The 68299-nt window shown below is 39.2% G+C and overlaps 1 protein-coding gene across 1 annotated transcript; it reads right to left on the bottom strand.

Moving 5' to 3' along the window:
• Window positions 1–8516: 8516 nt before the first annotated feature.
• Window positions 8517–20597, bottom strand: LOC308635057 (ribosome quality control complex subunit TCF25-like; the record flags this gene model as incomplete). Its single annotated transcript, XM_081269321.1, has 2 exons — window positions 8517–10434; window positions 20514–20597. 2 exons carry the CDS (start codon window positions 20595–20597, stop codon window positions 8614–8616), a joined length of 1905 nt encoding a protein of 634 aa, XP_081125447.1. The 3' UTR covers window positions 8517–8613.
• Between the last annotated feature and the right edge of the window lie 47702 nt (window positions 20598–68299).

The raw sequence follows: 68299 nt of genomic DNA, 5'->3' as shown, positions 1-68299 counted from the left end.
TCCATTTTCTTCTCTCTAAAATAGGACTGGTATAACCTTTGAGTGCATGTGAATTGAAGTGTCACGTCTGAACTGGAGGAATCACTATCTGAATTGGGAGAACGTTTTTCATTCTCCATCCCTTCAGTATGGGAAGGAACTCTAGGGCAGAGATTTCCTTAATATTCCTTCCTATTGCTGTCCTGATATTTGCCTTTTCTTATCTTTAAAACAGATGCCCCTCATATAATCTATATAATACAGTCTATCTGAATATTTTGCCTTCATATCCCCGCTAAGTGACATAAAGAATCTCCATGGTTTTAGTATCTTCAGATGACTTTGGATGTAAAGGAGAATCCCAAGAACCAAGTGTCTATTGGACTGTGACAAGATGACAGGATCTCTCAAGAGGAAATTGAAAGTATCCCCCAGGACCAATATTTCTGAATAGAGTGCAGGTTCTGGAGGAAAACTAATGTACCCTGAATCTTCCCTGATCATTTTCTCAAAGTCCTGCTATACCCAGGATAGGGGCTGCAGTGGTGGACTGGAGATGAATGCACGAGGAGAAATGCATGTTCTTGGGGACGTCTTGATCAGAAGTCCATAAGGATGTGGACATCCATGGCACAGTTTTCACCATGTCCAGCTGACACCCATCCACAAAGTCTCCTTGGAAGACTGGAACCAGATCAGTTTCAATCTATAAATCACCTCAGGACTCCAGAGGTCTCCAGATCTGGGGGCATCCTGGCATGGAAACCCCACTTGGCAGGGTTTTCAGGAGGTTTTAAATGAGCCTTGCTGCTGAGGGCCATTACCAAGTAGGAAATTTCCTTGCCAGCGTACCCCATGTTAATGATTTCGCTGTTGACATTGCATGTTAGGTGACCCTGCCCAAGGACGAGGGTGGATCCAGGATTAGGGTGTATCCTGCAGTTTGAGGAAGTATCCCAGTCCTTGGGTTTAAGGCGTTCCCGGTTTAAGACCTTGGATTTTAGGGAAGTTCGATGTTGAGGATTATTGCTGCTGGAATTAGGGCGTTCCTGCTGCCTGAGCTCTCATTGAGTTCTCGTGAGATTCAGAGAGGATTTTGGGAAAGAGAGCCTCGTGGAGTAGGTGAATTGGGCGGCAGGAGAACTGGGATTGCCCGAGAACGTGTGTGGAGGCCGGTGTGAGTTCGGGAATAAAGATTTGCTGTTTGAATCTATAAAGCTGTGTGGTGGCTCGTGATTCTGTGCCCAGCCAAGACTGCGGCATTTGGTGGTCCGTACGCGGGATGTCTGAAGCTTGGGGGTAAGTGAATTTGCTCGCTCCTGAAGGAGAGCAAAAAAAATGGGTGGCCATTTCAAAAAACAATGTGTTCTTGTTTTGATTTATTTTGTTTTTATTTCAAGTTGCCTGTTCATAGAACTTTCTCAGGCAAACTGGGGAAAATGGTTGACTCGAGGTTTGAAGTTGTTCGCCTCTGAGGAAGAGAAATTGTTAGAGGACGGAGGCACCCCAGTAAGATCAAGAACAGCTAGGGCATATGTTGATACAATACAAAAATGTAGCCCATGGCTTTTTAGAGACGAGTTATTAAGTTATCAATGGGACCATCATGGTATCCTGTAGAAGGATTTTTCTTCAACAAGAAAGAGATGGCTAGTTCTGTTTACTACATTTGTCTAAGGTCTTGGGTTTTACAGACATCTGATTAATTTCCAAAGCTAAAGTGTCAAAATATCAACCACAAATATGAAATCAAGTACTCTTTACTTATTAAGTTCCATAAGGTAATATATTTAAACATTATGTGTGTTTTCATAAATTGGTAAATAGAAAAAGTTTAATATTGCTTTGGTCTGTGTCTTTGCTGAAACAAGGTTACTAAGTCTTAAGATTCTATCATGTGTAATTTATATACAAAGAGTATAAGAAGTTTCAGTTGGGTTTCAATTACAATAGTATAGTACCTTAAAAAACATGAAAGTATTTCATCTATTTAAAGTGGAGTAATTTGTCTAAATTCAAAAATTTTATAAGAGTTATTTCAGAATGTGAATTTATAAAAAGGGTTAATGGCAAGAAAAGAGATAAAGATATTCAAGATGTGGAAATATATTTTAATATAAAAGGTTAAAGGAAAAAGAAATGTTTCTAGATGAGATAATCTCTGTGTGGTAAAGTAAAAAGTTGTAAAATGCCATTTAAAAAGATTTTGAGGAAACTAGACTTAATTTAAAAGCTTGAAAAAGGAAGAAAGAAGAGAAAGATATTTGTACATGGCAGATTGAGACAAAGCTTCTTAATGGAAAAAAAAAAGCCTTTGGTTGAAGGGCAGCCATGTAAACTAACATTAAAGTGATTTAAACAGAATTGAAGCCTCGTTTAAAAGAGTAAAGCTGTAGATGGTGAAAAAGTACATTTAAAAGTACAGTATAGATGATAATTGGGAGGCTTTAAAAGGTTAAATTGAAGGTGGTCGAGATACCTTCATGGCGGGAAAAAGATTGCTTTACTCATCAAACTATTTAAATATACTTATTAAACTATAAAGAGGGAGATGGGATAATCTTTGTGTGGTAAAGTACAAAGTTGTAAAATGTCTAAATAAGTTGCAAAAGGCTTTAAAAGGTTAAATTGAAGGTGGTTAAGATGCCTTCATGATGGAGGAAAAAAAACCCCATGAAAATGGGAAGATAATAAGATAAAAGATATTTAGATAAAGAAGATTAAAAATTTGAAGTGAAAAACTTTAAAAACAGAAGTACAGAAAGGTAAAAAAAGAGAGAAGATGTAGAAAGATAAAAAAGATATAGGAAGATAAAAAAGATGTTGAAAGACAAGAATTTTAAACCCACAAAATAGGAAACAAAAGAAAACTAGGAGAGAAAAAAGCAACTAAGGTTAAATATAAAAACCTTAGAAGAAAACTAGAAGATAGAAATAAGATAGAAAATGGTTGAAAATGTCAAGTAAAGGTATTTCAGATAGAAAATGCAAGAGGCTAAGACAACTATGGTTTAAAACCACATCAAAAAATTTAAGGACTAAAGTAATTCTAAAAAACTAAGGCAGAATGCTTTTGAAAGACTTAAATTTAAAAGGATCTTTAAGGGGTATATATCCCCAAAGATAAACTTAAAATAACCCTTTTTACTCTAAACTTTCTAAATTTGGATTCATCAGGACTTAGTGCTGCGGAAAGACATATGTATCCGAAAAATGTACATAAGCCTAAGGTACTTTGGAAAGATGTTCTAACAGGACAATGGAAAGGTCCTGATCCAGTTATTGTCTGGAATCGGGGTTCCGTCTGTGTTTTTTCGCAGGGAGAACAGCAGCCGATTTGGATTCCAGAGAGATTAACTAAAGCAATTTCTACAGAAAAAGAAGATGATTTGACTCAAATCCATAACAGCTGATATCCAGAGTTCCAGCTTGGCTATTCTTACATCTGCGACAGTGATTAACCAAGGTGTTTTTTTCAATATCTATTTTATTATTGCATTTTTCCCACATCGTAAAGTTCTATTTTATTTTTTGAGCTCATACAAACCTAGGTTAATGTTTTTCTGATCGGTTTTATTTTTTGACTGTGTTTTATTTTTTGACTGTGGAGTTTTTAAACATTGCAATGGAGATTTCACCTAGGTAAAACTACAAGGCCTTTATTGTCTTATGTGTTGTGTTATGTGTGCACATTTCTGTTTTGTGTTGTATGTCTGTATGTGTGTATGTCCATATTTCATATATGAGGAGCGCTCATAAAAAAATGGATCCGAATTTTTTTTTATTCACGTGATTTAAATGGTTTAATTTAATTTAGGTAAACAGCTGTTAATGATTGTTTTTAAAGGTGGTTAACAGATCTGTTTGCTTACTAATTTAAATTAGGTAAACAGCTGTTAAGGATTGTTTTTTAAGGAGGTTAACAGATCTGTTTGTTTACTTTCACCTTTCCTTTTCATTATATTTAATAATTCTGTCCAGGATAATGTCTCTTTAGCATCATTGCCAGAATTCCCATCTCCATCCCAGTGCCGGTGAAGACTAAGATAAAACCAAACTACAGCTTCTATGACAGCCATCACAGTAAACTGTATAAACTGATGCATCAATGAATATAACTCAACAAGTAATACTCAATCAAGGACTCGATTTACTTTGGGAGGAAATGGACATATTGATAGACTCCTCCGATTTGAACTGCCTGCAGAACTTGCCTGGACTATATATCAGTTGCATGCATTGTGAAATATCGTCTGGTGCAGCGAATTATGGTACTGCTGGCATATCTTTGCTGATGGTGTCACCAGTGATGCAATTTCCTTGCCAGCGCACCCCATGTTAATTGTGGTAATGCTGGCATATCTTTGCTGATGGTGTCACCAGTGACGCAATTTTTCCAAAAGAGCCATCAATTGGCTTGGTGTCGTGGCATTTCTGTATCCTCCTCCCTTCTAGTGATGGTCTAAAATTTGGGGGCCAACAGAGGTGAGGCAAGAACCTCACCCCCCCCACTGGCACCAAGGATATTTGGGGGCCAACAGAGGTGAGGCAAGAACCTCACCCCCCCACTGGTGCATAGGCCTTTCCACAAGCTTGGCTGAATGCTGGACCGGTAGTCAGTGATGGGTTGATCTGATTGCAGTGGATTCAACCTAAGACAGGAGGCTGACGCCTAAAGGTCAGTTTTCCCATGACGGGTAAGAACCATTTGTTGAATTGGACAACCTACCAGGCACGGTCCTTAAGCCACATTGCTTGTTGTTTAATTAATCAGAAGGGGGGAGATGCTGAGGGCCATTACCAAGTAGGAAATTTCCTTGCCAGCGTACCCCATGTTAATGATTTCGCTGTTGACATTGCATGTTAGGTGACCCTGCCCAAGGACGAGGGTGGATCCAGGATTAGGGTGTATCCTGCAGTTTGAGGAAGTATCCCAGTCCTTGGGTTTAAGGCGTTCCCGGTTTACGACCTTGGATTTTAGGGAAGTTCGATGTTGAGGATTATTGCTGCTGGAATTAGGGCGTTCCTGCTGCCTGAGCTCTCATTGAGTTCTCGTGAGATTCAGAGAGGATTTTGGGAAAGAGAGCCTCGTGGAGTAGGTGAATTGGGTGGCAGGAGAACTGGGATTGCCCGAGAACGTGTGTGGAGGCCGGTGTGAGTTCGGGAATAAAGATTTGCTGTTTGAATCTATAAAGCTGTGTGGTGGCTCGTGATTCTGTGCCCAGCCAAGACTGCGGCACTTGCTATGTTTATAAAAAGACCTGGTACCTCATAAGTAATAAACCAAAGTTCTTTCCTCTCCCTTTATGCTTTTTGTTTGTGGTTTTTAAATCATTCCTTTAAAAAGTAGGAGATTTTTCAAAATTGTCTTTTCACTGCCCTAGCTATTTCAGAGAGTTTATTTTAGGTTTAGGCACAGTTTACAGCTCTATATAATAGAAGAACCAATGAACTACAGTTTAAAGGACGTTAAAGCAACAATGTTCACCCCAGAGGTACCTGAAAATCCACTTGTGAAAGTCCTTTCCCTGGTTACAGCAGCTGCTTTATTTTAGTTGCATGAAAACAAGTCACAAGCAGGTGAGTGAAACGGTTCCTGGAGAAAAAATAAATTCCACAAGGAAAGATGTCGCAGGGTCATTCTTCTGACTGCCAACCCAAAAGAATAAACCCAGCAGTGGGCCCTGAATCCAAAGTCTGGCTTTGGGGAAATAAAGATTTACGATCTGGGTATAAATGGTGATGAATCACTTGGCAGTACACATTTTCTGGCACAACCTGTCGAAAGTAATGAGCCATCATCCGTTCCAGAGTTCATCTGATGGTAAGCGTTCTCTATGAAATATGAAATAGAGTGGAACACAATTTGTCTGAGTCTTTGTACAACTCTCCGCCAATTACTGTGCTTCTGTCCCTGTCACCATTGGAAAATAAATGGGAAGATAATTACAGCCTCAGATACATTCTTGTGGCCTGCATTTTCCTGAGCTTCACCAGCTTGTGTGTCTAATGGGGTCACATTATGAGTCATGACTCAATTTTGTTGTCTCTTTCCAATGCTCCCTGGCCCCTCTGCTCCCCTCGGTTGCTGAGGGCCATTACCAAGTAGGAATGACGAATCAAAATTTCCTTGCTAGCGTACCCCATGTTAATGATTTCGCTGTTGACATTGCATGTAAGGTGACCTTGCTCAAAGACCAAGGCGGATCCGGGTTTAGAGCTGATCAGGTTTGAGGAAGTATCCCGGTCCTTGGGTTTAGGGTGTTCCCAGTTTAAGACTATATGGGTTTTAGGGAAGTTGGATGTTGAGGATTATTGCTGCTGGAAATAGGGCGTTCCTGCTGCCTGAGCTCCCGTTGAGCTCTCGTGAGATTCTAAAAGTATATGGGAAAAAAAGCCTCGTGGAGGAGGTGATTTGGGTGGCAGCAGAACTGGGATTGCCCCAGACCGTGTGTGGAGGCCGGTGTGAGTTCGGGAATAAAGAATTGCTGTTTGAATCTACAAAGCTGTGTGGTGGCTCGTGATTCTGTGCCCAGCCAAGACTGTGGCACTCGGTGACCTCCATTTCAGTGCAGAGTTCTCCCTATGAATCTAAGGGTCTCCCTGGGGGAGGCTTTACGTGCCCTTGTGCCCTTGAGTATGTCAGCTCCTTGGATTACTGTCCCTGCTGTGGGTATGCAGGGGCTCCCTGGCCATATTGGATGTCCTACCATTTTTGCTGGGCCTTATTGTCTTCTATTGATATCACTTCTTTCTCTGGGCATGGAGCCTAATTCACTGAGGTCCTCCTGGTGACTAAGTCACATGGTAGTATGTGGCAAGTTGAGGGAAAACCAGCCCCTCTCACTGTCTCCCTCTGTGTTGAGTGTGCATGCACAGTGGGCACGTGCTTGTCTGCTGCGGCGCTCTTGGTGGGCCAGGGGTCCGCTCGCCGCCTGCTACTGGCTTCTTGGGTTTGTGCACCACAGGCGCGGAAAAGGGGCTCACCACTAGCTGGCCGCCTGCTTTTGGCGATGAAGCTTGAAGGAGCCAGTGGCGCCTGTGCCCTTGACTTGCATTAGCAAGTCATTCTGCACCAGCATGCACCAAGTACTTGAGGTAGGTGCGGCTGTTCTGCTTGTCCAACCCCCGCCACCTTCTTGGCCTCTGCATAGATGCACGCCAGCGACAAGCCACTGCTCGCCCAGCCTGCAGTCTCCACCACCAGCTGGCTGTACTTGCTCAGCTGGTTCTTCTTGCAGCTGCTCTTACACTTGAGGACACCACGGTTCTTGTCGCTGTCCCCCATGCGTTGCCGCCCCCCCATGGCACCCTCGGTGCCCAGGAGCTGCAGGGCCTCCTCCAGCTCCATCGACTTGGTGGCCAGCGGGTTGGTGGCAGGCGGCGCCGGGAAGAGGAAGGTGAGGGGGGTGGGGTGGGGCTCGGGCTGCGGGTCCTGGGGCTGGGCGGCAGGCCTGAGGACAGGTGGGCGAGCGCCATCGGGGAGCCGGGGTGGGAGTTCTGGGCAGCTCTGGGGCTCAGGGAGGGCTCCAGCTCCGTCGGAATCCTGCCGCTGCTGCCTGTGCCACTGCTCCAAAGCTGCCTGCCTTCTGGGCGTGTGCGCTGCGCTCTGCTAAACTAGAATTTTTTATTCAGAAGATTCCTATACAGATCTTTCTCCTTGTGTGATACAACCGGAAGACCAGTGTTCATCAACATGAGGACAATTTTTTTTTTTGAAAAGGGTTTGAGGAAAACAAATATCTTGGTGCTTTTCCGTGAAAGCACATTTGAGATTAAGTTGTTGAGATAACACAGGCAGAATTTATGGAATATGGATTATTTTTGTTTCTTTGCCCTATTTCTAAAAGTTTGTAGGTCCACTTATAATTTTTTTCAAGTGAGACATCCTTAAGTTGAATTTCAATGATTCATAGTTGTTATTGTTTTTATAAGAATGTATTTGAAAACATTTATTCTCTGTGGACACAGTTTATGTAGGAAACTAGTTTTTTTTAGAGAGAGAGAGAGAGAGAATGAGAGAGAGAATTTTAATATTTTTATTTTTCAGTTATCGGCAGACACAACATCTTTGTTGATATGTGGTGCTGAGGATCGAACCCCGGCCGCACACATGCCAGGCGAGTGCGCTACCACTTGAGCCACATCCCCAGCCCCTGCATGACAATTTTTTAAAAAAATATTTTCACCTATGATTGGTAAATCCAGTCTGAATACCACAGATACAAGAGGGCAGATCGCAGTGCATGAGAGAGTTCCTATTTTTCTGGGGCCTTTCCAATGTGCTGTGTACAACCCTTGAATTTGTTAACAGTTTGATAGATGAGAATTATCAATATAGAGTAGTTTAATGTGGATTGCTATCATTATTAATAAGGCTGAGCATATTATGCATAAAAACTAATTGTATTTTTTTCTTGTGAACGCTCTGTTAATGGGTTTTTTCATATTTTTGTTTTGGGTTGCTTTTTTCCCATTATCAATTTCTAGAAATTTGTAAATTGGAGACATTAGCCCTTTTTTTTTTTTTTTTTTTGTACATTCAGCACTTCTACTTCAGGGGACTGGTCAATCCAGACCAGAACAGAATCAGGAACATAATTGCACAGCGCTGGGCGCAGCAGCCTAAGTGGCTCAGTCCCAGTCCCCCTCCCCCTCGGGGTTGTCCTCCCGCGGCGCCTCCAGGTCGTTGAAGTGGAAGTTGGCCATCATGTCTCGCACGGCCAGCATCAACCGGTTCAAGCCTTGGTTGTGGTTCAGACCCCCAGGCACTCCTTCCTCTGGCCTCTCCCCCTCCACAGTGTAATTTGGCAACAGTGACCGGAAGAAGAGGGCAACCGTGTTTCCATGGCTGACAGGACTTAACCTCTCTGGTCTGACGTAGGAGTAGATGGTGTCCAGGGGAGGCAGAGGGTCAAACCCCATCACAGACTGTGTGGTCACATCCGGGGGAAGCGCAGCAACAGCCTCCCTGATCTCCGAGAGGATCACATGGCGATGGATGTTTCTGGGTGCACGCTGGTAGAGCATCTTCCGCCTGTTCTCACAAGCCTCCACAGCGGGGTCCCCAGCGTCCACTGCCTGAAGAACCTCACGGACATTTTCCTCCAGCCAGCTCATGGTGGCAGGCTCTTTCCAGAGGAAGTGCGACCTCCCGAGGTACAGACTCACCAGCTGGGTCAGGGCAGGGGGCTGGCTTATCTCAGCATCTGGTCCAAAGAAGCGATGATTGGAGACGGTGGCATCGGGCCGCACACTGCAGTACTCGAGCAAGGGCATGAGGACTCCAGGGAACATGGTGAGTGCCTGCTGGATCAAGAGGGAGGCCTTCTCTCTGGCAGAGCTGAGCTCATGCTGGGGGAGGTCTGTCTGCTGACTCAACAGGAAGTATGCCAATGGAACCGAGAAGGCAAAATTTGGGAGCTGCGACAGGTTCCGATGAGCCTCCCACTCCTGGAAGAGGCGGATCAAGTACTCATAGTTGCGGGCCCGCAAGGCCAGGTGGTCGACAAGCAGCAGCATGCAGAGCGGGTCCTCGTCTGGCTCAAGGCTCAGGATGAGCTTGCAGAACTCCAGTGCGGTGCGTGGGCAGCCACGCTTCTCCAGGAAGCTCATCTGCTTGTAGAGGGCCAGGTAGAAGCTCCTGTTCTTGGGTCTACGGTAGTCCAGCCGGCACGTCCCACTGGTGAGACTGAACAGGGGGTGGAAGGCACACTCCATGCTGTACAGCGCTCGCTCTATGAGGTCTCGTGCCATCTCCTGATCCTCTTGAAAGCGGCAGGCATCACTGAGCTGCAGGAGTGAGTCCACATGGTAGGGGCTTGTCTGGAGCAGAACCACAATGTTGTTTGGCTCCATGGACTCCACGGCCACCAGGAACTTGTGCTGTGCCTGCTGGTACTCCTCACTGTGTTCAAACACAAAGAAGGAAAGGCCTTTTTTCGATTCCAACAGCCGCATAGACAGACCTGGCTTGCTGTACCGCGGCCAGGTGCTCTTGGGGGTCGTCAGCCACGTGCACTTGGGGTATACACGCTGCCTCTGTCGTGGCCTTTGCTCCCCCAGGACCGCTCGAGCACCAAAATACCTTTTCAGTTCTGTGTCTGGATTCAAGTGTCTGTGCTCCACATACAGGACATGCTTCCTGGAGCTCAGTGGTGGGGGACCCGGGCGGCTGAGCCCACTGCCATCCTCAGTCCTCTCCAAGATGCGGTCGATATCCTCCATCCCACTTTCCGAGGCTTCTCCTGTACTGTTTTTCTTATTTTTCTGCTTCTTTTTCTTCTTCCGGAGTTTTCCACTTGCATTAGACTGCTCCGGAGGTGCAGCCTTGGCCACATTTCCTTCCCGCTTAGTCTCTGGGTTTCCACGCTGAATCCTTCCTTTGTTCCCTGACACTGCAGCATCTGTTAACACACAATCAATTATAGTTTTCCTCTGATTTTCACTTATTTTCTTTAAAGAGAGAGTGAGAGAGGAGAGAGAGAGAGAGAGAGAGAGAGAGAGAGAGAGAGAGAGAGAGAGAATTTTTAATATTTATTTTTTAGTTCTCGGCGGACACAACATCTTCATTGGTATGTGGTGCTGAGGATCGAACCCGGGCCACTCGCCTGGCATGCTAGCGTGCTACCGCTTGAGCCACATCCCCAGCCCCTTCACTTATTTTTATTTACCTTCACATATTTTGATATACAAAAGTCTTATACTTTTTCCTTTAAACATTACAGTGTATATTAATCAATATGGTATCTTGATTTTTTTTTAAATCTTCAAACCCAATGTCTCACAAGTGCTAGGCAAGCACTCTATCACTGAGCTACAGCCCCAGCCCAGGTATCTGGAGTTTAAGGCACTGAAAGCCCTCCAAGAGTTTTAGAATTTGTCCATGGTTTCTTTTTGTACTTTTATGGTATCACTTTTAAATTTAAATGTTCAAATTAGGATTTATTCTGGTGTTCAGAATGATGCATAGGTTCAACTTTATCTTTTTCTGTGTGTCTGTTATTTTCACCTGTTGATTTTAGAGCCCTCTTTGAATCTGTTATGGTATTGTTAACTTTTGGAGGTATTGGGGTGTCTCTGGGGTGTGTATTCTATTAGTCTTTTTCTTCATATACCAGTATCACATTATTGGGTTTATAAAAGTGTTAATATCTTTTAAAACTAGTTTCCCCTTGTTGCTTTTCATATTCCTGGGAATTCTTGCTTGCTTATTTTCCCATGAGTACTTTTGAACTATTTTGTCTAGTTCCAGAAAAACAGAAATCTAAAGGAAATAAACATCAGATTAAATGTATACATTTAAAATCTATTTAACTTCTCCAAACTTTTTTTTCAGGATCTTAATAAAGATGCTATGAAAGAATGTAAGACAGAAAAATAATTAAATATTTTTACTGTGGTGTTTTATGATTTACATTTTTAAAAATTTATTATTATTATTATTATTATTATTATTTTAGTCTGCTTCCTTAATGTGTAAAAGGGATATTATTTTAGGAGTGTTTGAGTTCATATAACCTCTGGGTGGTAAGTTGGATGCCAATAATTTTTGCCCCTTGGATTTAACTTGAAGATACTTATCTGTAAAAGGATATTATTACATTATCCCTCTTGACAATTTTGTTTATAATAGTAACTTTGTGAGCAGCATATGTTTTTCATTTAGGATTGCTTTATAAACAGAAACAAATTGAGTATGAAAAAGCCTTTTTCAAAATCCCATATCCATACACGATTTAAAAAAAAATTTCTGCTGTGTGTGGTAGTGGATGTTTGTAGTCCATGCTGCTGGGGAAGCTGAAACGGGAGGAAGCTTAAGCTTCCTTCAAGACCAGCCTGAACAACATGCCAAGATCCTCTTCATCCCCCTCAAAAAACTGAAAACAACAACAACAATAAAAAACTTTCAGAAAAATAGGAATAGAAGGATGTATCTTCAACCTCATAAGAGGCACCTCTGCAAACTCCACAGCTAAAATGATGCTTAATTGTGAAAGACTGGGTGCTTTCCCCTTAAAATTGGGATTATGATAAGTGGATGCTAATCCATAGTGGGGCAGGAGTGGGGTAGGGAAGAATGAAGGAACTTCGGTTTGTGTAGAAGCAAGTGAGGGGAGGGGGGAGGGAGTGGGGATGGGAAGGAGGGTAGGATGAGACAGACATTATTACCCTATATACACGTATGATTACACTACTGGAGTGACTCTGCACCTTGTACAGCCAGTGGAGTGAGAAGTTGAGTAGAATATGTCAAAATGCATTCTACTATAAAATAAATTAATAATTAAAAAAAGTTGGGGTCACACTATATTAGAGGTTCTATCCAAGGCAACTGAACTGGAAGAAGATGTAAAAGTCACCCAGAATGGAGAAAGAAGCCAATATATCTCTATTCTTAAATGACATATATAGGAAATGTTAAGGGATCCATTAAAAAGCTACTATCTAAAATAATTGTCCTTTCAACTCACGAAGCTGGAACAATTGGAGGACTACATGCCAAAGAATTAATTTGGACCCTTACCTTGCATCTTATACAAAAATTAACTTGAAATACTGAAACTATAAAACAACTAGTACACATCTACATGACTTCGGATTTGGTAAAGAATTCTTCTAATGTTCACAGCAAGGTTACAAGATACAAAATCAGATCTCTATATACTTGTCATAAGCAATATGAATATGAAATGGCAGACATACCATTTATGATCATAAATAAAACAAAACAATTTAGGAATAAATTTGGAAAAAAATGCAAAGCTAGTTGGATATGATGGTGCATGCCTATAATCCCCGCTATTCAAAAGTCTGAGACATTCCTGGAAACTTAGTGAGACCCTGTCACAAAATAAAATAAAAAGGACTGGGAATATAGATCTGCAGTAGAATGCCCCATGGTCCAATCCCCACTACAAACAACACCCTCCCCCCCCACACATACAAACTTATACACTGAAAACTAAAGAACATTTGTTGAAATAAATTAAATGGTATCTAATTATTAGATAAATGAAAAAATAATGTTTATAAGTTGGAAAATTAAACAGTATTAAAATGGCAAAATTCCTCAAATTGATATATAGATTTAATAAAATTCCCATCAGAATCCCAAATGTCTTCTCTGTAGAAGTTGACAACCTGGTTCTAAAATTCATATAGAATCATAAGGGTCCCAGAATAGCCTAAACTATCTTGAAAAAAATAACAAAATAGAAGGACTCAAATTCCCTGACTTTGAAACTCATTACAAGGCAATGATAATTCAGATAGTGTGGTGTTGACACCATGGATAGAAATATAGATCAATGCAAGAATTTAGAATCCACAAATAAACCCATGTGTTATGATCAATTAATTTTAGCAAAGTTTCCAATCATTCAATGGAGAAAACAATAATATTTTCATAACTAAATGCAATGGGTTCAGTCCTTGGTGAGTGCAAAGCTAATAAAACACAATCAGGAGATAAAAGAATTTTTAAAAAGGTAAATTACTTAAAGCAACTAAGGAGAACACGGGGCATTACTCCCAAAGCAGTATCTCCCTGAACAGGAAAAGCAAGAGGCTTTTCTCAATGGTTGGTGTAACTAATTCCATAAAACATACACTACTCAACTTAAAGATTCAGATAGAACCCAGTACACATAACATTCAAAAACAAGTGAAGTTCTGACCTACATCTAGGTGATTTCAACACAGGTTTCTCACCAATAGATAGGTCATCCAGACATAACCTCAGTGAAGACTTTTCAAACTTAAAAATTATAAATCAAATGGACTTAATAAGTATCTGTAGAATATTTCATCCAATATCAGCAAAAATTCACTTTATTTTCAAGTGCTTGTGGTACCCTCTCCACAATAGGCCATAGTCTAGGCCACAAAGCCACCCTACGCAAATACAAAAATATCTATATAATTCCTTACATCTTATCTGATCATTGTGGAATTAAATTAGAAATCAACGTTTAAAAAACTACAGAAACTATATAAACATGTGGAGATCAAAGAATGCAATTCGGATGATAGAAGAAATCAGGGGAGAAATTTAAAAATTCTTAGATCCAAACAAGAACAGTGATACAACATACCAGAATCTCTGGGACACTATAAAAATGGTTTTAAGAGGAAAATTCATAGCTATGAGTGCCTACATAACAAAATCAGTAAGGTCCTAAATAACAACCTAATGATGCCTCTCAAGGCCCTTGAAAAACAAGAATAAATCACTTCAAAAACCAATAGAAGGAAGGAAATAATTAAGATCAGAACCAAGATCAATGAAATAGAGAATAATAGCAAAAAAAAGGAACAATGAAATAAAAAGTTGGTTTTTTTTAAAGATAAGCAAAATTGAAAATCCTTTAGCTAAATTAACCAAAATAAGGCTGGGGATGTGGCTAAAGCGGTAGCGCGTTTGCCTGGCATGTGTGTGGCCCGGGTTCGATCCTCAGCACCACATTAAAAAAAAAAAAAAAGATGTTGTGTCCACCAAAAACTAAAAAATAAATATTAAAAAAATTCTCTCTCTCTTTAAAAAAAAAATTGAATAAATAAATAAACCAAAATACAAAGAGAGAAGGCCCAAATTAATAAAAATAGAGTTGAAAAAGAAGAAATCACCACAGTCATTCAGAAATCCAGAGACTCATTAGGACAATTTTGAAAGCTTATACTCCAATAAATTGAAATATCTACAAGCAATAGACACATTTCCAGACATATGGCTTGCCAAAATTGAATCAAGAGGACTTGGAAAACCTAAACAGACCAAAAACTTGCAATGAGCTAGAAACAGTAATAAAAAGCCTTCCAACAAAGAAAAGCCTAGGAATAGATGAATTCTTAGCTGAATTTTAGCAGACATTTAAAGAAGAACTAATGCCAATGCTCCTCAAATTATTTCATGAAATAAAAAGAGATAGAAGCCTTCTAAATTCATTCTATGAAGTCAGTATCACCCTGATAACAAAATCTGGTAACACATAAAAGAAACAAAACTGCAGAAGAGTATCCTGATGAATTTAGATGCAAAAAATCCTTAATGGATATTAGCAAACTGTATTCAACAACATCATGACCAAGTTGTTTTTATTATGGTTGCAAGGATAGTTTAGCATATGTAAATTAAATAGAAATAAGGACAAAAATCACATAGACATCTTAATAGATTCAGAAAAAGCCTTCAACAAAATTCAGCATCCATTCATGATAACAAAGCTCAAGAAACCAGGGATAAAAGGAACTTACCTCAACAACGTAAAGGTCATATATGACAAAGCCAGAGCCGATGTCACAGTGAATGGGGGAAAGCTAAAAGCATTTTCTTTAAAATTTGTAACAAGACAAGTTGTCCACTCTATGACTCCTATTAAACACACTACTAAGAATTTTAACCAGATAATTAGGCAAGAGAAAGAAATGTAAGGGATAAAAATAGGAAAGGAATAAGTCAAATTATCACTGTTTGCAGATGATATGATCCTAAACTTAGAAAATCCAAAAAGCTCTACCAGAATACTGCTAGGGATAATGAACAAATTCAGCCAATTTATCAGGTTACAAAATCAACATTTAAAAATCAACTGCTTTCCTATACAGCAATAGTGAGTCTGCTGAGAAAGAAATCAGGAAAATAATCCCATTCACAATAGCCTAACCAAGGCAAACCAAACCAAACCAAACAAAACCTTAGGGTTAAATGTAACCAAGGAGGCAAAAGACCTTACAATGAAAACTATAGAACAGTGAAAAAATGAGGAAAACATAAGATGATGGGAAGACCTTCCATGTTCAGTATAGGCAGGATTTATACTGGGAAAATGACCATATTGCCTAAAGCAATATACAGACTCAGTGCAATGCCCATTAAAATAACAAAGACATTCTTCACAGAACTAGAAAAGACCAGTCCTAAAATTTATTTGGATGAATAAAACCCCAGAATATCCAAAGCAATTTTAAGCCAGAAAAGCAATGCTGGAGACATCATAATACCTGACTTTAAATTATACCACAGAACTATAGTAACAAAAACTGCATGATACTGGAATAAAAACAGGCACATATACCAGTTGAACAGAATAAAAAACATAGAGACAAATGCACCCAGATACCCAATATACCCAGTTACCTGATCCTTGACAAAGGTGCCAAAAACATATCTTGGAGAAAAGACAGCCTTTTAAATCAGTGCTGGAAAAACCCATCCTCATGTAGAAGAATGAGACTACATCCTTATCTTTCACCCTGTCCAAAAGTCAACTCAAAATGGATCAAAGATGTAGGAATTAGACCAGAAACTGTGAAACTACTAAAAGAAAATGTAGGGTCAACACTTCAACATAGAGGTGCAATGCTTTCTCAATAGGACCCATAAAGCTTAGGAAATAATACCAAGAATTAAGAAATGGGATGGCATCCAATTAAAGATATTCTGCACAGCAAAGGAAATGATTAAGAATGTGAAGAGAGAACCTACAGAATGGGAGAAAAATCTTTATTAGCTACTCTCTGACAGAGTATTAATATCCAGACTATATAAAAAAACTCAAAAATCTTAACACCAAAAGTAGACAAATAACCCAATTAACAATGAACACATGAATTATAGGTACACTTCTCAAAAGAAAAAATCCAATGGTCAACAAATATATGAAAAAAAGATTCAACATATCTTTATCAATCAAGGAAATACAAATCAAAATTACACTGAGATTTCATCTTACTCCAGTCAGAATAACAAACATCAAGAATAAGTATAATAATAAATTCTGGAGAGAACATGGAGAAAAAGAACATTTTTACACTGTTGGTGGTTGTAAATTAGTACAACCACTATAGAAATCAACCACCATATGACCCATCTATACCACTCCTTGGTATCTATCCTAAAGAATTAAAGTCATCATACAACACACACCTACCCATGTTTACAGCAGCACAAATCACAATAGCCAAACTGTGGAACCAGCCTAGGGTCTTTTAATGTATGAATAGATAAAGAAAATTTGGTATATACACACAATGGAGTTTTATTCTTCCATAAAGAGGAAAGAAATTATGTCATTTGCAATAAGATGGGTGGAACTTGACAATGTTAAGTGAAATAAGCTGGACTCAGGAAGTCATATGTTTTATCTCATATATTGCAGCTAGAGAAGAAAACAGGTAAGAAAGGTGGACTTGGGGATCTCATGAAAATCGAACAGAGGTCAGTAGAGTGGAGGATAGTGTCTTAAATTAAGAGGCTTTAAGAGACTAGGGAAAGAGGCTGTCTTGGAGATAGCTGATACCTGGCTCAAAGGCACCCACTGTTAAAATCTTCAGGAATTTTGTAAGCCAGTTGTTAAATGCAACCATTATTTCAAAATAAATTAAATAACTTAAAATTAAATGCATCATAATAAAAACAAAGGTAAAAAATACATAGACCTTCTCAATTACTAATTACCATAGTTTATTATTATCCATGCATTTAGGGTTATGTCATTGTATACAAATTAAGTATAATGGTATGCTACTGCATGTTGGTAGCTTGAAATTGCCCAGGTGGAAATATTAATACTACAGAAATTAGTAAACACCACAAATCAGTGATTGATTTACTGTTTGTGGATTATCCAGACGTAAGAATATGATAGAGAAATGTTGATAATGAAGACTAAAGTAAATTGTGACAATTGCCATTCACTGTAAATAGCACAAAAATTGAGTAGTAGCCTTCCAAACTTGTGATAAATTTGGCCAGAAAGTTACTCATGTCACTTGAGAAAGAAGTGAAGTTCTGAACTACAAGTTCATTACTTCACTTCATTTTGCTTGTCTGAGTTAGTGAAAATATCAACTAATATTTATTCATAGCAGAATTGTACTAGGAGAGTGTTATGGTTTGGATGTGAGGTGTCCCCTAAAATCTCAAATGTGAGACAATGCAAGGTTTAGAGGACAAATGATTGTGTTATAAGAGTTTTAATCCAATCTGTGAATTAATCTCCTAATGGGATTAACTGAGTGGTAATGGAAGATGGATAGGGTGTAGCTGGAGGAAGTGGGTTCCTGGGAGTCATGCCTTTGGTGTATATATTTTGTATCTGGCAGGTGGAGTTTCTCTCTGCTTCCTGATTATAATGTAACCTGCTTCCCTTCACCACACTCTTCCACCATGTTCTGCCTCACCTTGATCCCCAAGGAATGGAGCCTATTGTCCATGAACTGAGATCTCTGAAACTGTGAGCCCCCAAATAAACTTTTCCTCTATTGCAGTTTTTTTTAAAATCAGGTCTTCTAGTTTCAGCAGCAAAAATGTTAACTAACACAGAGAGCAAATGGTTAAATATTTGCTACACAACATTGGTCCTAATCTAGGGTCTGCAAACTGCCCCCCCATCATCTTTTTCAGAATGTTAAAATATATGTAACTATTAGCAGCTAGCTTTCTTTTCTGAGAGATGGCCCATGGCATTCAGCAGATTCTCAAAAAATATAAGCAAAAAGAAATTTTTTTAAAGAAATCACTGAGTGTAAGAGATAATGTATTCAATTGGACACTTTTTAAAGAGACATGTATTCTAAAATCCAACTGTATCCATTATTATTCCTAAGTTTGGGCTAGTTATTTGGCTCCTCTGGGACCCATTTTTCACAAGTATGACCTACCTCTTATGAGAAATAGGGAAGAATACACAGGTAGCAAATTCAGAAGCCTAGGTTCCCTGCCCAACTACTTCACTGACTGTGTAGCCTTGAACAATCGTTTAAGACTACGATTAGGTCTCTCTTTCCTCCTGATTAGCCTACCTATCTCCATGATCTCTTGGACTCTAGAAGACACAGAGTAATGGCCCATTCAAGTCATGCCTGCATTTCCGGAGGCCCCAAGATGTGGGGACTGATACAGGCCCCCAACTTCACTCGTTGCTACTGTTGGGTAGGTGAGCTGTGCTGACCAGCTTCCAGACAGAGTTTTATGTTTTACTCTTGGAGTCAGAGTTTTAACCTGTATTAATCATGTTTTTGGTTTTTATATTTTATAATGATTTCACATCTTGGGGCCTCACAGACTCCACAAATGGCAGCCTTAGCTAATTCCTAAGGATGGGAAACAATATACCTATGAGCACGCTTTTCATATGCAAGCCTAAGCAATCCTGATCTAAATCCCTGGTCTAACACATCACAGACATTAACCTGCGTTGCCCAACCTCCAGGAGCTACTGCTGCAAATGGTGATGAAATCCTGGTGTAGGTCCAGGCTATGAGAATTTCTTTAATCCACAAAGGCAATTCTAGTTGGCTCCTAGGATCAGGTTAGGATACAATAGGTGGTGTGGGCCACATGGTAGGTTGAGAGAAGGAATGGATTGGACAGCTGTGAGCAGGTGCTGATTTGAATATGGTTTGTCCCTTCTGAAACTCAGGTTGAAGTTTTCTGTAGTGAATAGGCTGAGAGCTGATTAGGCCTTTAAGAGATGATTACATTAATAGGAATTAATCCCTTTCTTCTGGGAGTGAGTTTTGTGGGTTTTTTTTCTTTTTTTGAAAACGGATTATCATAAAGCAAGACCACACCTTTCATGGGTATTTTTGCCCACTCTGGGAAGCAGCACATGCAGCTGCCCAATCTTGGACTTCTTAAAGGTAGAGGGCTTCAGAAATTTGTGAAGACCCAGATTAATGTTAAGTATTCCCCCTGTCTTAGGATAACTCTAGTTTTATGTGTGATATGAGTTTAGCCTTGGGAAGGACTATAAGGTCTCCACCAGTGAGGGTGCTTCTGTTGAAGTGAGGGTTAGGGCTAGGGTGAGGGTTAGGGCTAGGGTTAGGGTTAGGTTAGGATTAGGTCTAGACTCCTTGGGAAGACATTACTTGCATTCCAAAGAGCCTCAGCTGAAGGAGGCCGGAGAGGCTGGCTGGCCCTCTGTGGAGGATACTTGAGAACACTGAGACCAAAACACTAGTGCTCCCTGATCTTCTAGGGATTTGTAGACACGGAGCAACAGAAGATTACTTCTGAACTTCTTGAATAAGTGGAGTCAGCCCAGATGAACTTTCTCAGCACTCAGGAGAGACAGGGGTAGAGGGGTCCCAGCTGGCTGTCAAGACCTAATGGATGCCAATGCCCACAGCTCAGATAGATTTAGAACCCAGGCCAGGAATGAAAAGAGTCCTAGAGCAAGGTAGACCACAGGCAGCACTTTGAATGTTGAGTTGGTTGGGGCCTGCCATTTTCCTGCCATTCACTTTTCCCCGTCTTCTGAGGAACTTGGACTTCTAAATCTTCTCTCAGCATCTTAACAGAAAGCAGAATTTGGTTCTCTCTCTGGTCTCCATTTTAAGAAATAGTTTGCTAAAAATTCTTTTTCCTGTGAAATATCAGACAAAATATGCTTTTATAATTCTTGAAGGTTAACGGTGACTTGATCTCAATTTCAATGGCATTTAAACATATTCAAAGACACAAAATAAACAGCAATTAGAATCTCTGCCCTTAAATTATTTCTGTTCACATTTATCATGATCTGACCTACATTGTGCTGACTTGTGTATCTCGACCTCATGCCTTGAGAGCCCTGGAGGTCAGAGGTCAGCACTGTGCCAGATTCACTGTGCATTCCCGTTAGCATCCAATCTAGCACCAATCTAGAAGCTCAAATAATGCTTGTGAGTGTGGAAAATGGCCCATGTTGTTTCTCTCTGACTTCTGTATACAGGACATATGTCAAAGATGGATGACATCAACCTAGCTTTGATGCTGTTTATTGCTACAGTGAACAAGAGCAGGTGGACAGAACGTCAACAAGCCAAGGCCAAAAATACAGAGGGAACAGAGTCCTAAGGCTGCCAGTTATCTGGGGGCATTAAGGCATTTAAAGAGCTATATTCCTCATTGCCTTGTATAATTGTTTCCAGGATTTGAGATAATGCAGTTAAATCCCTGAGCAAAAAGCCCTGCTTATTTGATGAAGAAGCCCTAGTGATTATTACTGTCGGAATTAGTCATGAATTAATAGCAGTGAGCCACCTGGTATAATAATAGAATGCTGGAAAACAACTTGGCCTCTAGCACAGCCAGGAAAATTCTTTTTTGAGTAACAGTGTTCTGGATTTAATAAGTGGCAACCAACTGGGCAAAAGGAGGATAAAGTCATCTATGAAGGGTACTTCCACAGGCCCACACTTGGCTGAGGAAATCCTACATGTCCTCTAAGATTCAACTCCACAGCCTTCTGAAAACCCTCCCTCATCCTCCTCTGCTCTCCTCCATGGTGGCCCCTTGGGGCACCCCTTCCACCAACCCAGCCAGCTCTGCATGTCTGAAGTCATTGCCAAGATGTCATCACCCCCTAGGGGACACTTCATCTCCAATTCTCACCAAACATAGCCATGCATGCTTGGACATTTTATAACCTTGGCAGGGATGGACAGAGAAGACAAGCACTACTGAACTTGAACGTGTCTCCCAAGAGATTCTAATATACCCACACCACCAGCCCATTTTGAGAAACGTTGATTTCTTCTGCCTAGTCCTCTATCAAAGTCTTTTTTCAGCTTTATCTTATTAAACATATTAGGTACAGTATTTTATTTTGTACTATTATCATTCACTAATGTTATGGGTATATAATAGCATAGCAATACCTTAGTTATAGTTAACAAAAGCTAGACTCAATCAGTTTTTAAAACATGCTTCCTCCTTGGCTAATCTGCTAGTGCAAGTGGTGTCCAGATTCCAGGAAGAAACAGCATGAAGCATTTGGTTTAGTGGCCAAATCAATTTGATGCTAAAAGTATCTATCCAACTTCTAAAAGGCATCTAGTTCCTCCATAGGTTAAGCACGACTGGTCTTGAGGGTGAGTCTTCACCTTCAAGCCCTCTCTTACCTCACCCTAGTGGTTATAGGAAGCACTGACAGCATCCCTGTCCCCCCTCTCCCCTCTGGCATTCTGAGACATGAGGCTCCAGAGAGCATCTTCTGGCCTCAGTGTGCTCTGAAATTTCTTCTGTGTCTTTCCTGGTTCCTTTCTGTTGAGAGCCACAGCCAAAGGGGCCCCAGCAAACTTCCAGCTGCCGGCTGATGATTGGCTCACAGCGGCCCAGCAACATCTAGCTGATTGGCTCCTCTTCGGTGATGTTCATTGGGCTGTTTCCCTGCCCTTTCAGACCACGGAGCTGCTCATTGGGGGACTTCCTTGGCTCTGCCCATGCAACCCAGCCAATCAGACTCAAGAGCAGGAGGATTGTGGGAGGTGGTGAGGTTTGTGTGGGGGTGAGAGGCTTGTGGGAAGCCGGTGGTGGCAGTTGGGCTCTGAGGGTTTTTTCCTGAGGAGCTGTTTTGTTTGGTGTTTGTAGTTCTAAAAATAAAGTTCGTTTCTTTTGACAAGTGGCTCCTGAATTGTGCCCAGCCAGACTGCGGCACCTTTCAGATGCCCCGTGGTATTCTGGCCCCCCAAGGCGAGGCAGGCAGCTGGGAACATTAAAGCCTTACCGATGTGTGCAGCTGCTAAATTTGGCTGGTCTGATCCGATAGACAATAAAGACACTCTCTTTATGTAAGATATTATTTATTTTAGTTATAATATGAAAGCAAAAGTGAAAGGTGACAAAGAAAAGAAAATACGTTACTATATTGGGGAGACACCAACCCTTGAAGCCACGTAGCTGGGAAACCCCGAGCAGAGCGTCCCCTCCACAGGTGAGACTCCAAAGTCTTATTCCCATGGGGCTCTTTAAATACAAGTCAGAACAAAGAAAGCTCCTTCTAACAACCTGTGCAACCTAGTGATCCCCTCAAGGACACTTCATCCCCCCCAAGGACTGGCCAGACCCCCAAAGGGAGGGAGTGTGGACAACTTGGAGTTCCTGTGAGTGAGCCAGTCCCACAGGGGAGTCTGCATTCTTTACATGTTCCATTCAGGATATGCAAAGGTCATGGCAGGATCCTGGACAGGGAGGATCTTTAAAGTGTCCTTAGCCCTTTACATAGAGAGAGAGCTCAGAATGTGGAATCTTCAGAGAGGCCGATAGACTGAAAGGCAGGCTCCTCCACCGAGTGCTTGCATGACAGTAGACCAGCTTCTTTATCTGTAAAATAAGGGTGAGCATCCTCCTGCACTTAAGACGCTGTGCAGGTTAAGGGAGGCGTGGGTGCGGTGAGGCTCTGCTTTCTCCCCTCTCTGTCCTTTCTCTGCTCCCCAGTCGGATCCAGTCTTGGGTTTCCGGCTGCCCTTCCCTCTTCTTGAAAGATGCCGACCTCCCCCTGGAACTCTCTGTGGCTTCCGTGCGTGAAAAACCTGGCACTTCTCACCCTGGGGTGGGGTGTCTTTTGCAGTGCTTTCTAAGATCTAGAGATGAACAAGATGAAAGAGATTGTCACTGTCCTTGGGGGACATATAAAGACTAAAAAAAGAATACGAAAGCCACGGGATATTGATATAATACGAGGCATGTGTGCTGTAAGAAACGGACCAAGTACTATCCAAGCACAGGAACTGGGAACGTTTCATGGTTGGAGGTGGTTGAACTGAGTCTCAGAGGACGGGCAGATGTGGACAGACAGACAGCAGAATGTATTCTGTTATGGTGGGGGGCAAATGCCCACAGATACAGGAAAAGGGAAACAATCAACAACGGGCAAGTCTGGTTTGGTTGGAGGGACTTAAAGAGCCCAGGGAAAGATTCAGCTCAAGAAGTAGGATGAGGCCAAATCCCATCAGGCCTTCCAAAGCCATGCCATTGCCTCTATCAAGAAACTCACTTACCCCTTTCTTCTGTATCTGAATGGACCATGTTGTTTGCCCATCCTGCAGAGGTCGTTTCCCACAGGCAATCTCTCTGACCCCTCTTATGTGTGCATGCCGCACTCCTATTTCTCCCTCACGTTGCTCACACCTTCTTTCCATTGTCTTTCCTGCTAGACTGTGAAGCTACATGCTGTATCCGTGTCCAATGCCTCATAGGATGTCTGCCGAATAACAGGGGCTCAGGAAATGTGTGCTCAGTGAATGAAAGTCAAAGCCCTGCAGAAGCTTGGACATTGGGGAAACCTTTTAAAAAAATTCAAAAAGTTTTGTTCAGGAAGATTTCTCTGGAAGGATTATAGAGAAATGGTTTGGAATTAAAACAAGGTTAAGACGGAGAGAATAGTCAATGCTACCACATTTCAGGAAGAAGGGAAAATAATTTGGGGAGAGAAAATTCAGACAAGAAGCAAAGAGTGATTAAGCAAGGTTAGTAAGAGGAAGAAGGGACAGAGGAGAGGGGCACATTCAAGCCTGAATGACAAGATAATTCTGCATAAATAAAACTAGAAAATGCTGGAAGAAATTCAGCTTTATCAAGGATGTTGGGCTTAGTTTCAACAAGGTGACCATGATGGGGTAGAGGGACATCCACATGCAGATGACCATCAGGAGTGTAGGAGAGAGGTCACTGGCCAGCCCAAGGAAGAGATAGCAATGAGAGAGAAACACAGAGCAAAAAGAAGCTCTGCAGATAACTAAGTCATGAAGGGAGAAGGTGCAGAGAAATCCACTGAAAGAGACTCAAAGAAATGGTATGCACAGTAGAGTGATGGGTGTCAGATGCAAGGAGTGTTCTGCAAAACAAGGAAGTCAGCTGACAATGTCAAAGGAAACTCCTGGAGTGGCAATACTTCTATGAACACTCCTTAGAGAGTCAATTCTACAGAGAGAAAAAAACCAAAACCAGATGGCGAGGGGCAAGGAATGAATGGGGTTTTCACAAACAAGGTCAATGGCCTCTGGAGAACTTTGCCAAGAACTCAAGGAGGAAGGGAGGGAAGAGAGCAACCCGATGGGTAGGTTAAGAGAGGTCAGAGTCTTGTTCTATTTTAAGAAAGATGGATTTGTGCACACTTTTAGGCCTAGACATTACTGGAGGGAAAGAGATTGATTTCAGAGAAAATATGGAAATAATTGACAGAGAATTGAAGAGTCGTGAAATTGCATGACACCCAAGTGTGGGGAAAATACACAGACTTGATCTTGACAATTGTGTCACATGTTTCTGGAGAGACACCTGGAAGTGTATATTTATTTATTTATTTGATTCCCACTGCATCATTTTGAAAAGACGTTATTGTCATTTATGTTCCTGCCACTTCTATAAATATACATGACAACACCGCATCAAATTTCACCTAAAGCCAAAAATATACATACTTACCCATGTTTATTCAAGCATATCTGATTCCTAGTACAGTCATTTCATCTTTATTGAATGTCTGCAGAGCATGTAACACTGCCACTGTGTTTGACTGCTTTTCATTATGCTCTCAAGTGACAAACTATATACCAATAAAAACAGGCTACATGTTTCTCTTTCTGTATTGATGTGGATATCTGCTTTGGAGCTAGGAGCTGAATACCAACCGATTCAAAATCAGAGAGGAAATGAATAAATCCTACCAAAGTACAGTCATTACAGCACTTCCCTTACAAAAGATAATTGTTCCCTTGTTGTAACTTAAGCCCCCATGCTTTGACTACAGAGGTTAGTTCATAAAGCCTGGGCTAAGACCATCTGTCCTGTGAAATTCAAACAGGTGCAATATGAACAAAAATCTTAAGTACAAAGAGCATCTGAAAGGCTAGAAAATAAACTAATTAATGTGGTTACCCACATCTGGAAGGGTTAAAAACCTGGATTCTACAGAAATTGGGTGCTTCTTTAACGTATCTTTCCAATGTCCTTCATTGTTAAGTAATTTACTATATTATTTATAAGGTAGATTAAAAATATAAGATAAAACCAAAAAGAATATCAATAGTATTTTTAGCATCTCACTATTCTTCCGTGAAAGCACAGTATTAAGGATAAAACAAATGATTGTCCTTCATACAGAAGGGTAAGCAGGATTTTGATTAATGAACCTATCAAATGTTCTTACCTATTAAGTACAAAGTACCATCTTCCATAATAGCATACACCCAAGCCCTGAATAATGATAAGAAGAATAATTTGTTAGTTATTATTAGGATGATGAAAACCTAGTCCTTTAAAATGACTGTCTAAAATAAAGTTCTGTGTGGAGCATTCATTTAAGATGATTCAGTGCTGTGTCTCTGGGATCGGTGTCTTGCTGAGCACACTCAAATGCATACCTCTTCAGAGACCCAGAAAGAATCTCATGGAGATGAGAGATACTGCCCAGATTACTGTTGTTCTTGAGAACTAGAGGAAGGGTTGTCCCCGACTGTCATGAAGAAGAAAGAGAAAGGCCATGATATGCCAGAGGCTCGTGGGAAATGTTGGATCTTAAAACAAATACTTGCAATAACGTTGTGTGACTCTATCAATCTTCCTTTGAAGACTAGGGTTGTTTTTAGGAAGTTGGATTCCTGCAGCAAATAACAGCGATTTGCTTCTTAAATTGTTCATCCAGGAGCCCGGTTAAAATGACCCTGGAAGAGAGTCTTGAAGGGAAGAAATGTTCTAAAATGCAAAAGAACAAGGCAAGATTGTGAGGTATATTCACTCCTACAGCTGACTTTGTTCCTGAGACCTCTCTGACTTGATGCAGCCATTTGTCCCCTGGAGATGAAAGAGCTCAAAGCCCTGGACAAGCGCTCACCACAATTTCTTCTTTCAACTTTATAGGTTTATCAGGTAAACTGCCTTAATCTTGGAAGCTCCAGAGTTTGTAGGGTGAGAGAAGCATGGATCCAGCAAGGAGAAGTATGGGGTAGTTGAAGGTTCCCCAAAGGCAAGATGGCGCCCCAGTCTTGAAGCTGGAATAAGGGGGAATCACAAACAATGCTCACAGTTTATAATGTGTGCTTATACATTAAGAAACTAGATTGGTTTAAATTTAAAACCATTTTTAAAGGTCTAAAATCCAGAATCCATGGTTTACTTTGCTTATTTGACTTAGCATCCTATATACTGTCTCTTACCACTGACTATGAAAACATTTCTTTTTAAGTTTGAAAGAAATTCTTGAGTGGTAAGGAGATAAAATCTTGGTTAAAACAAACGTCTTGCTAATGTCTTCTGAGAGTTTGGTTAACATGAGAAGGCTACTTGTGTTTTTGTTTGCCATGTATTTCAAGTTCATTCAATTTTTCATTCAGTCACCAATGAAACAGTAAGTACCTACTATGAGCCAAGCTCTAGTGAGATGCTGGGGATTTCTTGGTAAATGGAGCATGATCCCTGTCTCTCAAGAACTTGAGGGTCTAATGGAAGACAGGCTGGAGTTAATTATGGCTTTAAATAATGTGCCAAGAATGGAAAATACAAGGTGTCCTTGGGCTGTTTAATAGGTATGTCAACCTTGTTTGGGGATCAGGGAAGACATCCTTGAGGAAGGCTGATTGAAATGAAGAGTTGAAAGATAAATAGGAGTTATCCAGGTTTTAAAAAAAAAGAAGTGGGACAAGAAAAGGAGAGAGTGCATAGGTCTGGGAACAGCATGTGCAAAGACACAAGGTGGAAAGGAGTTGGAAGAAGGGAAAACTGAGAAAGTCAGTGTTTCTGGAGCCAAATGCAGGAAGGCACCAGGGCATTAGAGGATCCTGGAGCTCAGGCCTGGGAACCGTCCTACAGGGATTTGCATTCCATTTGGACTTTATCCAAAGATCAGTGGAGGCCACTAAGCAGTCTTACTCACGTCTGTCAGTCTTTCCCCAAGCCTCAGTCTGGAACACTCACCAGGAACAGAGGAGGGAAGTGGGGAGAGCACCACAAATCAGCTCTGGGTGGTGTTTTCTCAGAAATCTCTACCCACGTACAGTTCAATCTTCTGAACTTTGAGACTTTCATCTCAAAGTCTCTGAAAATAAATATATTATCACTCAAAATGTGTTTGCTCACTCTACATGTTTGTGTTTGTGTGTTATGTGTGTTTGGGTATGTTGTGTGTGTGTGTGTGTGTGTGTGTGTGTGTGAGTGTGTACGTATGCATTGGCAATATTGGAAAACATAACTCATTCAGGAACTTGGAGAGTTCAAACATTATTCCCAAACATGAGATCTCTTTCTGGCCAGCAAGTTCATTCCAGATCCTAAGTCTCCCCCGTTTGCCTTAAGTGCCCTGCCTCCTGGCCTCTCCAGTTCTAAGCATGTCAGGCCTTGTTTCGGACACATCTCCCCCATGCTCCAACCATGCCAAATTTTTGCTTTTCCTAAACTCCAGTGGGCACTGTGGTTCCACTCCTTGTTTGGCTAGACCTTAAACACTTTGCATTGTTTCAAAAACACTTGGGCCCCTCTGATGGATTACAGGTGTTCAAGAAACACCAGCTACTTAATTGATAAAAATGTAAATAAAGTTGTCCTGGTTCATTCAGCTCATGGAATAAAATTGTACTGCAAACAGATGATTCCCTGCAGGTTAAAACAACAAAAAAGTACTTTATTTTAAGTAAAAATACACCAATGAAAACCAAAGGGTTATCCATATCATTTAACTATAATTGTAAAGAATAAGATAAAATTAAACTGTATGACTTTAAAATATGTAGATATAGACCCCCCACCCCCGCATGCACACTTTTGGTTAAATTTACTCTTCTTTATTCTATCTCCTTAAGGCAGAAAGTAAAGTAAGGTAATTGATTTCAACATTTCCTCTTCAAAAATAGTATTTAGTTCTCTAAATTTCCTTGTAATTATTGCTTATATCTCCCAGAAATCATCTGTATAATCAATATGTGAATATATCCATTACCCTCAATTCAATAACATTAATCATCTTTTTATGAGCTTACTTATCATCTGTATTTATTTTTTGGGTGGGGATTGTTCTTATCATTTGCTCATCAAATTTTTTTTACAGATAAAGGATTTCTATAGGTCTGTGATTCATTTGAGTTAAATTTTTATATATGCCACAGAAATGGGTTAAAATAATTCTTTTTTATACAGATACCAAATTGTTTCTTCATCATTTGTTGAACATCTATTCATTCTATACTCAAATTTCTTCACTTTTGCTTTTTTTTTTAAATTGATTATGTGGGTGAGATCTTTTTCTTAAAACTCTTTTTGTTTCATTTACCTATTTGTTTGTCTACTGGCTTGATTCCTGTAGTCTTACAATAAGACTTGAAGTCAGGTGGTGTAAGTCTCCCAACTTTATTCTTGCTTTTCAAAGTTGTTGGAACTCTTCTTCATCCTTTGCATTTCCATATGAATTTCAAATTGAATTTCTGTCAAGTTCTAAAAAAAATATGCTGCTGGGATTTTGATTGAAATTGCCTGAATCTACAGATCAATACGATATTGCCTTTTGATCTATGAACATGGTATACATATTTATTTATTTGGATCTTCTTTAATTTCCTACACCATTTCATGATTCTTAGTGCACAGGTTTTACACACTTATCAGATTTATTCCAAGTAGCTCATATTTTTTTTTTAAATATTTATTTATTTTGGTTTTTGGCAGACTCAACATCTTTGTTTGTATGTGGTGCTGAGGATCGAACCCGGGCTGCACGCATGCCAGGCGAGCGCGCTACCGCTTGAGCCACATCCCCAGCCCATATTTTTGATGCTATTGTAAGTGATCTCCTTTTTAAATCCAACTTCTCTTTGTTCACTGCAAGCATATGAAAATACAATTGATTTTTGTATATGGTTCTTGATTTTGGCAATCTTACTAAATTTATTTATTAGTTTTAATAGCTTTTTTATAGATTCCACAGAGATCACATTAAATTCAAATGTAGACAATATTGCTTCTTTCTTTCTAATTTGAATGTCTTCTTCTTTTTTTTAATTCTGTTGTACCACATGGTGAAAATCTCTAGAAAATGTGAGAATGACTTACTTCCTATGTTTTTGTTCTGAAAAAGAAAGTACTTGCTAATATTATGATATTAGTACTTCATTTGTCCAACTGTTTTAGAAATGATTACATTTTTACAATCTGTTTATTTGAATTGGAACCCAAATAAGGTCCATACATTGGGATGGGTTGGTGTACCTCTTAATTCTCTTCTAATATATAAGTGCCTTATTGATTTTTTTCTTCGATTTTTTTGTTGTATGGCCCTCCAAGAAAATTCCATGTGAAAGAATTGACTGCAACAAGCTGTGAAATAAAGATCCAGGATTGTATAGAGTACAAATTTTGGGGGACTTACTGATGGAAGCATGGTCAAAGACTGTGGCAAGAGCAGTGGATCCCCATGATTGGAGTCAGAGGAAGGAGACTTATATAGTGATCAAGACAAAAGTGGCTTCTTCCAAGCCAGAATATGCCCAAATTATCTCAAGCTAACATCATGCCACTGTAGTCCTTGGTTTAGTAAAATCTCAGGTGCTGGTGGTCCCAACAGTCAGAGCTTGGCTATGTGTCACAATTTGCCCATCAAAGAAATGAGGGGTGAAGGACAGGAAAGGAGCTTCTAATCAGCGTGGCCCCTCTTGGAAGAATATATAGAGGGGTACAGTGGCCCAAGGTCTGTCTTCAAGGGACTGACAGAAACTTTGAGGTTTCACAGAAAAAGAGAACACAGATAAAGCTCTTAGATCTCACCTGGTTTGGGAGCATTCGCTTTTCTTTCCTAAGATGTGGAGGGCACACATCCTAAGATGTGTGCTCTCTCTGAGTCACTCCATGATTATAAGAGAACTGCAGTTCTCAGGCTGTGTCTGAACCTTTGTCACTCCATTTTAGACAGCAGTAGTTTGCCATGAGCTACTCCACTTTGAATTTAAGTGCTGAGGTGGAATGACTCCATACTTCATGCAAGTAAACAACCACCATCTGTCTGGCACAACCATAGGCATAAACTGAGAAATAAATTGTGCTAATAGCAGTGACCACCTGTGAATGCATCAAATTAATCAGAAGTTTGGGATGCATGGGGATATCAAACTCATACTGGAAAAACAAGGTCCAAGAGCTTACTGAATACAACTGTTATAGTTAAAGCTTCGTCCCAGGGTTTCATAAACTGACTTTCAGACCACTCACGTATAATGAGTGTATATGTTTCATTTGAAGATGATATTTAAGCCAGAAGTCTAAGCCCCCTCTTGGGTATTTACTCATTATCCTTGGGTTTGGCCCCTGGGTACATGAGGGATACAGGTGAACACGCTTCTGCTTGCATTTCTCTTGTTGATGTAGCTTTGGTTACAAAGGTCCTACCAAGAATTAGAAAGGGCAGAGAGAAAATTATTTTTCCTTGGCTACCCTGGGCAGGCATGGGAATTGCCATGAGAGGAAATTGTGACTTTAGACCATCTGGATTACCATTAACTGGAAAAATCAACATTTGTGTTTCTCGTGGCGTTGGTAAAGACAGGAGCTTCAGGAGAAGTGATACCGTCGGTTACTGGTGACAAGTTCTGCTTCCTCACATGTTGAAGTTTGAACATTAGAGAAGCATGCTGAGGCAAGCATATAAAGCAGGGTTTATTTAAAAGGGGTAACTTCTTCGGAAGGGAGAAGGGGGCCATAGCTGGTATACTGGTATCCCAAGAAGTGAGCCTGGTCTACCTTTTTATGCATCCTAAATTTTCTTTGTTCTCCTGCTCTCTTCCCCTTATCTCTCTTCTTCCTGTGTATATGACTAGGCCCAGGAGATGTTCCTGGTGAGATGGTCAAAAGGTGAGAAGCAGATGGGCTGGAGTGCCAAGGCGAAGTGATCTGGGCAGGAAGGGGGTCTAGGGGGGCATTATATAACAACTGTTATTACCTGTAGGGAGGGACAATCCCTGGGACAGGTTACCTTAGCAACAGGTTGGAGCAGGGGCAGGTTATCTGGATAAGGGTGGAAGAAGGGCCCTGAAGGCATTAACATTTCAATCCCTCTCCAACTTCTCTGACCCAAATTGGCCTCTTTGATCAGATCTGACCCAATTTATCTATCTATACTGACTGGCTCTCTTATTATTAATACTGACTGGCCTCTGCGTATTTAATCTGGCTTCAGAAGCAAGCAGTCATGGGAAAGAGAGAAGTTTCTACTCTTTCCCAAGCATATGAAAATTCTTTGTGGGCACTGAGGTCCTCTTAGATATAAATCCTCCCACGTTGGTGAAGAACAAGGGCATCTCCTCAAGTGATTCCTTTAAGAAAAACTTCCAAAGTCAGGAGCCTCCCCCCAGAGGCCTGTAGGGCCTTCTGGTGTCCAGCAGAATAATTAAAAAGTTCCAGAAAAATTTGAAAATCGCTGAAGTCTATTTTGGTCAGTTTGTGTGCAATGTGTCAAGGTGGAATTACTGTTAGAAAGCAGCAGCCCGTTTGGTTGTTTCGTCTATGGGGACAATTTGTATCCCATGGGAACCTTCAAACCATGAAATCCCAGCATGAACATCCATGTCCTGCTTCTGGACCTTGGGATTCCTCAGGTGGGCCCAGGCCAGCACTCACTTCTCTCCTTCATACTTCATAACAAAGTCTGAGACTGTCTCAAGGCACAAGATTTCCTAGCACACAACTGGAAGCTGCTCTGTTTACGTGTTCGAGGAAAAATGGAAATGATCACGGTCCAAGGAGCTAGCTTTTCTTTGGCTTAAGAACTAGACATTAATTCAAAAGGACTGCCTTAGCCGCCCAAGATGTTTGTGGAAGGAAAAATATTGCCATGCTACTTTAACTCTTGCTTTGGTGGCCTCTCCAGAAAATTCTGACAAAATTTGCTTCTCCCAGACTGAATGTGAAGAGTAGTGTTAAAATAGTAAAATTCCACTGGGAGAGAAAGGTTACTCCCGGCCAAATTCCTTCTCATAACTAACTCCTGACTGATTTGCATGTGACTCCAGCTAGCCCTACAGCAGCATGTGTTATTGGTAATGGGGAGTTTCCTGCAGAATTATCGAGCTTACTGGGATTTTTTCTCACACAAAAAGTTCAAATAGACAAATGGCCCCACCAAAATCAATAATTGATATCAGCTGAGGCCTGTTGTATGCTGTGATTTTCAAGCTTTATTACATATTAGAATTATCTGGGAGATTTCACAAATTCCAGTGCCCGGCCCCACCTTACAAGAGCTAAATCTTTATCTGTAGGCTGGGTTCCAGGCCTCTGTGTATGTAAACATTTCCCCAGGTGATTCCCATGTGCAGCTATATCCGGTGCCCTAAGAAGGACCCCTGGGAATGAGGATACCGAATTACCATGTGAGTTTCTTGTGGAATAAGGGATGAAAGAGCTTCTCCATCCTTCAGAAAGAAATCACAGAACTTGGGCAAAGCAAAACCCTCAGGACACATTATAGCCACCACCATGTGATCAGACACAGGTAGGTCTGGGAGCTCCGTAGACACACTCTGTCCTATAGAAGAGACTATAGAGTAAATAAGGAGGCTAAAGACTTTTGTTCCCTGGCCTTTCCCAGGTCTTTCAAATAATCAGTCAACAGTTACTTGATCCAACCAAGGCGGTATTACAGCCACAGGATGCAACGGTCTGGGTTTTGCTGAATTCAAAGACAGGAAATGCTCCTTGTCCACTTTGGTGAGTTGATCAGTGGATTATAGGGCCTGGCAGAAAAGGCTTCGGCAGAGAACATAACCATACCACAAGTTCACGCGTAGAGGTGACCTGGGTGTCCTCACAGGGTTATGTAAAGTTAGAGCAGGGACAAAGGATGGCACTGAGGTTTCATGGAAAAGGGCCCGAGCTACAGGGACATGCCTCAGTGAAGACCTGGCATTCCTGGCTCTGAACCATTGCCCAGCCACTGCCTTCTGTACAATGTAGGACATAAGGCATACTATTTCAGAATAATGCAAACATTCATGGAGCAGTAGGGGGCATTGTTCTGGGACTCCAGGACACAAAGTCAGCAAAACACATAAAACCTCCCATCTCCAAGAACCTCAGAATTGGACTTCTCCCCACCCCAATCTAATGCCCTGAGTCTGAATTACCCGAATACCTGCTGTACTAGATTGAAAAATGGCCTCCAATATTGGTCACCTAGAATTTTAGAACACACCTTTGTTTGGAGTAATGTGATTATTCCAACGTAATTAAGTTAGAGATTTGCGATGAGATTTTCCTGGTTTAGAAGTCCAAGGAAGAGTATTCTTTTATGAGACAGAAAAGGAGAGACACAGAGAAACCCCGCTGGGAAAGCCACAGGAAGAGGGAGTTAGAAATTGGAACCGAATGTCTACAATCCAAGGAACACCAAGTGTCGCCGGCCGCAGCCAGCTCTGAGAGAGGTGTGGAACAGAACCTCCCACAGAGCCTCTGGGAGGAACTAACCCCGTCATCCCAGGTTTGGGACTTCTGGCTTCCAGAACTGAAAGAAAATAAACCTTTCTTGTTTTAAGCCATCCAGTTGGTGAGAGTTTATTGCACCGCCCTAGGAAATTAATATATCCCCCGATGCTGGGATTCTTTCCTGCGCCTTTGGGTAAGGATGGCCTTGGCCTAAGCAACTCCATTTAAAAATAAACCTGCAGTCCCACCAGGCACAAGTTTACAGAGCCCTCCAATATGTCATCGGGCATAGCCTGATAAAAACGAGTCACTTTCCACAACCCTGATAAGAGTCAGGGTGAAGTCACAGGTCATTTGCCTTCACCCTGATAACAGTCAGAGGTGTAAGATCCTTAGAACCATATGTCCTGGCTCTAAAATGTAAGATGTCACCAAGAACCCTGGTAACAGCTGATAGGGACCTAAAGGACGAGCAGAAGCCCCCAAATTTAGTATAAATAATGGAGCAAATGAACAGACATTCAGGAGAGCCTGATGAGGACCTGGACTGACATCCCAACTCTTCTCATCATCTGCCTGATCCTCTGCATGGTCCTCACCAATCTCAAACTCCTGACCCTGGTGAGAATGGCGACTTCTCCTTACGACCATCTCCTCAACCAGCCATCAACTCCACACCAGGAGAAGCCTCCATGGTTCCTGACCTGATCTCTGTAGTCTGATCGAGTGAGCATCTGCTGGACTTAAGGCCTAAGACTTGAGACTCTAGATCTGGCACTTGAGCCTAGCGTGCAGAGGGAATGTCTGTATCCAGTCTGTCATGATTAAGTGTGTTTCCAGTGCTCAGAGTTAATGCAGAACTGTTGAGAGCCACAGCCAAAGGGGCCCCAGCAAACTTCCAGCTGCCAGCAAACTTCCAGCTGCCGGCTGATGATTGGCTCACAGCAGCCCCAGCAACATCTAGCTGAGTGGCCCCGCCCTTCAGACTGCCAGCTGATGATTGGTTCACAGCGGCCCCAGCAACATCTAGCTGATTGGCTCCTCTGCAGTGATGTTCATTGGGCTGTTTCCCTGCCCTTCAGACTGCCAGCTGATGATTGGCTCACAGAGGCCCCAGCAACATCTAGCTGATTGGCTCCTCCGCGGAGCTGCTCATTGGGGGACTTCTTTGGCTCCGCCCACGCAACCCAGCCAATCGGCCTCAAGAACAAGAGGATTGTGGGAGGTGGAGAGTTTTGTGTGGTGTGAGAGGCTTGTGGGAAGCCGGTGGTGGCAGTTGGGCTCTGAGGGGTTTTCTCCTGAGGAGCTCTTTTGTTTGGCTTTTGTAGTTCTAAAAATAAAGTTAGTTTCTTTTGACAAGTGACTCCTGAATTGTGCCCAGCCAGACTGCGGCACAGAAGTGTTTGCTTGAGTTGATTATGTCTATTGCAGTGCCCAGCATTAAGGATTGTCATTTTCTTGATTCAGAACCTACTGAGTGAATTGTATGGAGTGATTTCGGGTGGATAAAACTTGATAAGGGCAGAAACGTGTGGACATTCTCTATTTCCCTGCTCAACTGCGTAAGTCGCACCTTCACCCGTCGAGACACTGTCCACGGCCACTGTCAGAGTAGGCCTTCTGGAATCCATGTCAGGCGCCCTTGCTCTGCTCAGTCCTTCAGTAGCTCCCTGTCCTTCAGAGTGAAAGCCAGGGTCCTTTCAAGCATCTTCAAAGCCCTCGTCATTCAGGAGTGATGATCTGGCCTCAGTTATCCTTCCACTCTCATCCCTCGGCCAACCCCGCTGCCCTCTCCTCCAAAACCCTGAGCTCCAGCTGCACTGAAATTTTGCTGGAGATGGTTTGCCACCTGCCTTGAATGATCTGCTTCATCCCTCCCATCTGTCAAGTCTCTGCTCAGTGTTGGATGAGAACCGTTTGGCCCACCCTGTCAAAACAGTGCCACTCTTCTCTCTTCATGCCATTACACTGGACTTCACGTCACATATGATCAGCATAAATATAAACCTAGGTAGAGATTCAGACAGAAGGTTTCTTATTTGTACACAGTGTCTTTCCCAATTGTGTGGCCACCACCCCTAGGATGAGGTTTGGTTTTGTCCACTACTACATTCCCATTGATCCTCTCTGAAGTGTCATATCCTTGAGCTTTTGCCTACTGTTGGGCATATTGCACATTATTTTATATTAAGGATATTTCTTTCTTTCTTACCTGCATTTAGACTGGACTGCAAGCTTCTTGAAGATAGGACCTGTTTTGTACCTGTCTCAGCTTCTCTCTGCCTGACTATGACAGTACTTTGTAGCTAGTCAATGCTCAAGATAAGTTAATTTTGTTTGCAACATGCTTTTATTAAGCTGATTTTTTACTGATCCAGTCTTTTAAGGTATAGATCTATACAAACTAAAACTTAAATTTCCTGTTCTTTTAAGAGTTTTAAGGATAAACACTCCCAAAGGATCTTGAACTTTCATGAGCATGTCTTGGGAAGACAGCAATGCTACAAAAAGGTTGAATCCAAATTATACTTTGGGTGAGAAATGTTCTTATTTTCTTTGACATTTACTAAAAGTCAACAGTACATCTAGTACTGAGCAATTAGATTTTGTTTCTTTAAAAATGCAATGGATGATGTAGACTACATATTGATTTTCTTACTTCTGACAGGGAGGGGGTGATAATAAACAGAAGTTTTTTTTTTTAATCTAGTTTACAACAAAAGATTTGTTGGTATTTTAAGTAAATCTTAAAGAAGCTGAAACACTTTCTAAATACCATACTTATAACTTCTTTGGATCAGTTATCTAAAAATAAACTGATACACTAATTAAAAGTATTCTTATTTATTCACTAATGGATGTCCCAAAGCATTCCTTGAAAGTAGGATTCTTGCCTATTGAAATAGAGGTGCTAGTAAGGCAGAGACTTCATCAAGGTTGTGGTGTCTCAGAATGATTTATCCAAGGAGAGAACTTACCTCACCCCTTTTGTTGTGCAAGGGCACAGCGAGAAGGTTCTACCCACAGACCAGGAGGAATCTGCAAACACCTGACCACGGACTTTCTAGAATCCAGATCTGTGAGAAGTAAATTTCTGTTGTTGATATACTACCCAGTTGATGGCATTTTGTTACAACATCTCAAAGGAACTAAGACACATGGATATGCTAAGTTCACCTGTAATCTGTTTTGCACAGTCCAATGACATGTTCTGTGCTCTCGTGGTGTGTGTATGTGGCTATGGGTATGTGTGTGCAAGTGCACATGTGTGTTCTTAAGTGCATTCAACAGTCCTTTGGCTATCTATTGGATGTCCCCCAGATACATGAAATTAAATAGGATACCAAAATTCATATTATTTTCTCTTCCCCCAAATTGTGATGCTCCTTATCCTGTATTCAAAACATCAGTGCCTGGCATCAAAGTCTGGCCATTCACCTGGCTGGGAGTTGTTATTCTGGCTATCCCCTTACCCTATCTCCTCACTTCACTGCCGCAGTCTGGCTGGGCACAAATCATGAGACACTCAAGCAGGAACAAACTTTATTTCTGAACTCCACCAGCACACTCCACACACGCTCCCTGGGAACTCTCCCGAACGCCACCCACACGGCTCCTCCAGGAACACACCACACACCAACCAGAACTCCCACACCGGAACTTCACCAACCAACGAGAACTCTTCAGGAATCCCTGCGAGAGCTCAACCGGAACTCAACGGGAACTCCGCGAGAACTCAAAAGTTATCATCTTAATGGCTCGCCGGTGTCACCTCTCAACCACTACTTCTGGCAAAAATTCCATGCATCATCCCGACTCGGCTGTGGCCCTCAACACTTCACATCTAATTAAGTTCCATAGTGCAACTTCCATCTCAACATCCGTATTTCTTTAGCCCCCCCCCCCTTTCTGTGATTTCAGTTCAGGTAATCATTATCTTTCACTTGATACATAGGAATAGAATTGTAACTGGTTCCCTGAGTGTAAATGCCTCAATCCAGTTTTTGCATCAGAACTAGTGTGGCATATCTAGCACATAATTATGTCCATCTTAGTCTCCTGATTAAAATTCTTCTTAAATGCATGTGTCTCTCCAAAATTCATATATTAGGACTTAATCCCTGAAGCTTTTTTCCTCTTTGCCCTTCCGCCTGGTGAGGAAGCAGTAGCAACGTCCCATCTATGGAAGAGAAAGCAGCCCTCTCCAGAAACCTAACCCATGGGGCACCTTGACCTGGGACTTCTGAGCCCTCAGAACTGTGAGCAAGAAATTCCCAGTATTTATAATTTAGGTGTGTTGTTACATAGTGTGAAAAGATTAAGACCAAACCTGTTACCTACAGGATAAAGTCAGAACTCTTGGGCTTAGAGAAAAACAAGTCAAATGATGGAATCCTAGGAAATAACACAAACACTGCATATCAGTACTTACAGATTTCAGTTAAAAGAATGCTCAGAAAAAAGCTTATAAGTCAGAAACAAAGGATTTTATTACTCATGTATAGCAAGCAACATGAACATGAATTTCCACCAGTAACTTTTTCCCTTCGAGTCTCACAGGAGCAAGGGGATTGGTCCCAGATTGATGCCTATAGGTCATAGTACAGGAGAAGAACTCTGAGTTTATGGAACACAAATCTTTTATAATGCATACCTTTGCTCCAGTGGGAGACACTACCCATCTCCCACAGTTATTCACTATAAAAACATCCCTGAAAAGAAGTCCATATTAAAAGACAATCACTACTATTTTACCCTTCTTAAAAATAATGCTAGCCAGGCATGGGGGTGCTCTCCTATAATCCCAGTGGCTAGGGAGGCTGAGGCAGGAGGATCACAGGTGCGAAGCCAGTCTCAGCAACTTAGTGTGGCTGTAAGCAACCTAATGAGACTCTGTCTCAAAATTTAAAATAAAAAAGTCTGGGGATGTGGATCAGTGATTAAGCACACTTTGACTTGGGTTCAATCCCTGGAATAATAATAATAATAATAATAATAATAATAATAAGAAGAAGAAGAAGAAGAAGAAGAAGAAGACAATTTCTAATAGGTGTAGCAGGAGTAAATAAATTCTCCCATTAAATTCCCATAGCTCATCATGTCTCTAGGAACCTATGACCTCATTAGGACAGAAGATAATCATCTGCAAAATACTTGATAAATGTAGACAATATAGTTCAAGTACTTATCTTAATACATAATTAATAAAAATAAAATAAATGAAGCCTATTTAGGAGATTAGATAAAGAACAAAATAAATCTAAGGTATATAAAAACAAGAAAACCACAGAGATAAGTGCAGAAAGTTAATCAGCAAATTTTAAAAAATGGAATAAATGAATTTACAAATTATGACTTTTTATTAAGATTGAATGAGTATACTATTTGTTCAATTAATTAAATAAAAATTAAAGTGCATAAATTCACAGAATAAGAAAGAATATTAGAGAAATAAGTATAAATTTGGAGAAATTTAGATTATCATAAATAACCACCAGAGACTAATAGGCTGAACTCTATATAAGTTAGAGAACCTCAGTAAAATGAATAATTTTTTAGAAAAATATAAATCATAAAACCCCCATAAGTCTAATACAGCTTCTATATTAGAAATAATTTTCAGAGAGGTACATCCCTAAAAACACTTCACTGGTTTATCAGGAAATCTTAACAAAATTCATCACACTATGTTGAAAATGAAAAACCATATATACAATTAACTCCATAGACACAAAAAATTCAATGAAAATCCAACATCCTTTTTTTAACTTTGAAATATCCCTTAATAAAATAGAAATAGATGCATACCTTTGTAAGATTAAAAAACAATGTGTATATCAACCTCAGAGCCAACATCAGTATTGTGCTTAGTGAGAAAATCCTAGTAATATTTCTATTAATGCCGGGGGAAAAATAAGATTTTCTTTATCATCATTATTATTGTATACTGTTTGGTAGTTTCAGAGAATAAAATTGGAAGTTTTTTTTTTAAGTCTACATAAGCATTAGAAGGCAAGAACAATTATGAATACATGAAAATGAGTTACCTTATATAGGTTACCTTATATAACTCGAATTATTATCTGCAACAATACTACACCTATCTTATAGTTTGGATCTGCAATATTCCCCAAAGGGCTCATTTGGTGACATCTTGGGCCCAGTACATCAACGTTAAGAGATGGGGCTTAAGAAGTGGGGAAGTGCCTGGATCCTAATGGCTCTGATTTCACCAACAGATCAGCCCATCGAGGGACTGAGAACTGAATGAGCTATTGGGAAGAGGTGGAAACTGTGGGAGGTGGGGTCTAGTTGGAGGAGTAGGTCATTAAGAGCATGTCCAGCCTCTTCCTCGCTCTCTTTCCTTGCCTGTTTCCAGGAGGTAAGCAGCTCTGCTCTAGCAACCCTCTCTGCCCATAAGGCTCAGCCTCATCTCAGATCCATAGTAATGGAGCCAGCCGGCTGTGGATGGAAACCTCTGAAACCCTGAGCCAAAATAAATCTTTCTTCCTTTCAGTTGCTTTTCTCACGTATTTTGTCACAGAAATGGAAAGCAAACTAACACACTTGATATACAATTCACTATGGTAGAGGAGGTGATTTAATGTACAATAAGTCTGTAGCTTCATATAAGCAAACAAGTTGGGATACCGAATGAAAGAAACCACTCTACTAGCAGCAACAAAAAGAATCAAATACCTAGAAATTAGTTTAATAAGAAATATGAGTAAATTTCCAAATTGTTATTTTGGATGCAAAAGAAGATGAACAAATGGAATAATTTCCATGATCTTGATTAAGATTGTTGGTTTATGATACAATATAATTTTTATCCCTGTGTTAATCCATGTATTTTACATGAAATCAATAAAAAATATTTAAGAAGAAAAAAATTTGCATGTTTTTAAAATCACATAGAAAATAAGGAGAAAGTTTCTGAAAAAATAGGAGGACTGGGGATGTGGCTCAGAGTAGAGCACTTGCCTCACATGTGTGAAGCCCTGGGTTCGATCCTCAGCATCACATAAAAAATAAATAAATAAAATAAAGGTATTGTGTTCATTGACAACTAAAAAAATTTTGAAAAAATAAGAGGAGTGTATGAGGTGAACTGTGTTAAATATCAAGATACAACATAAGACAATCATGATTAAGAGAGTTGTCTAGTGCATGAAAGACAGATTAATGGAACAAAAATAGATATACTACACATATAATTACTGCATATGTGTGTGTATATATTTAATATGCATATGTATCTATAAGATATATTAACATTCAAATCCCTGGAAAAGAATCAGATCATTTAATAAATGAACAAGTAGCCATCTGGAAAAATAAATGATCATTATTTCATATCTTAGACCAAAATTAATTACACATGGTTTAAAAATTTAAAAATAAAAAAGTGAAACCATAAACATGGTAAGAGAAAATATGAAAGTAAAAAAAATATTCTTGGAGTTGGTAAGACATTCCAGAGTATAAAACAGAATCCAGAAGCCATAAAAAAATGAAGATACACAGCTACATTTGTTTAAAACATTCCTGTGTGACAAAAGAGGAAAGAGAAAGAGAGGGGTGGGGAGAGAGAGAGAGAGAGAGAGAGAGAGAGAGAGAGAGAGAGAGAGAAAATCAAAGAGTTAATTTTCTTTGTAAATAACGAGCACCCACAAATATATAGAAAAGTCTAGCAAATTATTAGAAAAGTGGAAAATATATGATGATATTCACAAGTACATAAATATGAATGACTTTAAAATTTATGGAAAAGATGTTCAACTCATAGTCAATTGTAGTAAAAAAATATAAGCTAAAACTATAAAGAGGTGATATTTTCAAAAAAAGAAATTTTAATAGAAGTGGTGTTGATTACAGTGTGGAGAAACTTTTTCTTACATTGCAGGCAAGAGAATATATTGTAAAACTTCCCCGGAGGGATATTGACCAATATATTACATTTTTTTTATTTATTTATTTATTTATTTATTTATTTATTTATTTATTCATTTATTTATTTATAGATGGACATAATGCCTTTATTTTATTTGTTTATTTTTATGTGGTGCTGAGGATCGAACCCAGTGCCTCACACATGCTAGGCAAGTGCTTTGCCACTAAGCTACAGCCCCAGCCCCAATATAGTACATTTTGTAAAACTGAAATTTAATTTTTTCTGAGCAATACTTCCAGATATTTATCTTACAAATCCTTATATATGAACATTTATAAAAGCACATACACATTAATTACAGCATTATTTGTAATAATAAAACATTGGAAACATTTTATAGTAAAGGGTTAAGTAAATCACTGTTGCTATATGCTGTCATTTAAAAGAAACAGCTTTATAAGTATTAATATGGGAAGGTCTAAAATATATTAAATGACATAGTTATAGAATAGTATGTGTTTATTACCATTTGTGTGTGGAAAATACATAGAACTATATATTTTTGGATGATTTTGCTTACAAAATTTTTTTTGTGTGTAAAACACTGACATAAAATTATATATGTATTTACTATACATAACATTATGTTTTGAAGTATATATACATCATATGGAATGACTAAATCCCTAATTAACATGCATTATCTTACATAGTTACCATTTTTGTGGAAAAACACATTATATCTACTCTCTTAGCATCTTTAAGAACCCAATATATGGGGCTGGGGTGGTAGCTAGTGGTAGAGCACTTGCCTGGCATGTGTGAGCCACTGGGTTTGATCCTCAGCACCACATAAAAATAAATAAATAAAATAAAGGTATTGTGTTCATCTACAACTAAAATTTTTTTTAAAAAAGAGAATGCAATATATTAACTATAGTCACCATGTTGCACAACAGATTTCTTGAACTTATTCCTCCCGCCTTCCTGAAATTTTTTAACCTTTGATCAACGTCTCCCTACTCCCACCAAACACACCAGCCCCTCTTAACTATTTCTGTGACCCAACAGGCATATCAACAAATGCCAATATAATCAATGAGATATTGCCTCATCCCAGTTAGAATGGCTATTAAAAAGACAAAAGTATTGGTGAGGGTATGGAGAAAAGGGACCCCTTGAACACTCTTGATGGAAATGTCAACTAGGACAGTCATTATGAAAACCTTTACAGCAGTTGCTCAAAAATTTAACAATATGACCATATGATCCAGCAATCCCACTACTTGGGATATGTCCAAAAAAAAAAAATGAAATCACTTTGAGAGGTAACTGCACTCTCACGTGGTACCACTCTTTACCATAGCCTAGAAATGGAATCCACCTTAGTGCCCATCAACAGAGGAATGGATAACAAATGAGATGTATGTATATATATCGTATACACAAATATCACATATACACATACAACCAAACTATTCAACCATAAAAGGAGGAAATCATCACTGGTGATAATACATATGAAACTGAAGGACATTATTTGAAATGAAATAAGAAAGAAAAATGTCATCTAACCTCATTCATTTGTGGAATCTAAAAAAGTTGTCCTTGTTGAACGCTCATTTCTGCCAGATCTCTCAGCTCCTGGCAGCACTAACTATTTCTGGGTCAGGGAACAGGATCACCGAGAGACAAAGGTACAAGGGAGACCCTTTTTCACCCGGTCTCCTTATGTACCTTTCAAGTTTGGCATCCACACCTGAATTATTTGCTTAAAATAAATGAAAATCATAATTTAAATTTTATCTGATTGAATATTTGTTCCCGAAGAAAGGCATTGACTGGAGGTTCCCAAATGAGGTGCTAGCCCTGGAAACGAGTAGGGATGATAAACAACAGGGAAATATCTAGGGCGGTGGCGTTGCTCCCGGGGAAGGGAAGTCTGGAGCAGTCGTCCTGGATCATGGGCAGAGAGCTGCTGGAGAATAATGAGGACCAGCTGTGAGTCATCCCTGCTGGGCCTGCAGCAGGGGGAATCAGGGCAGATGGGACTGGAGTCACAGAAAACAGAATTGTTAAAGCGCTCCACAGTCTTGGTGGGAGCTCACAACTAGGTCACTGGACCGTGTTCTCGGAGGCAGGCACTTCCAGACTCTTCTTTATTTTGTCTGTGTGTCTTCTTCACCAAACACACAACCATGGGTGGTTTCACCCACGGGGCTGATTTCCACCTGAGGTCTGGCTGGGCACTGAAGGATGGGGAGGTTTATGGCCACTGTGAGATGACAGGAGTTTGCAGAGCTGCTCTCCTGGCGGCATGGGACTGGGCACGGAGGATCAGCAACAATAGCTGCAGGGAGGAAGGCGGCTGACAGCGGGGGGTCACACGGGGGTCATCTGGGGAGACTGTGGACCACAGAGAGGCCATCCTGCAGAGATGTTGAGAGGTGGCTCCTGGGCCACCCTGGATGAATGGCATAAATGAAGGGATCGCTCTCAGGAGGGAAAGGAGTGAAGGAGAGTTGGCAAAGAAGTAGCAGGAAGGCAAGGTAGACTGACTTCTAGATATTTGTGATTAGGTTTCTCCATCAAAATACTGAAAAGGTGAAGGCTTTTATTTACCTTTCAGTTCTCTGAAGAGCTTGTGTCTTGGGTCCCTGCTTCTACACGTGATTTTCTCTGAGTTTCCTTGTGCATAGACTACCTGCAAGTTGTATCCTTTTTTAATAGCTCCAGAAAAAAAAATTTCCTGTGAGTGAGGAGCTTCTGCAGCTTCTTTGGGGTGGTTTGAGCAAGAAGGCTCCCTTCTGTTTGGAGTGCTGGCCGGGACTAAATGGCTAAATAGAGGATTCGAGTTAAGGGGTGGAATCACCTTAGGGAGAGTAAACATTTCTCAGTGGCTGAGGATGTAGTTATTTCTCAACTTAATAAAACACACTTGACCTATTAGCCAAAAGTTTTGAGGCACCTGAAAATAAAAGTTTTTGCAAAAAAAGGAAAATTTCGGTCAAATTTTACCATGAAAATAGGGACGTGTGAGTAAACAGAAAGACATGGCATGAGGTCCTGCATGATAAGTGACAGGAAGCCAAAATTCAGGCCATCTTCTGGCAGCCAAAATAAGGCAGCTGAAATGCAAACGTCCCTGAGGGAGGTCACTCACTGACTTGGATTGTGTAAGTGACCAAGAGCAGGTCCCTTTCTGGGAAATGGACTGGACTTGAAGGGAGGAAGAACAGGTTTCTTTCTGTGCGTCTCCTGCCAAGGATGATTGTCAACACAGGAGTGAAGTGAGTGCTACCAGGAGCTGTGAAGGTGGGGATGGGGGTGTTGGATTCCGGAGACCTGAGCTCCCATCTGGCCCCTCCTACCCAGTAGCTGTGTACCTCCGGAGAATCATTCCATTTGCCTGTGACTTATATTCTAAAATTGGGAAAAACAGACTAACTGCTGGGAGGCAGGGCTGAATCTCAATCAAGGATTAGAGCTCAATCAAGGATCATTAGAGCTCAATCAGGTGGGCCTAGAGGAGCAGTGACCCTAAGTACAAAATGGAGCTGCACCCTGGCCAGTTCCGCAGAACCACACAGGACCTGGGAGAGCCTTAGTACTCACACTTGTGGACATCCTACCCAAACCACGTCATAAAAATATCGTAATGGACTTTTAATCCACATTAAGCACCATTTTTATATAAAAGTAAAATTGTTGTTATATTTGTACTTCTGACATTTTTTTCTGAATAATTTGCAAGAGACTCTGATAGTCTGGTACTTGTTTATGTAGCTCATGAATTCTTTTTTTTAAAAAACATTTATTTTTTAGAAGTAGTTGGGCACAATACCTTATTTAATTTATTTATTTTTATGTGGCGCTAAGGATCGAACCCAAGGTATCACAAGTGCTCTACCACTGAGCCACGACCCCAGCCCGCTCATGAATTCTTTTAAAATGAAAAAAATACAAATCTAACCTGAAATGGTTGTTTGAAAGTAATAAAGTTTTTAATAAGTATTAAATTCAGCATTTAATGAAGTTGACATATTTGTGGGCATTTAATTATGTATTTTTAATTCTGATTGTAGATTCCTTAGCTTATTTTGAGGCCAATAATTCTATTTTCAAGTCTCAAAATTAACAGGCTAAAACCTCTCAGCACTGTGAGCCCTCCGGCTGTCTGGTGTCACCGAAGGAAGGGCCAGGGACTGGGAAGGGCTCTCCATTTCAGGGAGTCACGGGGGTCAGCAGGGGAGACTGTGGACCCCAGAGAGGCGATCTTGCAGATGTCCTCCCTCACTGCTCACTTGGGAACCCTGAGCCTTCCCTGCCTGGTGTCCTCTTCATCAGCCTGACTCCAGTGCTGGGGCTGTGAGCCTGGCAAGGAAGGGGATGCAGCTTCCAGTCAGGTGTCCTTGATATCTTTGTGAGTTTCAGCCCAGACTAAAAGAAAGAAAGTAAACAAACAGCTAGCTCCCATCAAGCTGTGGAGGAAGCAGCTCCAACCTTTGGACTGGAAGCCAGTGGACTCAAATCAGAGGGAAGATTCAGGGAATGGTATAAACCAGGAAAACAGAATCCTAGTGGAAAGAGATGTACCTAGCATATTCTAGAGAGAAACTTATAGCTCAGCAAGTTACAGGAGCCTGAGGGATGAACAACTTGCCTATTTAACTGTTGTTGTATGATGAACTCCCCTAGAACTTGGTAAATTAAGACAAATTGTTATTTTTTAATCTCACAATTTTGTAGAGCAGCACTCAGAAGGAGTTCAACAGGGATGAATGAAAGTGGGAATGGCCAGGGGTTTGGGACAGCTGGGGCTAGCCAGGACTCTCTCTTCACACAGCATCTCTGCACGGCTAGCCTGGGCTTCTCCATGGCACAGTGGACCCAACGTGGTCAACCTTCTCACAGAGCAGCTGACTGACCTTTCCGGACACCAGGGGGAAGCCACATTTCTTTTCTATCATATTCTATTGGTTTCAACTGAAACCAGTTAGAAGCTACAGAACCAGCCCAGAGTTTAAAGCACAACACAAGGGTGTAGATTCTAAGAGGCATGATACATTGAGGGGCCGTCTTCAGAGCCATCATACCACTCCAGGTGTCTCATGTTGCCTAAAAAGCTCTGGATGGTAGGCACCTCAAGTCCCTAAGGATGGTGACCCCAGTTTGCCTCAACAAACTTTAACCCTATAAAATCTTAGAATTATGTATGTAGGGGCAATAAAATAAATCAAGCATCTGGTGATAATTTGGAGCTAAATTAAGGTATAAGCCATGTATTTGGTGTTTAAAGTGTTACATTCAAGATAATTCTATTTTTGTATCTGACAGATCAGCTTTGTGATTCCAATGTAAAAATGTGGCCTTAATTTTTTTAGGGCTTCAGATTTTTAGCTGAAAAAAGACAAAAAGGACAAATTTGTGAACAAAATTAAAATGTTTAAGGAAACTTAGAATTCCTTGTATTTTTCAGAATAATTTATTTAGATTTAGGAAATTTTCTATTTAGCATAGGTTGTGCTGTTTAGGCTCAGGATTCCAAGTAACTTGAAAGAAATCAAGTCCATTATACTTTCAAAAGCAAGCTTAAAATGTTTGCAAAAATATACTTAAGTCATAATAGCGCTGATTATTTGAGATATTTCATAATTTCAATATGCGCTGATTGATAATCAAAAACTGCTGTTAAAGGCAATTATTAAAACTCATTATACTTAGAATAATGAAAACAAACTTTAATTTCAACTAGGCTCAAAGAATAGGATTTAAAAATTATTATAACAATAAATCAATGATCAATTTTGTTCAAAGTAGCCACACATAGTTTTTGAAGTTCACAAACAAATCTAGACGAACAGAGCATGATCTTCTGATTTTGTCTTGCTCTTCCCCACACTTTTGAAACCCAGATTTCTGTGCCTATCTCAAAATCATTAACTCTAGTGCTAATCACATTAATTAAGAGCTAAAGTATTTATTTTGGACATTTCTTGAAGATTAAAGTGGTCTCATAGGCAGACACTCAGAAAAAAAAATGTTTGGGAAACTACACTTTCCAACACAAATCCAGTTTTGGGGGCTGGAGATTATACTACTGAGGGAAGTTGTATAAGAAAAACAATAAACTGTAAATATAAAGTTAGTGTTAAAAATCAACATTTATTTGTAGAACAAAAAGTCATAATAAATTTGAACTATAAATATTAGAAAGTCTAGAGAAGTGATATGATTTTTATCAACAAGCTGCCTGATATATTTCATAACAATTCTCCTTCTCCCACTCCCCCCCGCCAGCACTGGAGATCCAACCCAGGGCTTCATGCATGCTAGGCAAGCGCTTTTCTACTAGTTTCAACCCCAGACCCTTTTTAAACCTGACACAGACATAAAGGTAAGTATAACAGAAGAGAGTGTCTACAAACCAATCAGTACTAAGGTATGAGGTTGGTCTTTCACAATCCTTTAAGGAAAGTCAATGGAGAAAGGACGTCCTTCTAACATGTGGTGAATGGTTGGGCATCCTGGGCAAATGACTCATCATCTGTGTCTTGTACTGCATACAAAACTCAAGTTGAAATATAAAAGCATAAAAATAAAAATCACCAATCTCCTGGAAAATAATAGAAGGAAAATTTTATGTCTCTATAGGTTATAAATATTTCACATATAGGATATGAAATTGTGAAACAAAATAGAAAACAATATAAACTAGTCACCATCAATGAATGTTAAAATTGCTGCTCTTCAAAAGATGTTATTAGAAACAGAAAGCAAGAAGGGAAACCAGTAGAGCAAAGTAAAGAGATTAGGGGGAAAGAGGAGGGGGAAGAAGGGAGAGGTACTGGGCAAATTGAGTAAATGATGTTTTGTGCACGTATGAATGTGTCACAAAGAATCTCACTTTTATATTTAAATTATTATGCACCAGTAAAAAAGAAATCATAATCCATAGCCCAGAATAAAATATTTGAAAACCACATATTGGATAATGATCTTAATTCCAAAATACATAAATGCACACAAACATAAATGTGCAAAAGAAGAGATAGAGATTGCAAGATGCACAGGAAGTCACCAGGCATTATAAAAATGAAAATAAAAATCCCATTGAAGTGCCACTCTATACTGCCAGAATGATAGATAAAAACAGCCAGCACTGAGTGCTGACAAGGATGTGGAAAAGCCAGAACTCTCACATACAGCTGGCATGAGTGCAAAAGTACAGTTATCCCAGAAAAAAATCTGGAAGTTCCTTTTATGTTCAATGTAAACTTACCAAATCACCTGAAAATCTCACTTTTTGCATTTACTTAAGATCAGAAATATGTGTGAATGTTTAAAACAACTTTAACCAAAACTGCCAAAATCAGAATCCAAATGCCCATGTGGTAAAGAGATAAATTATGGTATAGTCATACATTAGCATCCCACTCAACATTCAAAAAAAAAAAAGTATGCATACGGGCAGTGACATGGGTGATTCTTACCAGCATTGTAACAAATGAATGGAGCCATGCACAAAGTGTATATACAGTTCCATTTGTATGACATTTGAGAAAAGGAAACTCTATCAAAATGGAAGTGCTACTATTGCTTATGAAAGGCGGGGTATTGGTATTGATCATTGGGGAAGGGTATTGACTTAAAGGAGGCATAAGAAAATTTTTCAGATGGTGGAAATATTTCATATTTTGGTTACATTCCAAACCATATACTTGTTGAAATTATTTTAACTATATTCTTAAAAATTACACCTCAGTAAACCTAAATTAAAAAGTAAAATTCTCATGAAGATTAAAAAAAAACTAGACCATGAAGCAACAACAACAAAAAGACATTATGGATCAAGAATAGGTAGTTGTTAAAGAGAGATAATGGATAGAAGGTATTGGATAGATTGGATGGAAGGATAGTGATATTTGCAGAATTTTTCCAGAATTAAAGACATGAATTTTTTTTTTGGTACTGGGGATTAAACTCAGGGGTGCTTAGCCACTAAGCCACATCCCCAGCCCTTTTTATATATTTTTTTAAATTTAGAGACAGAGTCTCTCTAAGTTGCTCAGGGCTTGCTAATTTGCTGAAAGCCAAGAGCAATTAAAAAATACATTAATAAGTAAGAATCATCATAGTGCAATTACAGAATTTGAAGAATAAAAATAACTTCTTGCAAATTACTATTAACAAAAAGGTCACACTGACAACTTTATAATTAGAGAAGTCAATAGAGAAAAACTCAAAATTAAGAGAAAAAGCACAACAATTAAAGGATTCTCTACTCAATTAAACTCTCAGTTAAGTAGAAGCATAAAAATAAGGTATTTTTGGTACATGTAGTAAAACAACTTTACTGTCACAAGATGTTTCTGAAAGAAATACTAAATAATTCATTCCATCAAGAAGAGAGATGAAAGCAAAAAGAATGGAATCAATAAGCAATGACTTGGAGAAAAGTACACACACGCACAAGCACACAAAAGAAAAATTCAAAATATAAGATTAGGGGCTGGGAATATAGCTCAGTTAGAGTGCTTGCCTCACATGCACAAGGCCTTGGGTTTGATGGGGGGTGAATATATATATAGAGAGAAGTTGAGGCAATAAGTTTGGGTATTGGGTGTATTTAGACCCAAAATTTATTGAATTTTTCTCATATCAAATTGTATAGAAATTTTACCATTCTCTGACATTCATAAACTCTGAATATTATAAAAGAAAATAATTGAATTATAAAGTGCTATATACAATGTTCAGTATTATGCCTTTTACCCTTTTTTTCAAAAAATTTTTTTGATTGTGGCAAAATACACCACATCACATAAGACTTACTGTCCTAATTACTTTGAAACATTTAGTTCAGGGGTATTGAGTAATTCACATTGTTGCATAGTCACCACCACCAACCATCTCCAGAATAATTTTTATCATGTAAAACTAAGATCCTCTACCCATTAAACAACTCTTTATCTTCCCCTACCACAGTGCCTAGAGATCAGTATTCTACTCTCTATCTCTATGATACTGACTACTCTAAGTACCTCATACGAATGGATTCATAATCATACAACATTGGTGTCTCTGACTGGCTTATTTTGCTCAGTCTAATGATTTTAAGTTTCATTCATGTTGTAGCAGATGTCAGAATTTCTTTCTTTTTAAGGGCTGAAAAATAATGTACCATCTATTCATGGATGCCTGGGTTGCTTTCATGTTTTAGCCCCTTTGAATAAAGATGCTTTGAAACAGGTTATACGGATATCTCTTTAAGACTCTAGTTTTGATTCTTTTGAGTATAGGCACAGAAATACAATTGCTGGATAATTTGGTAATTCTATCTTTTTTTAAAAAAAAAATCATCACATTGTCTTCCACAGCAGCTGTATTATTTTACATTTTTACCAACAATGCATGAGGATTCCAATTTCTCCATGTCTTTATGGAAGCAATTATTCTCCATTTTTTTATATTAGCCAACCTAATGGGTATGAGATATGTCATTGTAGTATTGATTTCTTTTTTCCTAAGATCAATGAAATTGAGCATCTTCATATTATCAATGGTCATCTGAGCATCTTCTTTAGACATATTTTTTAATAAATTTACTTTAATTTTTTTTAGTTTTTAATAGATCTTTATTTTATTTATTTATACACAGTGCTGAGAATTGAAACCAGTACCTCACACATGCCAGGCAAGTATGGTACCGCTGAGCCACAGCCTCAGCCCCAATGGACAATTGTCTATTTAAGTTCTCTGTGAATTTTTTGATGGTGTTGTTCATTTTGTTGTCGAGTTTTATTTTTCTATATATTCTGAATATTAATCCCTCATCTGTTATCTTATATAAACATTCTTTTAATTCCATTGATTGTCTTTTTTAAATACACAACAGTGGAATGCATTACAATCCTTATTACCCATATAGAGCACAATTTTTCATATCTCTGTATATAAAGTATGTTCACGCCAACTTATGCCATTATACATGTATTTTTTTTCACTTTATATTTGCTTTTTTCTTTTTTATTGGTTGTTCACAACATTACAAAGCTCTTGACATATCATATTTCATACATTAGATTGAAGTGGGTTATGAACTCCCAATTTTACCCCAAATGCAGATTGCAGAATCATGTTGGTTACACATCCACAATTTTACATAATGCCCTATTAGTAATTGTTATATTCTGCTACCTTTCCTATTCCCTACTATCCCCCCTCCCCTTCCCTCATATCTTCTCTCTCTACCCCATCTACTGTAATTCATTTCTCTCCTTGTTTATTTTCCCATTCCCCTCACAACCTCTTATATTTAATTTTGTTTTTTTATACATGTATTTTTTTTTGCATTACAATTCTTTTTTTTAAGAGAGAGAGAGAGAGAGAGAGAGAGAGAGAGAGAGAGATTTTTTAATATTTATTTTCTAGTTTTCGGCGGACACAACATCTTTGTTTGTATGTGGTGCTGAGGATTGAACCCGGGCCGCACGCATGTCAGGCGAGCGCGCTACCACTTGAGCCACATCCCCAGACCACAATTCTTAGTACACATATATATCACAATTTTTCATATCTCTGTTTGTATATAAGGTATGTTGGCCCCAAATTCAAATCTTCATACAGTAAGCCATTGCATGGGTCCGTTGAGATCATCTTATAGAAGGAAGGCTTTCAGTCTTTAATATCATCATGGACCAAGAGAACAAGAGTCTGTTCTACATGGTAGGAAACTGATGGAACATGACAACAAGTGCAGCACTAGTTCCTACTCAGGATCCTGAACCTGAAAGGATGCTAGTCCTTGAGGTGACTAGAAAACTAGATAGGACAACTAGAAACATTTGAAGGGAGTCTGTGGATTGGATACTCTTACTATAGGAATGTGAATATTCTGATTGGGAGGGCCTCAGAGTAGCAATGAACACTAGTGTATTAAAGTGTTTTTGTTTTTAGTCACATACTCTAATACTTAGAGGTGATGAGACATCGTGTCAGTCTGTGTGTGTGTGTGTGTGTGTATGTATGTATACACACACACACACACACACACACACTTATAGGAAGAAAAGGAGGAAGAAGAAAGAATTGGTGACATAGATGCTAGAGTTCTTTGTACTACTCATGCAACTTTTCTGTAGATTTGAAATTATTTCCAAATTAAAAATTAATAAACTTGACTAAGAAAAATGCAACAAACAAGAACTTATGACCCAGGTAATACCCAAGTCTCATTAAAAAAAAATCAAGTATGGAAACTTGGAGTTTCAAATTAGGCAAAATAAACAAACATTTTAAAAAGGTGCTGAGATACATTTTGAACTAAAAAACTATTATTTTATCCATCTATATTTTTAGTCCCATCCTGACTAGATCTTTTTCATGATGAATAAAACATAAACCTCCTTTTGGGGAGGTCGTAGTGGAATGAAGGAAATGGAGGTGCTAACCACTGTGTGGTTAGCAGTCCTAGCCAAGGTGACCCAAGAGATCCATGTTAAAATCATCCCTTTGATCCACAGATATAGTGATTCCTGGTAAAATAAAGAAGGAACAGCCAAGGAGATGTAGCTGAGCTCAGAAACCAAACATTTCTATGAACCAGAAGCTGAGAACAGGGAGGAAGGTCAGGCTCTGGGCCTGAAACAGGGACAGGAACAGAGCTGAGATGCTGCCTGGAAAAGAGGACTAAAGAGAAGCCCCCCTCAAGCAGGAGGGCTGGGGTGGGAGGACAAGGGCTCAAGTTCACTGCTAGAACACGGGGTGGGGGCTAGGAGCCCCCCCACCAGTGAAGGAAGTTACTAACAACAGAGAAGTTTGAACTGGGCGACCAGGAGAAGGGTCATCATGAATGTGCCCGTGGACATGCTGTAGATGCTCTGCACAAATCAACTGATTGACGCCCTCAGAGCGCTCTGAGGGGGGAGCACTTAAGGATGGGAAATAAGTCACTTCCCCATGGAGACAAGGTGAGTAAGAGGCAGATTGGGCTTTTTAACCACTGTTCTGAAGGACCACAGGTCCTCCTTAAATAGGCTGAGAATTCCAGCCCATCTCCCCTTTCACTCTGAGTTAAGATGCTCTAGGTTCTATTAAGTATCTTCTCCTAGGCAGGTGCTCAGGTAGGAATATAAATCCTTGGTAACTGCAGTAGGGGATCCCTTCTTCTCCTCAAGGCTTGTGTTCAAGACCCCACGCGGGTGCCTGAACCATGGATAGTACATGATGTGGGTCTTTTTTTTTTCCAGACGTATCTATGATAAAATTTAATTGATAAATTAATACTATTCAAAATAATTACTACTTATAAAATAGATCATTATAGCAATATATTATAATAAAATGTGAATGTAGTTTCTCTCTCAAAGTATCTCACTGTACTGTGCTCAATCTTCTGATGATGACGAGGTGCTTGTATGCTGCAGTGAAGGTATTGTGACATTGAACTGCTGCATAAGGTTTACCTGAACCCAAGTACTGCAATACTGCCACAGACAATCTGATAATCAAGCTTCCAAGTGGCTAAGGGCAGGCAGCACACAGTGTGGATACAAAGGGATGATTTGCATCCCAGGCAGGATGGATTTCATCAAGCTACTTATAAAAGTGCACAATTTAAAACCTTTGAATTGTCTATTTCTTGCATTTTCCATTATTTTCAGGCTGCAGTTGACCCCAGAAAGCCAAACAGTGGGTTAGGAGGACTACCTTAGTGTTTTGGTTTGGTTTTGTTAATCCCATGAGGTACATTTTTTCCCCACACATTAACATATATCTCCAAAATCTCAAAGTTTCCCAGGATTTCTGTTGACCAGAAGGCGTTTGTGAGCTTGCTGTTTCTAGGAGAACACAAACATCAGAGTGAGAAGAATGGAGGTCACAGACGTGAAGAAACCCTGAAGACGATATTTTAAGGAATGCTGCACTCCCCACGCTCCTACTGGACGGAGACCAAGGTGGGTGGAAAACGGGAACATCACTCTCTGAACCAAAAAAAAAAAAAAAAAAAATTCAAAAGAGTTGTGCTATGAATGCTAAGACATTCTAGGAACACCTTTGCTATTAACTTGTACTTATGCACAGAGGGATATATGACAAAAATTAAGTCAGTAGAACTCTTTTTTTAGAAAATATAAAATTAAAATGATATTTTTTGATAAAGTAATATGGCAAGGTTTAATTGATAGTTTTCTTTTCCTTAAATGCTAAATAAAATGGCGAGCCTCCTGTAACCAGTGACATCCTGGATTTCAAAAAAATGTGATAAGCTGATTTTTCTTTAACTCATAGTTGCCTACTAGGGAGGGATTGGTTCTGATACTACCTTTGATAGCTCTAATATCAATGCAAGGCAGGAATGAACCCCAAATTAGCATTTAAAGACCTACTTCTTTGTTGGAGGTTTGCAAGGCCAGAGGGAGGCAATCACACAACTATTAGACAAAAAAAAAAGAGTCCAGGGTCAGGGTCAGTGTGGAGTAAGTGTGGAAACAAACAGGCAAAAATCTCAAAATAAGCCTGTTACTCAATATTCCAAAGCCCAGGACATTAGTAGTCAACAGACCCAAACAAATCAGAACAGGATTTCTTTGCAGATGACATTTAGTTAATGAAGCAATATGAAATTGACTTTAAAATAGGAAGTTTATTATGTCCAAAAGAGATAAATGAAGATGTAAATGAAGACAAAGAATGTTTTTAAAATGGCAGATAAAAATGTAAAAATTCTTAAAATTAAGCAAATAATTTTGGAAAACAATTTAAATATTAATAATAGCTAATATTTATTACACCAAGAGCTATATCCAAATTGGCTCTTCTAACAATCACAAACACTATCAAGTAAGTACTATTATTCTTATTTTAGAGATGAAAAGATGAGACCCTGAGAAGCTAGCTATTTGTCTAAGCCTAGTAGCTAATGAATAGCAGAGTGGAATTTGAAACTCATCAAGCTGGTAACAGAGCCCTATCTCTTAAATATCCCCTAAGTCTGCCTAGGCCTAGATTTTGAATGAGAGGATTTGTGAATTAGAAAGTTAGACGGTGGCAGTATTATTGTATTATGGTCTATTTGACTCTTGAAATTGAGAAGGGTTTGTTTGATGTACATTGATGCTCCATTGTTTGGGACATAAATATTTATAATTGTTATGTCCTGCTTATATATACTTCCCTTAAGGAGTATGAAACGTTCTTCTTTGTCTCTTCTGATTAACTTTGGTTTGAAGTCTACTTTATCTCAGATGAGAATGGAAACTCCTGCTTGTTTACGTAATCCATATGAGTGATTAGTTTTGTCCCATCCTTTCACCTTCAGCCTGTGGATGTCTTTGCCCATGAGGTGAGTCTCTTAGAGATAGCATATTGTTGGGTCTTGCTTTTTAATCCAATCTGCCAGTCTGTGTCTTTTGATTGATGAGTTTAGGCCGTTAACACTCAGGGTTATTATAGAAATATGATTTGTATTCCCTGTGATTTTGATTTGTCTTAGTTTCTCATTTGGTTGAATATCCCTTTAGTGTAGAGCCTTGCTTTGCTGGTTTTCACTTTTTTTTCCCACTTCATCCTCATGGAATATTATGTTGAGAATGCTCTGTAATATAGGCTTTCTAGTTGTGAATTCTTTTAATTTTTGTTTATCATGGGATGTTTTAATTTAATCTTCAAATCTGTAACTTAAGTTTGCTGCACACAAAATTCTTGGTTGGCATCCACTTTCTCTCAGAGCTTGAAATGTATTATTTCAGGACCTTCTAGCTTTGAGGGTCTAGGTTGAAAAATCAGTTGAGGTCCAAATTGGTTTCCCCCTAAACATAATTTGATTTTTTTCTCTCACAGCCTTTAAGATTTTATCTCTATTCTCTGTGTTAGTCATTCTCATTATAATGTATCTTGGTGTGGGTCTGCTGTAACTTTGTACATTAGGGGTCCTGTCAGCCTCTTGTATTTGATTTTCCATTCCATTCTTTAGGTTTGTGAAATTTTCTGCCTATTATATCATTGAAAATATTGTTCATTTCTTTGGTTTATATCTCTTCTCCTTCATCTATTCCGATAACTCTTAAATTTGATCTTTTCATGTTATCCCATAATTCTTGGATGTTCTCTTTTGTAGTTTCTTACCATCTTCTCTGCATGTTCAACTCTACTTTCAAGATTATATATTTTGTCTTTATTGCCTGAGGTTCTGTCTTCCAAGTGATCTAGTCTGTTGGTGATACTTTCTATTGAATTTATAATTTGGTTTACCTATTTCTTCATTTTGAGGATTTCTGCTTGATTTTTTGATTGAAATGGTCTTTCACTTCCTGTATTTTTTCTTTGATTTCACTCCTTGTACTAATCTTCACATATCAGTTTAACTATATACAATCTGAACTCCTTCTTGGACATTTCTTCTACTATGTTATCAGTGGCTTCTGTTGTTGAGGCATCTTTTTGTTTGGAGCACTTTACTCCCTTGTTTTTTCATGTTGTTAGTGTGTTTTCCCATCTAAAAGTATAGATCTAAGGCAGCATAAATTCTACCCTGTAGACCTATAATGTCCTGAAGGTTTCTAGCGCTTTGCCTTTACTGGTGAGACCAATATCAACAGCACCCAGTGTACACAATATATAGCCTTAAACCTAATAGCTCCCACTAAGGTGTCTACTGCTTTCTCACATTAAACCAAAATGATGAGTTCAATAACTACCTATAGAACAAACAGAATATTTGTTTTTTTTTTCTTTTTTTATTGGTTATTCAAAACATTACAAAGATTGCAGAATCACATCAGTTACACATCCACATTTTTACATAATGCCATAATAGTAACACAAACTGAATATTTGTTAAAAATAATTTACAATTTCAAATGGTGGATGAGAGGTAGTATAACATTCATTATTTACAAGGGAGGAAGAGAGAAGCTAGAAGTAAAAATTCACAGGAAGAGTGGAAGAGGAGCTGACAGAGATTAGCTGTTGGTTGGAGAAATGGAAAGAAAATTCAAGAAAATAGACAAGAGAGAGGAAGAATACAAAGAGAAAAAAAGACATAAGAATACAACAAAAATGCAAAACAACATTCATATACCATTTATATATCCTCCACACACTGATGCACAAAAAGCATTCTGTCCCAAATAGGGTAGAGAGAGTAGTAAATCAAAAAGTAAAATAACATAAATCTTGCTGGAAAGTCGAATCGTCTCTGTCAGTGTTCAACAGTTTGAGATCTTGTCTTTGAGATCTCTCAGGATCTCAAACCCAGATCAGCCCTCGCAAATACAGTCTTTATCCCACCAATCTGGGCTTCAGATACTTCAGGATCAGTCACACTACAATCCCAGGATCTCAGTGTTGCTCCTACTTGCAGAGAGACCACCAGGGATACAAAGGAGCAACCCCAAGATGCAGCACGACAAAGGTCACCAGCACTCTCAATAGAAAGACCCACAGGTCTCAGCTGGAGTCCCCAGAGAGAGGCTATTGTGGTGGTAAACTTGCTGGCACCCAGCCTCCAGGCCCTGGCTGGTGTTCCAAAATGGATGCAGCCACTTGCAATCAAACCTGGAATCTCCCCTGAAGCAGTCCTCAAAACTGTGGTAGCAGTGGTAGTGGTGGTGGTTGTTGTCAGCAGTAGTGGTAACTGCAGCTAATTAAAATCAAAGCTGAAATTAATGAAATTGAAACAAAAGAAATAGTTGAAAAAAGTGACAAAACAAAAAGTTCATTCTTTGAAAAAGTAAATAAAATAGATAAACCCCTAGCCATACTAATGAAGAGAAAAAGAGAGAAAACTCAAATTACTAAAACACAAGATGAAGAAGGAAATATCACAACGGACATGTCTGAAATACAGAAGATAATTAGAAACTATTTTGAAATTTTATACTCTAATAAAATAGAAAATATTGAAGACATCGACAAATTTATAGAGACATATGACTGAATGAGGAGGTCCTACATGATTTAAACAGATCAATTTCAAGTAATGAGATAGAAAACACCATCAAAAGCCTACAGTCCAAGAAAAGCCTAGGAACAGATGGGATTCTCAGCCAAGTTCTACAAGAATTTCAAAGAAGAATTAACACCAATACTCTTCAAAGTATTCCATGAAATAGAAAATGAGGGACCCCTTCCAAACTCATTCTATGAGGCTAATATCACCCTGATACCAAAATCAGACAAAGACACATCAAGAAAACTTCAGACCAATATCCCTGATGAACATAGATGTAAAAATTCTTTTTTTTCTTTTTTAAAATTTATTTCTTACATACATGACAATAGTGGAATGCATTACATTCATTATTATCCATTTATAGCACAATTTTTTGTAACTCTGTATATAAGTATGTTCACACGAAATTATGCCATTATACATGTACTCTCTTCTTTTGCATTATAATTCTTAATACACATTTATACCACAATTTATCATATCTCTGTTTGTATATAAGGTATGTTGACACCAAATTCACATCTTCATATATGTATTTTGTATAATGATGACCATCAATAAAATTCTGGCAAATTGCGTACAAAAATATATTAAAAAGATACTGCACCAAGATCAAGTGGGATTTATCCCAGAGATGCAGAGTTGGTTCAACATATGAAAATCAATAAATGTATTTCATCATATTAATAGACTTAAGAACAAGATCATATGATCATCTCAATAGATGTAGAAAAAGTATTTGACAAAATATAACACAAAAGCCCAGCATCATTCTAAATGGAGAAAAATTGAAAGCATTCCCGTTAAAAACTGGAACAAGCCAAGTTTGTTCTCTTTCACCACTTCTATTCAACATCATCCTTGAAACTCTAACCAGAGAAATTAGACAAAAGAAAGAAATTAAAGGGATACAAATAGGTAAAGAAGAACTCAAACCATCACTATTTGCTGATGACATGATACTATATCTAGAAGATCAAAAAAAATTCACCAGAAAACTTCTAGGACTAATAAATGAATTCAGCAAAATAGCAGGATGTAAAATCAACACCATCAACCAAATGCATTCCTATACATCAGTGATGAATCCACTGAAAGAGAAATTAGGAAAGCTACTACACTCACAATAGCCTCAAAAAAAAAAAGTAGGAATCAATCTAACAAAAGAGGTGAAAGACCTCTACAATGAAAACTACAGAATTCTAAAGAAATAAATTGAAGAAAATCTCAGAAGATGGAAAGATCTCCCATGCTCCTGGATAGGCAGAATTAATATTGTCAAAATGGCCATACTACTACCAAAAGCATTATATAGATTTAATGCAATTCCTGTTAAAATCCCAATGACATTCTTCATAGAAATAGAAAAAGCAATCATGAAATTTATTTGGAAGAATAAGAGACACAGAATAGCTAAAGCAATCCTTAGCAAGAAAAGTGAAGCAGGAGGCATCACAATACCAGACCTTAAACTATACTACAGAGCTATAGTAACAAAAATGGCATGGTATTGGCACCAAAATAGATTTGTAGACCAATGGCACAGAGTAGAGGACACAGAGACAAATCCACATAAATATGGTTATCTCATACTAGACAAGGGTGCCAAAAACATTCACTGGAGAAAAGATAGCCTATTCAACAAATGGTGCAGGCAAAACTGGAAATCCATATGTGGAAAAATGAAATGAAACCTCTATCTCTCACCCTGCACAAAAATCAACTTAAAGTGGATCAAAGACTTAGGCACTAGAACAGAGACCCTACACCTAACAGAAGAAAAAAATAGGCCCTCTTAAAGTGCAAGGAGTAAAATCAAGAATCAATAACTGGGATGGATTCAAATTAAAAAGCCTCTTCTCAGCAAAGGAAACAATTAATAACATGAGGAGAGAGGCTACAGATTGGGAGAAAACCTTTACCACATTCACCTATGATAAAGCATTAATTTCTAGGACATACAAAGAATTCAAAAAACTTAATACCCAAAGAACAAATAACCCAACCAATAAATGGGCTAAGAAACTGAACAGACACTTCACAGAAGAAGAAATACAGTCGATCAACAAATACATGAAAAAGTGTTCAACATCTCTAGCAATTAGAGAAATGCAAATCAAAACTAAGATTTCATCTCACTCCTGTCAGAACGGCAATCATCAAGAATACAGGAAACAAGAAATGTTGGCAAGGATGTAGTGAAAAGGTACACTCTTAGATTGCTAGTGGGACTGAAAATTGGTGCAACCACTCTGGAAAGCAGTATGGAGATTCCCCAGAATACTGGGAATGGAACCACCATTTGACCCAGCTATTCCACTCCTTGGTATAAACTCAAATCAGCATACTATAGTGACACAGCCACATCAATGTTTATAGCAGCTCCATTTGCAATAGCTAGACTATGGAACCAACCTAAGTGTCCCTCAGTAGATGAATGGATAAAGAAAATGTGATATATATATATATATATACACACACACACACACACATACACTCAATGGAATGTTACTGAGCTTTAAAGAGGAGTGAAATTATGGCACTTGACAATAAATGGATGACGTGGGAGAATATCATGCTAAGTGAAATAAGCCAATCCCACAAAACCAAAAGGCTGAATGTTTTCTCTAATATGTGGATGCTAATTCATAATAAGGAGTGGGGTACTAGGAAAAAATAGTGTTACCTTAGATTAGGTAGAGGGAAGGGATGGGAGGGCAGGGGAGGGGATGTGGGGATAGGAAACATAGTAGAAACAGACATTTTACTGTATGTATATATGTTACTACATGACCAATATGATTTTGCAACAGGTACACTCAGAAAAATGAGAAATTATATCCCATCTATGTGTGATATATCAAAGTGCATAAATGCATTCTGCTGTCATGTATAACTGATTTAAACAAATAAAAAAAATTTTAAAAAAGAAGAAGATGGTAGTAAGTCTAAACTCAATATAGCACAAGAAAGACAAAAGAAAGAAGCAAATTAATACCACCTAGAAGACAAAGGATAGATAGGGCCTAAGACATATCTGATAGAACATATCTGATAGAAAGGGCAGACTGAAGGAAATGGTGGAGAGACGGTGTTTGAAGAAATAATTGATAAGAATTTCCTCAAATAAAGATGTGGATCCTCCAACTGAAAGTGCTTAGGATTGGCAGGATAAGAGGCAGAGAATTACAAAGAAAATCTTAAAACTACTGGAAACAAAAGGCAAATTGCCCACAAAGAGCTGGATGAAGAGTGTTCCTCAGCAACTATAGTAGGTGATAATGGAGCTATATTTTAAAGTATTAAGGGAAAAATTATATTAAACAGGATTTGGGGTCCATAAAACATCATTAAAGGTGGGATTAAAGGTATTTTTAGATCTAAAAAATTGAGATTTAAGAGAATCAGCTAATTACAAGTGTCCTCTCCCTGCAGAGGGAGATTTGATGATTGATGGATGAGAAAAATGGAAGGAAAATAAGGGAGGCAGAGTTTGGAGTGATATGGCCACATGCCAAGGAATGCTGGTAGCCACCAGAGACTGGAAGAGGCCAGAGAAGATTCTCTCTGTAGGGATTTCAGCCTGCCTACCTCTTGGATAGATTTCTTTTGTTTTAAGATTCAAAGTTTGTGGTCATTTATTATGGCAGCTACAGGAAGCTAATAAACCTCCAAAGTGAAAAACAAACAAAAAACTTTCTATAGCTTTGAAACAGCAGATGTTCAAAAAAGTCCATATGCAATAGCAATGAAAGTTATGCACCAATAAATAAATAAAATATGAAAGACCTCAATGAAGAAAATTTCAAAATATTATGAAAAGAAATAATGGAAAATAGACCAGGTGAAGGGCCTTAAATTATAAAGATTTTTCAGTCTTCCCAAATAAATCTGTAAACTGAATTCACTTTCCATCAAGATCTCAGTAGGATTTTTCAGGATCCTAAAATTCACAAGGAAACAGAAGAAAATTATCGAAGACAATTTTCTACTAGAAGAATAATACATGTATGTTGGGGGGAAGGTTTTACTACCAAATGTCAAGACTCATACTCATTGAGAATATTTCAAAGATAGACAGAGAATGAGACTGAGCTCCGACAAAGAGAATCTCACATACTTAGAAAGTTGATACATCACACAGGTGGTATTATAAATCAATGGTGAACACATGGTTTATTTAAAAATCAGTGCTGGGACAATCTATCTATATAAAATAAAAGTAATTCCCTACTTTGTACCATATCATTTTAGGTAAAGACTTAGATATGAAAGACAAAGCTTTAAAATATTTAAAGGAATATGCAATAGAAGAAGTTTATGACCTCAGGATATGAATGATACAGAAAGCCAAAGCCATCCATTCCAATAAAACCTTCTGCATAACAAGATATTACAAAGTGAAAAGACATGTCACAGGTTTGGAGAAAATATGTATAATGTACAATCTGGTAATGAATTAGTAACTAAAATAAGTTAGCAACTACAAATCCATAAGTAAATGATGGGCAATTGGCCAAAGAGGAGATGTGAGCAGCCAATAAATAGAATTATTATCAATTCCTTGAGCAATTAGAGATGTACAAATAAAAACTACAGTGAAATTCCATTTCATACCCAACATATTGGTGAACAGTAAGAAGTATGGTTTTGAAGAGGATTTGGAGAAATGGAAACTCTAGTACAATGCATATTGGAAATAAACTAGTAAAAAAAGATTGTTGAGAAGTTTGAGAAGATTGATCAAGTTTCAACATGGCTCACATCCTCTACATTTATCTCCCAAAGACAGTGTTATGTAGTGATATGCTGGGTGTTCCAGTCCACCATTCCAATTGGCTCCAGCTTTTGAGACGTCCCAGTCTAAGCCCAGACATGTAATTGACTAGATGATCCCAGCCACTCAAGTCTCCCAGCACCAGAGATCATGGATCAGAGAGCACCCATCCGTCCCCCTGCATCCTGTCACAAATGTGATAAAATGAGGCTGGCTTTCCATGGATAAATCTGGTTGGTTTGTTAAGCAGCAACAGAAAACAAAAGCCCCAGAAATTTCCAAAAGAACAGGGTGGGGGGAGAGAGAGAGAGAGAGAGAGAGAGAGAACAGAGAAGGGCTAGTAAAACAAGACCCCAGGAAAACCATACTTTGAAGCATAAACTATAAGGCCATAGACAATTTCAAATGTTGGGAACTCTAACTTTGATTTGAATTAAGAAAAGCTAAAATAAATAAATAACGATGGCTGATTCTCCAAGTCAGTTACTCCATCTGGAGTCATGAATGCCAACGATGGGTGCCTTCTTCCACCCACCCATGATCTGCCTGTGCAGGCCACAAGACTTGGATACCAGATTAGAGAGTGAAGATCTTCTAGCTAAAGTCTTCCCCATATCACACGGGAAACCAAGCCCCCCAAAGGACTCTTCTTGGGGGTCAAAGAGTGTAACCATCTTGAGATAATTCCTTCTAGAATGAGGGTCTGTGGTATACAAACAGCAGAGACACAAACAGCAGTCAAATGTGAGCTACATGGGGGCCGTACTTCACATTCTGGTTCCTCCTTTTGATTCTAGAGAGGGGCAAAGCTGATTTTCTTAACCAGCTTTTGCCACCACCTCCTCAGAATGCCATGACTATAAATAAAGGCACATCATCTTGAGCCTAAAAAAAAAAGCTAGAGGACTTGTGTAGGGCCACAGAGTTCACAATCAGTATGGTAGAATTTCCACCAAGGTAGGATGAACCCGCCGCCGTCCCTATCTGTGGTAGCCCCCTGTGTCATGATATTTTGAGCCTAAGGCACTGGCTTCCCAACTTTGACCACAAAGGAGTACTGAAGACATCATCTGAACTAGTCCCAACCGGGAACTTCTCATTTATCTGCACTTCCTGGCACCTCCTCAAATCCTGGATTGGGTAAACATTTTTCAATTACCTGTTCTTTCAGTAATTCTCCTAAGAATCCATCCTAATTCTCATAGTGCAATAAATTTACACAAACATTTTCTAAGCTCACAATGTCCTTTCTGTTATTAATCACATGATTTTTTTAAAATTTCTTTTTCTTTGCCCCAATTTCATCATTTAATTTATAAATGCGGAAGGTTTCTTGCATCATTTTCATTTTGTAAAATCATCTTTAATTTTTTTGCAACACTATAGAAGAAATTTAAGAACTTAATGCGGGGCTGGGGATGTGGCTCAAGCGGTAGCGCGCTCGCCTGGCATGCGTGAGGCCCGGGTTCGATCCTCAGCACCACATACCAACAAAGATGTTGTGTCTGCCGAGAACTAAAAATAAATATTAAAAATTCTCTCTCTCTCTCTCTCTCTCTCTCTCTCTCTCTCTCTCTCTCACCTCTCTCACTCTCTCTTAAAAAAAAAAAAAAAAGAACTTAATGCATAAAAATTTCGAGTCTATTTAGGGTGTCTAGAGGCATTCAACGGTATTCAGTAAGTTACGAAGATATGCTGGAGTGAACAGTTAGAAAAATATTTAAATATAAGTCTGCAGCAGTCTTTGTAGAGATAAATTGGAGAAAAAATAGGACTCCTTATTTAATATGTCTGTGGAGGACAGCTGATCTTGTTTGGGGAACACTGCGTTGAGGAGCACTCTGCTACAGGTGCATCTGAATCACATTTAATCCCAGATTCAAGGACCAAAATAAGTTTTTGTTGTTGTTGTTATTTTCATGTATAAGCTCCCGGAAAGAGAAGGAGAAATGAAGAAGAAGAAGAAGAAGAAGAAGAAGAAGAAGAAGAAGAAGAAGAAGAGGAGGAGGAGGAGGAGGAGGAGGAGGAGGAGGAGGAGGAGGAGGAGGAGGAAGAAAGGAAGCACTTAAACACAGGTCAAGTGAGTTAGCATAAAGTTGGACCTCAGCAAACCCCAAAGCTTACCATTCCCTTTCCTTTTTCTCCATGAGGTATAGTGAAGGGAAGCCACTCAGCCACAATGATGCTGGATGGCACTCTGTAAAGAGCACTCTGTCTCCTCTTGGCTCCTAACCCTGCATAGGTTGTAGCCTGTCCTGTGATACATTGTTGTAGTTCACTAAAACATTGTCTTTCTCACTAAATACCACCTCCTGGTTGGAAAGGCCCAGGATTTCACGGATTCAGCTATCCCATTCTCAGATACCTCAACTGTACTCTGCAGAGGCCCTTTCACCCTAAGAAACACATGAAACACAATTGAGTGAAACCAACTTGCTTATTACAACTTTAGAAAGCAATCACTATTGACCCAAGAAGGCCTGAGATATGGCATAGGGTTGGGATAGTGTTCTGGTGATGGAAAGCCAGTCATGAAATCCCTCAACCTATGGAGACACTTACATGGCAATGGTAAAATCAGCTGGATGGATCAGGGCTAGTTATGCTATGGCAGCAGAGGTGAGAAAAGGTTTAGGTCTCCTGAGGACATTGTATAAGCATCCTCACAATACATTCCCCTTAGAATTTAGGGCAAGGCAACATAATAAACTCTTTGAATTTATCAGAAAGTTGAGCTATGCATCCATAAACTCCCTTTGCACCTTGTCTTCCAAGAATCTCAAGCTACAACTAGTCTTATCCTTGGCTGCAATAAATTAGTTGAAGTTGAATTTCTGCTCTCATTATCTTTCTTTCTCCATTGTGCATATTTTGATATTTATCTTCTGATTCCCAACCACCCCATGGAAAACAAATGTATTTGTAGATTGCTTAAAATTAACATCAGCCTCTAGTTTGTTCTTGAATGTGCACAAGAGTCATGAAAGAAATATAAAAAATTTCTGAGTATTCCAAGATGAATTTAAATTAATTCCTTTAAATTTAATGTTGTTACTCCTCTGTCTATATTGAAAAGCTTTACTCATTTAGTTCCACTAAAATATAAAAGTACAACATAGCTGAACCTTAAAAACTCTAAGTGTAAATATCCAGCTACAAAAGGCATGATTTCATTTATGTGAAATGTCCGTAATAGTCTTCTCTAAGAGACATAAAGCAAATCGGTGGTTTCTGAAGCTTGGGAAAAAGGGGAATGGGGAGTGGATACATAGTGGATATGGGATTTCTTTGGGGATGATGAAGTATTCTGGAATCTGGTAGTGGTGGTAGCGGCTCAACACTGTGAATGTAATAAAAGTCAATGAATTACTCTAAAATGTTTAAAAGAATGCATTTTTTGTTTCGTAAATTTTGCCTCAATAGAAAAGAAAACACACAGAGAAATATTAATGAAATTTTCTGCCTATGGAAATCCTTTTTAAATTCAGTTCCAAAGCCTCAGGATATTCATCTGAAATCAAACACACTCTGGTAGTTGCCAACATTTACTCCAATAGAGAGAGAGAAATGGAAGGAGAGAAGACCAAGTATTGCCCCTACAGAAGGAAGCCTCTAAAACAGTAATTGCAATCAGGAAAAGAAATCATCCTAGACCATTTTTTCCAAATGACCTCTAGTAGCACCACACTGAGACTTAAGAACAACATGTATGTCTTGATTTTTCATAATAGAGAAATTAAAACATTTTAGGAAAAACAATTTTAGATGGCACAATAAGGTTACCTTAAATTTCTGAGAAATTAAGAAAGCCAAAAAAATAACCAATATGCATTCACAGTGAACAAACCAAAGGAAGAAATTTGTTCCTTAAAATATTTTTTTTAATTAGCATTTTTTAAAAAATGTTGCTTACTTAAAATTTTTTGGTTTTTCACTGCTACCAAATAAATCAAGTGTATGCCAGATTTTCTTTTGTCCTTTCCTTTTTGGAACTGGGGATGGAACCCCGGGCTTTACGAGGCAAGCACTTTACCACTGAGATGCACGCCAGCCTTCATGTGGGTTTTTCTAACCCCACCTACGTTGCTCTGAGTCGCATGTTTCAGTTCCTTAAAGTACTTGGCAAGATACTCCTGATTCCACATCTCCATGTAAGACAATAGAAATATTGGCATCAACCAACAAAAAACAAAAGACAAGGTGAAGTTCACAGACAAGAGAGGAGATGAAGGATAGGCAATGAGAGCTTGTTGGCCGAAGAGGGGCCCATGTTAAAGGATTGCTAGTCAACAACTGTTCCTAGCTCAGGAGCCTCGGCTGCCATGCACAGTGGATCGGGGGCTGAAATGATAAATTTGAGGTTATATCTGTGGATTTGAATCCAATATCCTACCAATAAGGCCAAGTTTCTATCTACTTTCATCTATTTATTCTTATGTAAAATGAGATTAATAGCTGTTATGGTCTGGATATGAGGTCTCTCCAAAAATCTTATGTGGGAGGACAATGCAAGAATTTTCAAAGGAGAAA

The sequence above is a fragment of the Spermophilus citellus genome (genome assembly GCF_964194105.1).
Source record: "Spermophilus citellus genome assembly, chromosome: 16".
Classification (NCBI taxonomy): Eukaryota; Metazoa; Chordata; class Mammalia; order Rodentia; family Sciuridae; genus Spermophilus; species Spermophilus citellus.
This window is presented reverse-complemented; position numbering and strand designations above follow the sequence as displayed.